General features: G+C 42.3%; 7 protein-coding genes across 7 annotated transcripts; 4 read left to right on the plus strand and 3 right to left on the minus strand.

Annotated features, from left to right (window-relative positions):
* The first annotated feature begins 6,304 nt into the window (after window positions 1-6,304).
* On the plus strand, window positions 6,305-8,538 carry LOC114688650 (olfactory receptor 10A7-like). The gene is given in 2 exon segments (XM_028863197.2): window positions 6,305-7,779; window positions 7,782-8,538. Coding segments are annotated over 2 exon segments (972 nt in total). The 5' UTR covers window positions 6,305-7,094; the 3' UTR covers window positions 8,069-8,538.
* An 11,625-nt stretch (window positions 8,539-20,163) lies between these two features.
* Window positions 20,164-21,102, plus strand: LOC114688652 (olfactory receptor 5-like). Its single transcript, XM_028863199.1, has one exon. It carries the CDS (start codon window positions 20,164-20,166, stop codon window positions 21,100-21,102), a length of 939 nt encoding a protein of 312 aa, XP_028719032.1.
* A 7,853-nt stretch (window positions 21,103-28,955) lies between these two features.
* Window positions 28,956-29,908, plus strand: LOC114688656 (olfactory receptor 5-like). The gene has a single exon (XM_028863202.1). The coding sequence runs from the start codon at window positions 28,970-28,972 to the stop codon at window positions 29,906-29,908; it is 939 nt and encodes a 312-aa protein (XP_028719035.1). The 5' UTR covers window positions 28,956-28,969.
* A 1,102-nt stretch (window positions 29,909-31,010) lies between these two features.
* Window positions 31,011-37,211, plus strand: LOC114688655 (olfactory receptor 5). The gene is made up of 2 exons (XM_028863201.1): window positions 31,011-31,109; window positions 36,273-37,211. The coding sequence occupies exon 2, from the start codon at window positions 36,273-36,275 to the stop codon at window positions 37,209-37,211; it is 939 nt and encodes a 312-aa protein (XP_028719034.1). The 5' UTR covers window positions 31,011-31,109.
* Window positions 37,212-41,283: 4,072 nt separating this feature from the next.
* LOC114688657 (olfactory receptor 5-like) lies at window positions 41,284-42,225 on the minus strand. The gene has a single exon (XM_028863203.1). The coding sequence runs from the start codon at window positions 42,223-42,225 to the stop codon at window positions 41,284-41,286; it is 942 nt and encodes a 313-aa protein (XP_028719036.1).
* Window positions 42,226-52,809: 10,584 nt separating this feature from the next.
* LOC114688653 (olfactory receptor 5-like) lies at window positions 52,810-53,825 on the minus strand. Its single transcript, XM_028863200.1, has one exon. It carries the CDS (start codon window positions 53,752-53,754, stop codon window positions 52,810-52,812), a length of 945 nt encoding a protein of 314 aa, XP_028719033.1. The 5' UTR covers window positions 53,755-53,825.
* A 13,876-nt stretch (window positions 53,826-67,701) lies between these two features.
* LOC114688649 (olfactory receptor 10A7-like) lies at window positions 67,702-68,755 on the minus strand. The gene is given in 3 exon segments (XM_028863196.1): window positions 67,702-68,003; window positions 68,006-68,020; window positions 68,023-68,755. Coding segments are annotated over 3 exon segments (1,050 nt in total).
* Between the last annotated feature and the right edge of the window lie 1,023 nt (window positions 68,756-69,778).

Below are 69,778 nucleotides of genomic sequence, written 5' to 3' on the forward strand. Positions count from 1 at the left end.
ACTTTCCCTTTCTGCTTCTGTAGACTCAGTCTCTTTCAAGTCTTCATGGTGTGATCCTGTGACCCTCGTTTACCAGTCACTGGCAGGTTTCCCTTGCCATAGGGTCCTCCAGAGTTAATCCTGCTGGGGCAAGGAGAGTGTTTAGACACCATTTAACCGAGCATCTGTCCAAGTGCTTTGACCTCGGCTGTCTGAAATGTCTAGTTGTGGGCCAGTGCGGTGGCTTGGTGCATGACAAACAATGCTTGCCACCACGTCTGATGACCTGAGTTTGATTCCCAGAACCAAGAGGGTGGAAGGAGAAAACTGACCTCTGCAGGCTGTCCTCTGACCTCCACACATGTGCCTCCTCTCCTCTTCCTCTTCTTCTTTTCTCCACTTCCTCCTCAGTCTCTTCCTTTTCTTCTCTTTCCTCTTCTTCCTCCTCTTCCTTTCCTTGTTCTCCTTCATTTCTCCTCCTCCAATTTAGACCCCACCTTTCTTCCTCCTCTTCATTTTCCTCATTTTTTCCTGAGAGCTACTCCATCATATCACTCTGCAAAGAGCTACCTTTACTCAATTAAACATTTTGGGAAATCCTCATTTTTTTTTTCAATACAGAGAGGTCTGCAGTGTTTTCCTGCAGAGTGAATGAATCATTATAGCCCACGCAGGGCTTATCAATGTATATGCCCAATGTCACTCTTGGTGCTCCTTACACATCCTTCCATGTGCCCACGTAGCCCCTCGTGTGAGCATTTCCATCACATGGTACTGAGACGCGGTGGTACTGCCTAGCTGTTTGAAAGGCTTGCTCTGACACTGATTTGATTCTATCAGCTTTCCCCCAAAGCAAGCTGTGCAGCTAACACTCCCACCTTGACAGTAGGAGGGGATTTGTCCCTCCAGACCCCTGCAAACAGCAGGCCTTCTCTCCACAGAGGTGACTCAACCTACCTGTGCCAAGGATGGAGGGATGAATAGAAAGAGGCTGCCTGCCCTTGGCCTCCATTGGGCACAGTGGGGATGGGTAATGAGCCTGGAGTCTGCACTCCTCAGGGAAAACAAACAGCTCTGTATCCCTGGTCAGAGGTTGATAACCCTGGGACCTGCTTTCAGCCAGATTGACTGCAGGTGAGCAAGGAGGAGGGTCTCCATCTTCATTCTCCTTGGGACTGTGTGGTTACTCAAGGATAAGGGACGGATGGTCTCTTTAAACACATTACTTGAAAGGTAGGAGGAGCAGGGTGTCTCTGCTTTTGCTTGTGAGTTTGGAGGGTCCCTGGGCTTCTGTTTCTTGACTCAGTCATCACCCAAGAATTAACTTTTCAGAACAGAACTGTGACAGGTGGGTGGTGGTGGGGATTGAGAATTCCCCGAGTGTTTGGGAAGGACTCGCCATTCTGAGCTTCTCATTTCCTGATATGAAAATCAAGAGCAATGGCTGATCTCAAGGAAAACATTATACTCAATAGCTGTAAGGCAACCAATCCCTAATGCTTCTCCCTTTCCCTCTCTCCCCGCTTTCTTCCTTCTCTTCCATTCTTCCTCCCCTCATTTCTCCCTTTTTCCTTCCTTCCCACCTTCCTCCCTTTCTTCCTAACTCCCTCCTCCCATACTTACCACCCTCCCTTCTTGTCTTTCTTCTGTCTCTTCACCTTCTTCCTTCTTTCCTTTATGCCCTTTCCTTCTCTCAATTATCTCACAACACAATCGACTTTTAAAAGTAAGACAAACCTGAAGTTTGTCTACAAATGTCCATTGCATTATTGGGGGTGGGGCAGGGATTGAAACAGGGTCTCAGTATATATCCCAGGTTGTTTGGAACTCATACTACGCCTGTGTCAACCTCATGAGGACAGGAATTACAGATATGCACCATCATGTCCTATTCCTTATTTTTTTTTTTTTTAAAAAAAGAAACTGAAGACAACTTCACTGTGTAAAGTAATAATAAAAATAGATTTATCAAATGATTGCTGTGTGCTGGGACCATGCATAGAATTCTTCTAGTTTTTTATTGCACTTGTTTATTTGTGTGTGGCTATATAGTACATGTGTGAGGGTCAGAGGCCAACTTGGGGAGTCATTTTTTTTACTTCATCATGTGGATCTTGGGAACTGAACTCAGGTCATTTAGTTTGACAGCAAGCACTTTTACCCACGGACCCACCTCACAGGCAGAGAACTGAATGCATTGGTTCAGTTCATCCTCACTGTGGCTCCATGAAACAAGTTGGGAGTTCACTGGATTGACGATGACTTGAAGGATTCCCTGTGTGGCCCATGTGATTTAGAATTGACTGGATATTATCTGCCAGCCTCATAAGGCAGACAATTGCCCAGTCAGTTATAGGAACAGGGGAAAATATCCCATGGATGAAAACATGAAAGACACACAATCTGCTTTGAAACCAATTGCAATTTTACTTTTAAAACTGGACTCTATAGGGCAGGGGCAGGGGAAACAGTTCGGTGGTTACACTGCTTGGTGCCAAGCATAATGAGTTGATTTTGGGTTCTCAAAATCCACATAAGGATCATCTGTAACATCAGAGATGGGAAGCAAGGGGACGTGGAGTCAAGCAGATCCTGGGAGCTCACTGGCCAGCCAGCCAGCCTTGCTGAAAGTGCAAGCTCCAGGTTCAGTCAAAGACCCTGTCTCAAAAAGGAAGGTGGATGTGACAGAGGAAAACACCTAATGTTAGCCTTCTCTACAACCCAACAGGAAAGTCGCAGACTCTCTTAACTTATCAAAGCCGTTCCTTCTTCCTTCCCACCTCAGCACCAAACTCGAGCATCCTTGAATCTTTCAGTCTTAGTAAAGGCCATCATCCTGTGTCTATGGACAGACTCTTAGCAGTTAGGTCTCATTCTTCTCCATCCTTTTCCCTCACATCCAATCCTTCAGCAGTAGCCAGTTATGAAGCCTGAATTGGTTCTGTGCACCTTCCTGTAGAAATATTTGCTTCTACATAGCAACCAGCAGCCCTCACATCCAGGACTGTTCAAGGAACTTTGCCACCAGACACTCTTCAGTTGAGAGCCCTTGTTGCCTTGCCCATTTTGGAAAATAAAACAGAAAAATTCTCAACAAATATGGCTCAAATAAGTAAGACTAGATAGAATCCTTCAAACAAGCCGAGACATCCTTTTCTCCCTGAAGAGGTGATGAAGACTTGGTGGTCTGGGTACCAGTTGAAGAGGAATTAAAAATACAGCCACCAAAGGCATATTTACGAAGGCAGCATCTCGAGGAAGGAGTGCAGGAATTTTTCTGTGGTTCTCAATACTGCAGTCTCTTTCAGTCTCTCTCACACACACTCAACCTCTCTCTCTGTTCTCTCTCTCTCTCTCTCTCTCTCTCTCTCTCTCTCTCTCTCTCTCTCACACACACACACACACACACACACACACACACACACACACACGTACTCACTCATAATTCCAGTGAATGCACTGAAAAAATGGACTGGAGATGCCAAGGAGAAAAGAAGAATGGCCAGTTATGAACTTACAACACTCATTATGTGAAAGGTGATGGTGACCTGTGCTGGGGAGGTTGCCATGGAGATGGTATCCCCTTAGTGCACAAGTGCATTTTGACAAGATTGCTTTTTTCTTTTTAGACCTGGGAGCCCAAGCCTGGTTGATAGAAAAGCTTGAATGTAAAGCTCTGATCTACATTCAACCTGCCATGTCACTGGAAATTGGTTAAGAGTATTGCTTTCCTCTTGGAGTTGAAAAGATGTCCGTTATCTCTGTTTAACTTTCCTCTGTTGCATTCTTAAGATAGATCCTGCCCCGCTCTGTGTGTGTGGGGGGGGTAATGTGCATGCACATGAGTGTGCTAGTATATGTGCCTGTGCATGAGCAGGAGAGCAGTGGATTTCAGCCTTCCCAATGCTGCAGCCCCTTTATACAGTTCCTCATGTTGTGGTGACCCCCAACTATAAAATTATTTCATTACTGTTTCATAACTGTAATTCTCTTCTATTATGAATTATAATGTAAATGTCAGTTATGCAGATGGTCTTAGGTGTCACCTGTGAAAGGGTAATTCAACCCCCATAGGGTCGCGACCCACAGGTTGAAAACCACTGGTGTAGAGTGTCTTCTTTCTCCCCACCTTACGACCTTGAGACAGGGTCTGTCACTGAACCAGCCCTTTTGACTAGGCTAGCGGGCAGCAAGTTCTGAGGATCTGCCTATGTTTCCCTTCCCATCGCTGGCTTCCCAGGCACATGCAGCCACGCCTGGCTACTGGGGATTGAACTCGGGGCCTTGTACTTGCAAAGAAGCACTCTTACCCACTGAACCATCTCCCGGTTTCATTTGCTATAAAACTCACTTCTAGATGTGAAGATGCACAGCCAGGCACCACACGGTCTGAGACTGACTTAACCTCAGGCTGATGTGAAGCAGCTGGAAACAGCATTTACCACCAAGGTGAGTGTGAAGAGAGAGTGGGAATGTGGGGGATATTATAAAGATGTTTTAAGGAAAGGGAGAACAAGAACAAGGGTTGTCCACAGATGTTCAAAAAAGAAATACTTGTGGGCCAGGTGGTGGTCACACACGCCTTTGATCTCAGCACTTAGGAGGCAGAGGCAGGTAGATCTCTGTGAGTTCGAGGCCAACCTGGTCTACAGAGCAAGTTCTAGGACAGCCAGGGTTACATAGAGAAACCCTGTCTTGAAAAACAAACAAACAAATTAAGTACTTCTGATTTTCTGTTATCTATGCCAGGCACTGAAGTAAAAACTAGAGGTGGAATTATGAACAAGACAGGTGTTCAACCATTTTGTAAATACAGATTCTTCACCCACTATGAGCCAGGCATTGTGTTAAGTAAAACAAAGGGATATGCATGCAACAGATGGTGCTGTGAGAATGTGTGATGAGCTCCACAGGAGACCAGGTGTTAGGATGTCATTCTACGACATCCTTCTGTGCAACCTTTCCCTTTCTGATTAAGAATCCCCTCTCTCTGCCCAAGCATCAGAAGTTGAGGAACAGGTCCCTTTCCATTTAAAACTTGGATCCAAGGTCAGTTCCTGCTGTAGTATCTGGTGTTGTGAGTTACCTTCTGGATTGGATGGATGGATGGATGGATGGATGGATGGGTGAATGGATGGATGGATGGATGGATGGGTGGATGGGTGGAATGATGATGGATTGATGGATGAATGATGGATGGATGGATGATGGATGGATGCATGATGGATGGATTTGGGAGCTGCCCCCCCAAGAGACTGTGAATGTCATGATGAGACAATTAAGCTTCATCTTGCATGCAATAGGAGTCTATATAAAGGAGAGCTTTGAAGTCACCGACATGTCTTTGGACATTTGACTGTGACCCAGCTCTGGTGTGTGTGTGTGTGTGTGTGTGTGTGTGTGTGTGTGTGTGTGTGTGTATACACATGTGTACACAGGTATGCTTGCCTGTGCATTTGAATGTAGAGGCCAGAGGTCAGGGTTGGTGTCTTCACCCACTGTTCTCCACTTTTTAATTTTTAACAATTTCTGGTGTAGTATGTACACGTAGCGTGCACATGGATGAGTGTTGTGTATTCATAAGCACGCATCCAGAGGCCAGAGGAGGACGTTTTGTCTTCCTTTTCAGTCACTCCTTCATTCCTTTAAGACATGGCCCCTCAGTGAGCCAGAAGCTTGCCGTTTCACCCAGACTCGTTAGAAAAGGAGCTCACATGATCCACATGCCTCAGCTCCCCCAACACTGCAGTTACAGGCATATTAAGCTATACTTGGTTTTTACAGGGGTGCTAGGGACTTGAATGCAGCGCCCCAGGCTTACACAACAAGCTCTTACTCAGTACACCATTGGTCCAACCCCTCTACCGTGTTTTCTCAGACAGGGTCTGGCACTGAATGTGGAATTCGCTGTTTCAGTCAGACTCTGGCTGACAAGCAGCCCTTAGGAGCTGCCTGCCTCTACACCTCATCTCCCATGAGCCACATTGGGGTGACAGAGGCAGCCCTCTGCTTTTACGTGGTGGATTTCTAAACTCGAGTCTTCCTGTCTACGTAGCAAGCTCTTTACACACAGAGCTATCTCCCTGGGCCCAGAAACTCCATATATCCTACTCAAAATTGATTTTTCACAAAACCCACATGAGAGACAATTTTTTGATGGTATTTAGTGGAGAATAATCTCCTGGACAGCAGATGAGGTAGCATGACCCATGAAGCTCACAGATTGCAGAATTATTAGACTTTGTTGAATAGAAGGTAAATTCAACTTAGTATTTGTTCCGTTGCAACTACAATCAGAAAATGTAAATAGTAGAAGGGGCAGTCACTTGTTTTATTCTGGCCACCAAGGTATGTACTCTCAGAGTTGTTACTTGTTTATCTATTTGTGTGTGAAAGAATGTGCAAGTGGGTGAATGCATGTGCCATGTAGATGTCAGAGAACAACTTACAGGAGTTGGGTCTCTTCTTCCACTATATGGGTACTGAGGCTTGAACTCAGGTCTTCAGGCTTTGCGGCAAGCTCCTTTACTCACTGAGCCATATTGGCAGCCTCGAAGGTGATATTTTAATATAGACCTGGAGACTGAGAATGGTCAAATGATGCCAACATATGGAAGGAACAGAACTGTGTATATGCAAAGACCCTGGGGAGGGCATGCTGGCTGCTTGGGCGGGGGGGAGAATGTTGAGGATCATGGGAACCTCTTGGAAGAATAAAGGGAAATGTGTATGGAGATGTAGCCAAGACCCATGTCCGTGCTTATAAACTGACATGGAAAAAGTGGTTGGAGAAGAGAGAATGAGAGGTGTAAAGACCCTGTAAATGGTGCAAAGGTGGTACACATATGCTGGATGGAGATCCATGGAACATAGACCGGAGAGATAGGGAGGAGTTAGGTCAGCAGATGAGGTCATTTCATTCATTCTACACTTACTGAGGTGTTTAAGAAAGTCCTTGGGGGTGAGAGGATTTGATTTGCATTTTGGATAGGCTTGCCTTTGATTATAGAGGACAGAACCTACAGGCTGCAATTCTCACTTCATCGCCTCCTCCCTCTGGTACTCCATAGGGTTCCTCTTAGGTCCGTAGCGCAGTGTCCTTGAGTCCTGAGTCCATGCCACCCTCCTGGGCATCATCTCCCTGGACCAATCAGAGCCACTCAAGTGAGCTGGAGTTCGTGCTGCTGGGCTTCTCACACGTGCCCTCCCTGCGTCCAATGCTAGCAGTGCTCTTCCTGGCCGCCTTCCTGCTCACGTTGCTAGGCAACACACTCATCGTCATGCTGACCAGCCTGGACCCAGGCCTGCGTGTGCCCATGTACTTCTTCCTGCGGCAGCTGGCACTGGTGGAGATCTGCTTCTCACTAGACGTGGCGCCCCGTCTGCTGGTGACCCTGCTGCGGCCTGGACGAGGGATGTTCCCCATAAGCTGTGCCCTGCAGCTGCTCCTAGTGCTGTCCTTAGTCACATCCGAGTGTTTCCTCCTCACGGTCATGGCCTGGGACCGCTTCCTGGCCATTTGTAGGCCTCTGCGATATGGTGCCATCATGAGCTTGAGGCTGTGCCACCTGCTGGCCGCCACCTGCTGGCTTTCAGGAATACCAGTGGCTCTGGTCTTCACCATCTGGCTCTTTAATTTCCCCTTCTGTGGGTCACGGGGCATCAGGCACTTCTTCTGTGACATAGCACCTCTGCTGAGCCTGGTGTGTGCAGACACCAGAGTCTTCGAGGCCAACGTGTTTGTAGCCACTGTCCTCGTCATCATGGTTCCCTTCTGTCTCATAGCTACGTCCTACATCATGATTTGGCTGCTGTCCTTCGGATGCCATCAGCCTCTGGGCGCCAAAAGGCCCTGTCCACCTGTGCCTCCCACCTCATCGTGGTGATTCTGTTTTATGGCACAACTGGGGTCATCCACTTGCGCCCCAAAGCCAGCTACTCTCCTGAGAGCAAGCAAGTGGTGTCCCTGTCATACACCATGGTGACCCCCATGCTCAACCCTCTCATCTACAGCCTGAGGAACAAGGAGGTCAAGGCCGCCTTCGGGCGTGTGTGCTGTGGCCGGCAAGGGTCTAGATTCCATGAGTGAACTCTGTCCTCTACCACCTTTCAGAGTCAAGAAATTGCTGAGGCCCACTTCCCCTGGTCGGCTTAATACTCTCACTTTCTTCTAGGGAACCCATGGCTGCTTCCATTTTCCTACCCAAGAGAAGGCACGAACACCTCCGATCATTGGTTATTTTAAATAAAAGTGGATAAAAAATCCACTTTACGCCCACTAGAATGCATTAACTAGCATCTTCTGAAAGAATGTGGTGTAACAAATCATTTTCAAATTTAGCGTCTTAAAGCCTGTAGCTTATTCTCAGTCACTTTCAATTGGCTGAGTGTTAGGGTAACCTAGGCTGGACCTACCTTCGTGGCATGTTTGACAAGGGCTAATTTTGCTCATGCAAATGGGTGTTGATCAATGTTAGCATGCTTTAAATGAAGAAGATTCGATCCACATACTTCTTTTGAGACCAAAGAGCTGAGTAAGGCATGGCTTTTCCTACAGTAGCTGAAATATAAGAGGGGAGATCCATTTGTGTGAGGGATTGTCAAGACTTTGGTCACATGACATACTGTTATTTAGATTAGACAATTTAAAGTCTGTGGGAAGATCTAAAATCAAGAGGCAATTGATATCCTCAGCCTTTATGTGAAGGAGGCTGGAGTTATATGAAAACTTAACCTTCACAGACGGATAATTGAGGAATTGCAGACATTAATAATTCTACATCAGAAAGCCAGATCTCAATATTTCTCTCTTAGATTTTTTCTTCATCTTAATGAGGGTTTTTTTTAAAAAAAAAAATTATTAATTTATTATGTATACAGCATATATGACTACAGGCTAGAAGAGGGCACCAGATCTCATTACAGATGGCTGTGAGCCACCATGCAGTTGCTGGGAATTGAATTCAGGTCCTCTAGAAGAGCAATCAGTGGTCTTAACCTCTGAGCCATCTCTCCAGGCCCTTAATGAGGGCTTTTGTTGCTGTGATAAAAGACCATGGCCAAAAGCAACTTGAGGAGGAAAATGTTTATTTCATTTTAAAACTCTTAGGTCACAGTCCATCACTGAAGGAAGTCAGGGCAGGAACTCAAGTAATGAACCTGGAGTTAGGAGCTGAACAGAAACCATGGAGGAGTACTGCTTACTTGGACCACCTAATGGTTTGCTCAGCTGCTTTCTTATATAACCCAGGACCATCAGCCCATCACCTACAGTAGACAAGGCCCTCCCATATCAATCACTAATCAAGAAAATGTTCTACAGACTTACAATCTCATGCAGACATTTTCTCCATTGAGAGTCCCTCTTCCCAAATGACTAGTTTGTGTCAAGTGGATGTAAAACTAACCAACACATTTATAGGATTGTAGGAGATGTAGATGCTGGGCTTTAGCAGAGAAGGCTCAGCAGTTAAGAGCACTCACTACTCTTCTGGAGGACCAATTACCTTCCCAACATCCATGTTGGCTATCACTTGCCCAGAGATCCAGCAGATTCAATGTCTTCTTCTGGCCAATGTGGGAACTGCACTGATGCACATACCCTTACATAAATGTATACACACACATATACATATTAACAAAAATATACATATGCATATTAACAAGAAACAGGAGTTCCTGCTTGATAATAGAGTCAACAAAAGAAAAACCGATCTAGTGGAGAGACAGCAATGAGGTCCTAATGACATCCAATCCTACCTGAAGTTTGGTCTACACATGGAAAGACCCCTTCTGTGAACAAATAAATTCACTTCTACTTAAGCCTGTTCGGGTTGAGTTTTCGATCTCTTGATATAACTCTTGGTTTTAGCCCTAACCCTTAGCCTAGTACTTGAACGGTAATAATAGTGATGATGACTGTGGTGGTGGTAGTGATGGTGATGATAGGGATGACAATGGTGATTGTGGTAACTATGGCAACATTATTACTACTACATAGGAAATGGAAGGATTTTGTTGTGAAATCGCATAATCATCTCAGTTAAAAAACAGCTCTGGGCCGAGTTAAAATAAAGATGTTCATACACATGGCACTAGTATCAAAGCACCATTACAATAACCCTGTGCATATTGACTTTTAACATCACCACCACCACCATCATCATCTAGTATTTTACACTGACTGCCTCTTTATTCCTCTACAATAACTGTGCACATTGACTTTTAACATCCCCACCACCACCACCATCATCTAGTATGCATATTTTACACAGACTGCCTCCTTATACCTCTACAGCAACCCTGGGTGTTGGGCACTATAGAGACCAATGAGCCCCAAGCCCACTCCTTCCTGTCCACAGAGCATAAAGTAAGCCCTAGAGAAAGTATGATGGTGTGCGCAACGTCGTGTTTAGAAGATTGTGGTCCTTCCTGAGCACTTACAATAGTTACTTTTCTGTTGCTGTGATAAAGCACCATGGTCAAAGCAACTTATAGAAGAAAGAGTTATTTATGCTTATAGTTTCAGAGGGCTGGGTCCACAATGGCAGAGTGGAGCTGGAAGCTAGCATCTTACATCTAGAACCACAAGCAGAAAGCAGAGGAAATATGAGCTGGGACTATCACTTGAAGCCTCAGAGCCCATTCCCAGTGGCACACCTCCTCCAGAAAGACCATACCTAAACATCCCCAAACAGGGCCACCAACTGGGGACCAAGTGTTCTACTGCCCAAGATGATGGGAGACATTCATCATTCAAACCACCACAGTACTACGATTTTTAAATAATTGTTTAATCTAACACCCTTTTGTACAAAACATAGCTACTACCTCAGAAGACCCTGAGACTGGCTACTACACCAAGCAATATCTTGTAACATTGTTATGGAAATCAACTAGTATTTGTTGAGACTCTACCTACTCAGTGTCAGTTTTCATGCCAACATGGGAAATGTTTCTGCTAATTTAATTTTCAAAAGTGCCTATACTTCATACCTGCGTAATGGTAATAATGAAAATGATCCCATTGGAGGGTAATTGTAGATAAATTTCTAAATGGTCTTATTAAATAAAAAACAAACAAACAAGGAGACAGATATAGGAGTTAAAGCTTGAGAGAGATCAGAGGAATAGGTACAGCCACAGCTAACCTCACCTCACTAACTCCACAACTTCCAAATGTGAGATACTTCTTGTCTACCCATGCCTATATGCCTTGCTATTCTGCCCTCTGATTTGCTCTCTCTGTCCAACTACATCACTTCCTCTTCCAGCACAGCTCTGTCACGTCCTGTCTGTCTGTACAGACCTCCAGACCTCCATGGTTAACTAGTGTTGGAATTTAAGACATGTGCCACCATGCCTGGCTCTGTTCCCAGTGTGGCCTTGAACTCACAGAGATCCAGACAGATCCCTGCCTGCCAAGTGATAGGATTAAAGGTATGTGCTGTTATTGTCTGACTCCCGTGTTTACTAGGCTGGCCTTTTCCTCTGGTCCTCAGGTAAGTTTTATTGGGAGACACAGTATATTGGAGGCACAATAAATCACCACAGATAATCTAATTTATACTGAGCTGAGTGACATCTCCAGTTGCTATTTTTGTCTTCTCAATGATCCTGAGAGAAAGGCAAGGCCATAGTGATTTATTTGGGTGGTTTAAAATCAGTTTAATTTGTCAAGGTGTATGGCTTCTGAAATACAGGTCAACAGCTGAGTTTCAAATCTGTTGAGATCAACTCTGTGATGTTTTTCTGTCCTCATTCAGAAGACAGCCAACTATGGACCCACCACGTGACTTGCTTGGGGAAGGAGCTCAGCTCTGTTTGGGTAGAGACAGACGGAGTTAGTAAATATTTTTCAAATATTGTGATGTTCAGTTTAGCTTTTAAAAGATGCGTTGTTTCATCACAAGAAAAAAATAATCTGCCATAGCATGAATAGATGTATGGAGATCAGGAGTCAATGTGTTTTTTGTCACAAGTGTTTATATGATTAAGGATAAAGTGTGTGGAAGGCTTTTCACAAGCATTCTAGGTTACACGCAAAGGCAAAAGGACACACACACACACACACACACACACACACACACACACACACACGACACCCAGGGCTAGTGACTATGGAAGAAGCAATGAGAAGAACATAAAGGCTGAAGGATAGGGAGGAGGGCTGGAAAAGCTGTCTTCATAACATGACATGGCTGTTGCGTACATGAGCTCATCGCGGCTGCGTCCGCCTGCACAGACTCAAGCTCGCATAATTCATGCACGCTTCCGCCGGCAGCACAAATCCGACTCTGTGCATTTGAAAATAAGATGGAGTGGAACCAAAGGTGAAGGGAGACATGGCTGGGGGAAGTGGGAGGGGGAAGTCGTGATGGATATGGTCAAGATACATCGTATACACTTACGAATTGTCCAAAGAATAAACAAACGATATTCTAAAATAAAATAGTGAAAAAATAACATGAGTAAACAGTACGTTAGGGAAAATGTTCTATAATATACTTGTGGGTTTTTCTTTGGTTGCTATAAACTGTGGTTTTTGGGAGAAAGAATTAAATATAAATAATTTTTAGACCTTTAGTATGTGAAAATGTTGGAGGGGCCAGAGGAAGTTGGAGGGGAGGAAATGGGTGTGGATATGATGAAAATACATTGAATACATATATAGAATTTCAAAGAATAGATAAAAAATATTTTTAAAAGAAAAAAGTTTGCTCCGTGGTGGTGGTGCACACCTTTAATCCCAGCACTTGGGAGGTAGAGTCGGGTGGATCTCTGTGAGTTCAAGACCAGCCTGGTCTACAGAGTGGGTTCCACAACATCAAGGGCTACACAGAGAAACCTTGTCTCAAAAATTAGTTTGTTTCAGCTAGGGTTTGATGATATTTCGAGGAAAGATTTCTTAAAGGTTTTTTTTTTTTTTAATGTGTGAATGTTTGCTTGCCTGTTACGTCTTTACACCATATATGTACAATTCCTATAGAAGCCAGAAGAGGGCATCAGATTCACCAGAACCGAGGCTACAGATGGTAGTGAGTTACCACCAGGTGGGTTCTGGGAACTGAACTGAGGCACTCTGGAACTCTAACCTCTGAGTGTTTTCAACCTCTGAGCCATCTCTCCAGCCCTTTCTAGTCTTTCTGTGACTATTGCACTTGACACAATGCTTTCAAGGTCTATCCATGTCGTAGCATCTGTCAGAACCCCCTCAATTTCTTAAGGCTAAACAATATTCCACTGTGTCCTCTTCAAAGGACATCTTGTTCCTTCCACCTCTGACTACTGTAGACACTGGTGCTGTGGATGTAGGTGACAGATAGGCTTTCAATAAGTAGCATTTCCAGCCTCTGTCTATCACATTTTCCTATTCTATGGACATCAGACACATCAGCACCAAGAGCAGGGCCTGAAATTCAAGAAAACAACCTCCATGCCCGTTAGCATGAAGGGAAGGTGGCTCAGAAGCTTCCTGGCCTCTGTCCATCCTCTTCAGTCTCTGCAGAGCTTCAGTGAGAGACTTTCCTCTGCACTCCTTTCCCAATCCACGGAGACCACAGAAGTCTCTGGGGTCCAAAGCTCTGGCTTAAATTTGCATGCCTACTCCTTCTCACAGTGTGGACAGTCCACTCAGCAACTTCAAGAGCTAAAGACAGAAAAGAAACAAAGTGTGTGTGTGTGTGTGTGTGTGTGTGTGTGTGTGTGTGTGTGTGTGTAACACTTCCTTTCAAGGCAAATTGAAAGGTTTCGTTCTTTGGCATCTCCTTCTCTAAGCAGAAGCTGAATCTATGTAGGTATCGGAGTCTCCTTCACAGTCAGAATCAACAAGAAAGGATCAGTACTTCTCTACTGACAGCTATCAGGTATGAAGACCCAGTGCTATTCTTTGTGGGTAAAATAAAAGAATGACAGGAACAGATGTTTTTCTTTTCTAGAGCAGACAAGATATCAGGTCCATATTATAGATTCTGAGCACTTTTAGAGACACTAAATGGCTTAATCCTCAGGAATAGTAGTTTTATCTCAATATATAAATAGATATGTCATACATACATACATACATGAGCAATAAATGATGGATAGTATTGATAGATATAGTAGATGTATAGATAATTAGATATGAGATACATAGATACATAGGTTTTAGAAGATGGGTGTTTGTTTAGCTATAAGATAGATAATAGGCAGATAGATTAGATAGATTATGAGATAGATAGATGATAGATGAAGATGAGCATAGATGGATGTTTGCTAGATACGACAGACTAATGATGGAGAGATGATAGATAGATGATAGATAGATAGATAGATAGATAGTAAATAGATAAGTGAATAGATAGGATGGATGGAAAGACAGACAGAGAGACAGACAGAACTGACATAGATGAATCAAGTGGCTTTTGCACATTAGGATTTTATCAGTGGAGAAACACCCTGTTGAGCTTGTCTCTCACACCCCACAACCTTTGCTTTTCACTCCTGGCTTCTACCATCTCAAAGAATTCACCCATAATGCACAACATGGATGACCCCAAAGCGAATAATGATTGCTTTTACATGACACAACATGCATAAAGTACTAAATAGACTGTTTTCCCATAGACACACTGTTTCCAAATTTCAAGCACCTTTAGCTAAAACTCAGGCTCTTTCATGCTTCCATATCTCTGACCCCTCAGGGTCTGCTGTCTGTGCACCAGGTCCTTCTTTGACAAGCGGTTGTGGAATTAGAGACCATAGAAGATCAGTTAATATTCTACCTTCTCTTGAGAGATCTCCTCAGTTTTGTCTGTAACAATTGAAGGGATTTAAACATTTGTTCATACTCAGAGTTAAAATTAGATCCAAATCCTTATTCCTTTGTACATAACCTCAAGATAAAACATTTGTCCATGTCTCCAGTTCTGATTTCTCAAATTTTCTGATTTGCCACAACTAGAAAAAATAGTAGCTTTAACTCTTGCCATCACAACATTCTTCAGGGTGATCCTAGAACCCAAGAGGACCTATCACAAAACCCTTTTCATTCCCGAAATCCTTGTACAAAGAATGTCTTTACTTTTGATTTCCCCACATATCCCATGAGTCCTTTGTGACCCTTAGACGCTATTTTTCATAACTACATTACATTGTCCATTTTATACAACAACTATTAAAGATATAGGATTTGTCTGAGGATAAATTATTGGTGAAAGTAGTGATGTATTGAATATGTCTGGTGTTTACCAAGACACGTGTGCCTATTTGTGAGGATGTTGACAGAAACCATACTTCTAAGAATCTGGCTTGCTAAGTGTCCAACTGAGTGCACAGGAGGAGACAAACACTGAGTTGATTATTTAGTAAATATATTTGCTTATCATAGCAAGGCACAGGATGAAATGCCTACATACTTAAAAGAAATAAAGGAAGGGGAAGGAGAGAAAGAACTCAGCAGTCAGACTGATTGAGATATCTACAGAGACAGAGATAGAGAGGAAGGGAGGGAGGAAGAAGAGAGGGGAAGAAAGGAAAGGAGAAAAGATGAAAGGAGGGGAGGGGAGGAGAGAAGGGAGGGCTAGGAAACACTTTTGAGGCAGGGTATTCTCTGAATATTCTATCTCTGGGCTTCAGAGCTCCACTGCCTCCAGCTGTGTGTGTACAAACGAGCTCTTCCAAATGCATTTCTAAGAGCATCTCGCTGCATTTGGAGCACTCGGGCTGCATTTGGAGCACTCGGGCTGCATTTGGAGCACTCGGGCTGCATTTGGAGCACTCGGGCTGCATTTGGAGCACTCAGGGATGGGTGGCAGCACAGAAGTGAAGACGGTGATGTGGGTGGGGGCAAAAAGAGGGCAGTGGAAGGCCAGGGAGGGAGGACGACTCTCGGAAGGAGGGCAGAAGACTTCTCAGAGGAAAAGAGCGTCCCACCAGGTTGATGACAGAGCCACCTTTCATTTTAAAAGCATCTCACTGATAACTACTTAGTAAAGTGTCTGTTTAAGATTGTAATAAACACTAAAGATAGAAGCCAAACCCAAGCTCAAGAAGCCCCTGGGTGGCTCCACAGCCTAGAGTTAATGCTTACTTAGCATTGAGGCATCCTTGATAGGAACTAAAATAATAGATATCCTTTTCCAGGACTCACATTGGTCTGCATTTTAGAGCTGTCATTGATGTAGCTATCCCTTATTTTTTTTCTCCCAATAAATTCTTGAGGATAGTTGATTATACCCCGCCCCATTGCTTGGAAAAATGTGTATGGGACATAGTTGGATTTGGCTTAGTGTCTGATTCTACATAAGGGTCTGTGACTGGAATTACATCCAACTGATGTCTACCAAAGCACAGGTCCTATGTAATATCTCTAAAATTGAGACCTGATGACACTATAAATCTCATCTTCATGTAGTCTATAATACACATCTGTCCATACCAAAATATTAAATATTTGGAAAAAAACCTAGAAACTAAACAGAAAAAAAAAACAGACCAAGCATGGGGTAGAGGAGAGTTGTCACCCACATATCAAGAGTTTTCTGTATACCCTAGCTCTAGACATCCTTCTCTGTGTTTTAGGCAAGTTACTAATATCAGAGCTTAATGCTTTGACTTCAAATAAAAAATCACATTTTCCTTCTTTTGCGTGATGCTGAGGATTGAACCTAAGGATGTACGCACACCAGGCAAGTACTCCACTATTGAGTCACAACCCCATCCCAGCAACTGTAGTCCTAGAGAGGTTTTAAGAGGCTAATATATCTAGGTCGTATCCACCCTCCACTCCCTCCCTCCAGCTCACCCTGTCTCTCCACAACATACCTCCCACTTCCATCCCATCTAACATCCTGTCTTTTTATTTGGTAGCCCACTAAGTTCAATTAGTGCTGCCCATGTGTTCTGTTTGGGGTCATCCATAGGGCATGGGCAACCTACAAATGTAAATCCCCACAGCCACACAAGAAAAGTGAATCTTTCCTGCTTTGCTTCCATCAACTGCATTTAGGTCCTCAGTTAGGGGTGGAATATTGGGAGGCCCTCCCATCTCCTTGCTGGAACTCTCTTGGTCACATAAGATGTAGTTATTGTACCAGGTGCTGTACTGGAATGTGGAGGTTGGAAGGCAATTTGGGCTTGCTCTGTGATCTCTGTGATAGGCTTGGAAAGTGGAACAATTTCTAATAAGGAACTTGGACTCTGTGAACCACATGAGGAGCCATCTAGATTCTACTAAAAAGAAAGGATCAGCTCTGTGCAGATACAGGATCTGTCTGAGGATAAATTACTGGTAAAAACAGTGAGGTGTTGAATGTGTCTGGTGTTTTCCAAGACACATGTGCCTATTTGTGAGGGTGTTGACAGAAATCATACTTCTAAGAACCTGGCTTGGTGAGTGTCCAGCTGAATGTAAATGATGAGACAAATACTGAGTTGATTATTTAGTAAATATATTTGCTTATCATAGCAAGACATAGAATGAAATGTCTCTATACTTAAGAGAAATAAAGGAAGGGGGAAGGAGAGAAAGAAGAACTCAGACAGACAGACAGACTGAGATAGCTACAGAAACAGGGATAAGGAGGGAGGGAGGTGAAGTGAGGGGAAGAAAGGAAAGAGGGGGAAGAAGAGGAGAGAGAGGGGAGGAAAGGAGAAGAGAGGAGAAGAGAAGAGAGGAGAGGAGAGGAGAGGAGAGGAGAGGAGAGGAGAGGAGAGGAGAGGAGAGGAGAGGAGAGGAGAGGATGAACTAGTTTATCTTCACAGGTAAAAATTGGAGCAAGAGCTGTCAATAATCTGTCATCTAGGGCTTTGGGGACCAGAACTAGAGGCTGGAATTTTATCACATTGCCTTCAGTTGGTCTGGAAGAGAATGAAGAGTTGAGTTCGTTCCATTTTCCTATGGTGGGGTCACATGATGGTGTGCAAAGCAGAGATCGTTCTGGGAGAAGCTTGAATGCTTTGTCCATGAGAAATGCTTGAAGCAGACTGGTGACATGGCTCGAGAAGGACTAACCTCTGAGTCTGATAACCAGGGTTAGATTCCAGGATCCACATGGTAGGAGAGAACTGAGTCTTGCAAGTTGTCCTCTGGCCTTCCCACATGAGCCATGGTGCATGCACATGTAAGTAAATGCAGTATTAAAAAAATGAAATGTACGAGGGAATTTAGCGATGTTTCCTTGAAGGAGAAACCAGACGAGAAGCTAAAAATCTCAAGTGGAGAGAATCTGTTAGGAGATGACACAGGGTCACTGGGGGTTAGTTTTCCTCATCCTCAAACCATTCCCATTGCTGTTTATTTGTTAAAATGCCCTTCTTCCCAACCTTTTTCTGTGTTACATGAGGGCCTCTCACCTCCTGCATTAGACTCTCAATCATTTATGAATGAGGAGCCTTTAATATCAAGATAATGTGGTTCATTAGCTCTATAATAGCTCTAAATTCTTCTGAAATCCCAGTCTTTATATATTTTCAGTGGCTCTACATCCTGTAAGAAGTCAGCTCCTAACATATGAGAAGAATGCTGCCTTCAATGGTTTAGTAAATGTATTTGCTTATCATGACAAGATCTAAAAGAAAATCCCCATATTTAAAAGAAATAAAAGAGAGGTGGCGAAATGAGAGGAAGAGAAGAAAAAGAGGAGGAGGAGGGGAGGAAAGGGGAGGAGAAGGGAAAAAGAATTATTATTATTATTAATAGTAGTAGTAGTAGAAGAATTAATGGAATTAGTAGTAGTGAAGTAATAGTAGTAGAAGAATTAGAAGAAGGAGGATGAGGAAGAGGAAGAAGAATGAAGAAGAAAGAAGGAGGAGGAGGAGGACTCTCAAACTGTATAATTTTCTGGATCTCTAGACTATGTCTTGGACATTGGAGACCGTTCTGCTCCTGGCTTTCAGGGTGGATAATGTCATCCGATGTAATTAGCACAGGAATGGAGTTGAAATGAGCTACAGCAGCTTCCTGGCTGGGTCATCTTGGGCTGTGATGTACCTCCCTGAGTCACTACACTTACCATGTGTGACAGAGGCAAACACTGTAACTATGCCATTTTAAACTAAGTCAGGGGTGCTGGAAACATGGCTCAGCAGTTAAAAGCACTGGTTGCTCTTCCAGAGGACTCAGGTTCAAGTCCCAGGACCCACATGGCAGCTCTCAACCACCTGTAGCTCCAGTTCCAGGGGATTTGATGCCTTCTATGGCCTCTGTGGACACTGCATGCATGTGATACATAGACATGCATGCAGGTACTGGTTACACAGATAAAAAAAATTCACAAAATAAAGAATAACTAAATCATACCAGAACTTAATAGTGCTGAATAAAATAGCAAAGTCATCATGACATGTTTCTGACATAAAGTAAAAGATCTTAGAGGTTTTTGTGATCTGGATGGGTACCCAGACTGCATCGATAATCCCTGGTGTATCTCCCAGCTTCCTCCTAAACAGCAGTATGTGAATGATAAGGAAGTACGATCATCTACATTGGGTGCAACCAATAGAATATCCAACTTCCAACCATTTACAACATTATACCAAATATAAGTAAATATTGCATATTTGACCACACTGATTGGGCCTATGCAATGGAATCTCCAAACTTCTGTTAAATGAGATGTCAACTTTCTTAAAATTCCAACAATATTATTCAGAACAAAACTTTTTAATCTTGGGACATAATTGCTTTGATACCTACAGCATAATGCAATTCTGTAAAATAAAAATCACTTTAAGAAAAAAGGAGCTCTGTTTCAGATGAGATCAGGCCCATTCAGGATAGTATGGCTGTAGATTAAACCCAGTTTTAGAACATCAGAGATAGCAGTTAATGTTTCTGGATTTTAAAGAATATTCCTAAATTAGCGTGAAGAGAAACAACCTGGGAATAATACTTTTTAAAAAACTGAAAGGAAAATAATTATAATATATTTAGCATAACAAATGTCAATCATTTCCTTCACTTCATTTCACAGGGAACAAAATTTATCCTCTGAATGTTCAGATGGTCACATTCTTTGTATACATTGAAATCACCAGCTGCAGCATTCATCTCAAGAAGACGAAGACTCTTTCTCTTAGCCAGTTTCCACAGATGTTGATATGACTAAGCACTAGAGGCTCAAATCACTGTGAACAGCCTTCTAATTACGTTTACTATGATGCTTCTGAAAGACCCATGTTAACAAATGGTTTGTCTCTCTACAGATGGAAAGGTCCCTGGAGTTGGCCAACATGACTAGGGTTCAGCAGTTCATCTTGCTGGGATTGTCCACTAGGCTGGACATAAGAGATGCCCTATTTGCTGTTTTCCTGACTCTCTACCTGCTGACACTGCTGGAGAACACACTCATCATCTACCTCATCTGTAGTCACAGCGAGCTCCACAAGCCCATGTACTTCTTCCTGGGCAACCTTAGCTGCCTGGAAATATGCTATGTGTCAGTCACCATGCCCACACTACTCGTGGGGCTGTGGACGGGACCCTACCATATTTCCTTTACACTCTGCATGACTCAACTCTTCTTCTTTATAGTCCTCATCTGCACAGAGTGCACCCTCCTGGCCTCCATGGCCTATGACCGCTATGTGGCCATCTGCCGCCCACTGCACTACCCACTGCTCATGAGGCCACAGGTCTGCCTGGGCTTGGCCTTGTCTTCATGGCTTGGTGGGCTGGTGGTCTCAGTGGCCAAAACAACATGCATCGCTACTCTGTCTTACTGCGGCCCCAATGTCCTCAACCAATTTTTCTGTGATGTCTCCCCTCTGCTCAACTTGTCCTGCACCCACGTGGCCCTCACAGAGCTGGTAGACTTCATCTCGGCCATTGTCATCTTCTGCGGAACACTCCTGGTGTCCTTGGCCTCCTATTCAGCCATTGGGATGGCCGTCCTCCGGATGCCATCAGCTGCTGCCCGACGCAAGGCCTTCTCCACCTGTGCCTCCCACCTGGTAGTGGTGGGCATCTTCTACTCAGCAGCTCTCTTCATCTATTGCCGCCCCAGCCGCATCAAGTCCATGGACCTCAACAAGGTGCTGTCTGTCATCTACACGGTGGTCACACCTCTCTGCAACCCTATCATCTACTGTCTGAGAAATAAGGAGGTCCATGCTGTACTACAAAAGACCTTCCACTGGCCTTGACTGTGGCCTTCCAACTCTGGACCCCTCTCTCTCTGGATCAAACATTCCTTGAGGTCTGGAGATGTAACTCAGTGGTAGACCTCTATCACAGCATGCACAGACCCTGGATTTGATTCCCAACCCATTGAAAAAAGAAGTACAAATATTTCTCAGCTCTAAAACTCCATAAACCTTAAACTACAAAGAAAAATAGCATAAAACATTTTCCTTTTTTAAAATATGTGATAGTCACACACCAAGCAAAAACTAAATCTGAAATACCTAAGGAGAAATCAGCAAATCCCAACAGAAAACAAGACAAATATTATGTGTTCATGGCTGGTGATCCATTTCTTAAGTCATAACCCGGGGAATGCAGCTTGAGCACCCATCATTTTATTCCTAGAAGAGTGATACATTTTAACTGAATACAGGTAGCTAGGAGTGCAGAATTCTTGTTGCATTAACATTTGCAGTTTAGAAGCAACCTAAATGTCTAATAATGGGTGGATTAAACAAATTAATTGTGAGATAACTAATGTTCTTTTAAATAAAAAGAAAACAGATTTTTTTTGTGTTATGATGGGTATCAATGTTAAATTTTAAAAAAATCAAATAACAAGGGAAAACATTTTAAATGAATCAAATAAGGGGCTGGTGAGATGGCTCAGTGGTTAAGGGTGCTTGCTGCTTTTGCTGAGGACCTGAGTTCAGTTCCCAACACCCACACATAAAGCAGCTCACAACAGCCTGTAACTATTACTCTGGGGGAATCTGTCACCTTCTTCTGGCCTCCCGTAGGTACCCGCACTCATGTGTACATACACACAGAAATATATGAGTATGTAATAATAAGGTTTTTAAAACCATATATTAGCATGTATTAATTGTACAAAATGGCTTCATTATGGCATTTTCTTGCATATAGTGTATTTGAGCACGCTCACCCCTCATGACCTTCCCTTGTCTTCCTCCCACTCCATGATGCTCTCTTTCCTCTTTTCAATAAACTTTGATTCCATGTCTTTTATATTAGTTGGCCTGTATTAATTGTGCACATAGTTACTTTTATGGCAGGAATACTTAAGATTTACCCCCTTGTCTGAACTGTTACATTCTTTCTTGTGTCTTCAGCACCAACCATGTTTCCTTAAACAGGTTATACCCTGTAGATAAACAGGTTGTATATTCCATGGTGGCATGCTCCTCTATACTAAAGATCAGTCAACTGAAAGATGGACCAGTTTCTTTGCACACTTCCCTACTTCACACTCCAAGCATAGTCTTTACATTGGGTGAGAAATCAGCCCACGTGGGTCTGGAGAGATGGCTCAGAAATCGAGAGCACAGACGGCTTATGCAGAGGGCCCAACTTCAGTGGCCAGTACCTAGGTTAGGTGACTCACAACTGCCTGTTACTCCAGCTCCAGTGCATTTTTATGGCCACTTCAGGCATCTGCACTCGCATGCACATGCCCCCCACCCCACAGATAACCACACCTACACATAAGTTTTTAAAAGGAAATAACTCTGATTGAGAGTGGTCTGCAGACCTTTCTACTTCAATCTCTAAAAATTATCAGTACAATGCTTTCTTTCCTCCCACTCCTCTAAATCCTCAGGGGCCAGGGAAGTCTCTGAGGTCCAGAGCTTCATCCTAAGGCTGTGCCCCTGGCTCCTCATTTTAGTGCAGGCAGTACCCCCAGCACCTCAGAGACTCCGGAGCCACAAAGAGAATTGGAGGTATGGTTGGCAGGATTGTTTCAGTACCAGGACCAGCTCCTCCCGAGATGCACTGAAGGGCTGTTCTCCTGTTTCCTGGCATGTGCTCTGGGCAGCAGCTGAATATCAGAGGCTCCTGATCCCACCTGTGAGGAAGGATCGGTACCTGCTACCTTCAACTGCCAGGTGAGATGCTCCAGTGTTGTTCTTTGGGGGGTGAAGGCAAGGAGCATCGGTGAACACCTCTGGCACACAGATACTGACTGGTTTTGGAGACGTAAAGAAATGTAAGCATCAGAAGAATGGATGAAGAGGTGGTAACAATAATTACATCTAGAAGTTAAATATTAGTAACAACACATACCCGATCTAAGTGGCTTCCTAATGACCAGTTAGAGTGGGAGAGACTTCCTGTCTGACTTCAAAAATGTTATGTGTTGTTATACCACCCCAAAGAGGGCTGGCATGCAGTTGTTACTATTGAATGGATTAAGCTCATTCTAGGGAAAACTGGGCACTCCTACATCCCAGAATGGACCAACAAGATTAATACATTGACCAACTTTCCTAGAGTAATAGCTCTTCCAATGCTTGTAGATTCAAGTGCAGCTGTACATCATTATGCATGTAGCTCCTGATGCATTGTATTTTTGGGGTACATCCTTAGTTCTCTATTTTTTATTGAGTTTGTTCTTTGATAATTTTTACAAGTTTAAAGTGGATTCTGATTAGTGTAACAGCCCTATCCTCTCCAATGTCCCTCTTCTCCCTATTAACCCTCTTCTCCCTATAATTCCCTTTCAAACATTCATGTTATTTTAAAAACTATTTACTGGAACCAGTTGGGCATCTCAGTAGGTACAAAACTGAAGACAATAATGATCCCTTTTCCAGAACTCATCAGTAGTCAGTATTTCAGCTCTACTTCTTAAATGAAGTGGAGCTATAGGCCATTGAAGACTTCTATTTTGTTTAGAACAGATATATTCCTTGTAACTCAGACACCCAACTGGTCTCCACATTACATTCCCTCTTTATCAATAGTGGAAAAAAAACAATTCAAGATACAGATTAATGTCTCTACATTTTTAACTATAAGAATTTATTTTGTGCATGTGTTGTGTGTGTGTGTCTGTCTGTCTGTCTGTCCATCTATGTGTCTGTGTCTAGGCATGGGGTAAGCTCATGTGCAACACTTGCAGAGGCCAGAAGAGGGGGTCAGGTCACTTGGAGCTAGATTCATGTGTGTTTGTGAGCTGCCTGACATGTGTGCTAGGAACTGAACTCAGATCCTCTTCAAAAACAGTAAGCACTTAACCTCTAAGCCATCTCTTTAGCTTCTAGTATCTTATTTAAAAAAAAAAAAAACATTGAGGCATGAAATGCTCAAGGAAGTAAATAGAAAGCATCGTGGCCCCAACTCTTCTAGGGAGTAGAATCATTTCTTCTTCATCACTGTATCTCCTTACTATATAGAGAAACTGTTGGAAGAAAACACAAGGCTCACACATGTATTTTCAGTTGAATCAGTTTTTACGTGTTCTAGCTCTTAGATTCAGGGTGCTGTGGTGGCCCTTTGGGGTGCACTTACAGTCATTCTAATGGTCATATAGGGAAATACAAGTACTCCTGGGTCATCAATCAGATTATGTAGCCACAAGAAGAATCCATGCAAGAGGAGAGTGTGGAGTCGGTACTAAAAGGTCAGAGGTAGATTGTGACAGGAGTGGAGTGTAAGGAATCTCATTGGAGGAGAAGGACCACCGGAGGAGACCATGTCACAAGCTCTTGAGAATGCAGACAATCTCCCTCACCCAGTAATCAACCTGGGAAGTTTTTGTTTGTTTGTTTGCTTGCTTGCTTGTTTTTTTTTTTTTTTTTTTTTTTTTTTTTGTGTGTGTGTGTGTGTGTGTGTGTGTGTGTTAGATAAGTTTTGTGGAATTCATGTAGGGTGTCTTCTTCTATTTCTCTCCACCTTGAGGTTTGAGACAGATTCTCTAGCTGAACCTGGAGATGAGCAACTGGCTAATCTGGCTGGGGAGCTCCAGGTATCCACCCTCTATGTTCCTCTCCCAGGGTAGGGATACAGGTTCATGCCACATCACCCAATTTTCACACAGGTGATAGGACCCAAACTCGGGTCTTCATGCTTGTACAGCAGGCACTTTACAGACCAACGTATCTCCACAGCACTGAGTGACTTTTTTTAACTACTGAAGACAATTTCTACTCCAGGAACCAGAAACTCACTGCATCAGAACTCTGGTTTAAGATTACCACTAGAATCCACACTCAATTTCTTGAGAATCTCATTTTCATTAAGAAATTTTTTTAAAGCTTCTTTAGACCAGGCCAGTTCTCAGTCAGAGAAAAGGCCTCAATTGGAGCAAAAGTTAGATCCACTCAACCACAGTGGACACTGGCGTGAACTTCAATACAAATATGAACAGTAGCTACCACCCGTGTGGCTATGCTTTGTAATATAATCTCAATAATTGCATGAGGAAAAGGAAAGTGGTACCCATCGGACTGGTTTGAAAGCTCTTGAAAGACTGTGGGGAAATCCAAAGTCATATCCTTTGTCATGGAATGCAGATGAACTTTGAACCATTTGGTTCAAAGGCAAAGGAAAAAAATAATTGTATAATAGCGAGGAGCTATTGTCTGGAATGGGAGCTTTAGTGCCTGAAAACTGTGGACTGCTGAATTCACATCAGAACCTCAGCTTCATACTCTGTATGAAGTCATGTACCCAGCTCTTCTATATCTCTAGGACTCAGTTAACTCATGACTTTTATACTTGGCCTAGAACCTTGAGATTAAATGTTCCCCAATGTTTCCAAATCTAGATCCTTGAGAAACTGACTCTCTGTAATAAGAATAAAGATAGTAACAAGCCCTGTGTGTCCAGCATTCCTCACAATTCTTGTCCCTCAGACTCCCAGAGTATCTGTCTCAAACACCTTTTCTTGGCTATTGTGAATGGAGCAGCAATGAACTCGGATGAGTAAGTATCTCTGTAGTAGGAGGTACAGTCTTTGTGAAAATTCCGGGGATTAGTATGGCTGCGTCTTATGATAAATCCATTTTTCTCCTTTTGAGGAACCTCCATATTGATTTCCATGGTAGCTGCACTAGTTTACACATTCGCCGAGACTGAATCAATGTTTCCCTCTCCTCACTGCCATGACAGCATTTGTTGTACAACTTTTTTTTAAAAAAAAAAAAATCTTAACCATTCTGATTGGGGTAAAATGAAATCTTAAAGTAGTTTAGTTTGCATTTCCCTGATCACTGAGGATGTTGAACATTTTAAAAAAAATATTTCTAGGCCATTTGTATTTCTTTTTTTGAGAACTCTGTTTGTATCTAAAGTCTATTTTTATTTTTAAAATTTGGACTAGTCCCTTGAGAATTTCGTAGGCTGTTTTAATCATATTCACCCTTCCCGCAACTCCTCCCAGATCTGCTCTGACTTTCCTACCCACCCGATTTTGTGTCCCCTTTTCTCTCCTCTTCTGTATTTTTACCAATTAATCCTCATTTGTTTTTCCTATGCATTCTTGTATGCGTGGCCTTCAACTGGAGCATGGCCAACTTACCAGGACCTACACTGCCCCCGCCTCTCAGAAGCTATCAGTTGCCAACAGCTTCTCTCCTAGGGGTGAGACTTCATGCCCAACCCTCCTCTTCTCGTTGGGAATTTGCCCAGCTTGAGCTTACACCGGTCTCAGGCATGCTGTCACAACTCCAGTAAGGTCACACATGCAGCTGTCCCGCTGTGTCCAGCAGACAGTGTTTCTGTGGACGCATCCACTGCCTCTGGCCTACTTTTTTTTTTTTTTTCAAAATATACTGAATTTGAAATTCTCAAAGAATGAATACAACTAGAGGCTGCTTGGCTGGGAAAATGGCCCTATGGCTAAAGTCATTTGCCACCAAGACTGATGATGAAGTTTAATTCCTAGGATCCATGTGATAGAGGAAAGAACAGACTCCTGGAAGCTGTCCTCTGACCTACACACACACACACACACACACACACACACACACACACACACACACACACAAACAGGGTCCCAAGTCAATGACTAATACCTAAGAACTTCAGTAAATGTCCCTGACTTAATGTTCTGCATGATTCTCTGCACTGAGGAGGACTTTTTAGCTCTAATCCCCAAGTCTCTGAGGTGGAAGAGTGCTTGGGTTCCTGTCTTGAGTATTATGATGGAGGACAATGGAATTTACACAGTGCTGAAACAAGATCATACTTGGGTCAGCTTACTGATCATTTCACTCCCAGACTGTGACTTAGAGCAAAAGCTTTGACACTTTGAGCCTTGTATCTTCCTACAAGAACAGAAAATATCTAGGTTTTAATATGGTCCTGACATTCAGAAGGAACTCATGGATTAAAGGGTTTTATTAGTAGGTTCTATAGCATTGTTTGCATCAATAATATTCTGTATGAACTATGATATTCTCAAGTGGTACAGTGAGGAAATAATATGTGCTTGTGTATTATAATCACAAAGATTGGCTGCATTCCAATTTTCAAACTTTCTGATAAAGTGTGTCAGTTGTTATGGGACTCTGATTCTGAGAGATACTATACACAAGGATGTTAGTTGCTTGCAATGGATCTTGCCAGCAAGGAAAGAGAAAGAAAAGCAACAAACAGCATCAACATTGATGTTTGGAGCTCGGATCAACCAGTAAAATGCTTGTCTTGCAAGCATTAGGACCCATGTTCAATATGAGAACCTGGTCATTGATGGTGCATGTTAGTGATCTCAATTGTAAGGAGATGGATACAGGGAGATCCTTGGGGCTCTTTGAGCAACTCTGTCTTTAAAGCACTTGGAGGTGTGTATGAGAGCTGGCTCGGTAATTAAGAGCACTTACTCCTTTTCTAGAGACCTGGATTAAATTTCCAATACCTACATGGTGGCTCACAAGCATCTGAAAATCCAATTCCAAGAACATAGCTCTTTCTTCTGGCTCCACGGGTACTAGGCATGCCATATGACTCACATTCATATTTGCAGGCAAAAATATTTTACACATAAAATAAACATTTTTTAAATGCAAGGGAGATTATGCCTGAACAACATGTAAGGTTAACCGCTGGCCTGCACATGTACATGTGCACCCACATGTATACACATACACACAAGAAGTAATAAACATTGTGTGGATGGCCCATGATATAATAGAGCAATAGAAAATAAGAGAAAAGAGATATTTTTGGAAGGAAAAAAACTAATAGTCTTATAACACTCTTGATTTATAGGTATGACTAAATTTGTGTGGTGTTTAAAAAGAAAATTAAAAACCATCTAGACAGATGGCATTTATTCCAGAGCAATACATAAAAGTGATATAGTTCCTTATTTGGTACAGAGTGTATCATTCATTGTTTCATTTATTACAACAAATAAATGTTATTCTTTTTTGCTTTATTTGGAGTCATTATTCCTACAAGGTCAAAAGTTTCAGGCTCCTTCCTATCACATGAATCTCAGAGGGTGAGATGAGTTCATCAGACTTGGCCGAAAGCATATTACCCACTGATCATATTGCAGACCCCCTCTCAAAAATTACATTTGTGTGTGTGTGTGTGTGTGTGTGTGTGTGTGTGTGTGTGTGTGTGTGCGCAAATTTAGGAAACTTGTCTGGAGATTTGAATGGAAAACATCTCCCGTAGACTCAGGCATTGACCACTTCGTACCAGCTGGTGATGCTGCTTGGAAAAACTTAGGATGGCTGGAGGAAGTAAGTCACCAGGGGGTGGGCTTTGAGAGTTCATAACTCCGATCCACTTCCAGTTTGCTGCCTGTTTCAAACTTGCCATTGAGGAGGTTTACCCTCTGCTTCCGGCTCCCGCTGCCATGTCTTCCCATCAGAACAAACTCTTATCACCACTGGAGCCATGAGTTCCGTAAGCTCTCTCTTGATGCCTTCACTTGCCTTAGCCATGTTTCATCATAACAACAAGAAAAGTAACCAGCACAGACAAGAACCATGCTAGAGTCTCTTGCAAATATCGGTTAACACTCTACCTTTCTGGACAGTTGCCAGCACCACTAATTTTCTCCAGGAAATGTGAAATCCAAAGTTTCTGTCATTGTGCTTGTTTGTGAATGATGTTATTTGCTCTCCACAGATGGAGACCTCACTGGAGTTGGCCAACATGACCAGAGTCCAGCAATTTGTATTGTTGGGCTTTCCCACAAGGCTGGGGATAAGGGATGCCCTATTTGTCATCTTCTTGACTCTCTACCTGCTGACGCTCCTGGAGAACACGCTCATCATCTACCTCATCTGTAGTCACAGCGAGCTCCACAAGCCCATGTACTTCTTCCTGGGCAACCTTAGCTGCCTGGAGATGTGCTATGTGTCAGCCACCATGCCCACACTACTCGTGGGGCTGTGGACGGGACCCTACCATATTTCCTTTGTAACTTGCATGACCCAGCTTTTCTTCTTTGTCTCTCTCATCTGCACGGAGTGCACCCTCCTGGCCTCCATGGCCTATGACCGCTATGTGGCCATCTGCCGCCCACTGCACTACCCACTGCTCATGAGGCCACAGGTCTGCCTGGGCTTAGCCTTGTCTTCATGGCTTGGTGGGCTGGTGGTCTCAGCAATAAAGACAAAATGCATTGCAAGCCTGACCTACTGCGGCCCCAATGTCCTCAACCAATTTTTCTGTGATGTCTCCCCTCTGCTCAACTTGTCCTGCACCCATGTGGCCCTCACAGAGCTGGTAGACTTCATCTCGGCCATCGTCATCTTCTGCGGAACACTCCTGGTGTCCTTGGCCTCCTATTCAGCCATTGGGATGGCCGTCCTCCGGATGCCATCAGCTGCTGCCCGACGAAAGGCCTTCTCCACCTGTGCCTCCCACCTGGTAGTGGTGGGCATCTTCTACTCAGCAGCTCTCTTCATCTATTGCCGCCCCAGCCGCATCAAGTCCATGGACCTCAACAAGGTGCTGTCTGTCATCTACACGGTGGTCACACCTCTCTGCAACCCTATCATCTACTGTCTGAGAAATAAGGAGGTCCACACTGTGCTGAGAAAGACTCTTCATTGGCCTTGATCACCATCTTCCATACACGAACCTCTCACACCTTGGTTCAAATCTTTCATGGCCCAACCACCACAAGTAATCTTTAAATGCTAACTAAAACCTGAAGAAAAGATTTGCCTAGGAGTTTAGCTAAGGAAAATCATTAAGAGAAAAATCACTTTAGAGAATGATCAAAGTCAATGAGTAATAATTATACATATTCACTAGCCCACATTTTTATATGCTTAAAATCACTCACAACATGCATATTTCATAGTCCTAGAATTTTTATTGACAATTGGCTGATAAATATTTATCGAGTCTCTTAGAGTCTACAAGGGTAGAAAGATACTGTACAAAAATTAACAAGTTTACTGCATCATTGTGAAAAGAGAGAGTCAATTAAATGTCTATCAATAGTATTTATATGTAACAATAGTTTAATTACAAGATTAAATGTGAGACTGTAAAAATGTTTTAAATAATTATTTGTATGATTTTAATTATGGATACACGTGTATGTCTATGTGTGGGGTATGTGCACGGTGTGCAGAGGTCTCTGGAGCAGAGTTGCCAGTAGTTGTGAGTCACTCAACACCCATGCTGGAACTCAAGCTTGAGTCCTCTGCAAGAGCAGTGGATGCTTTTAACAACTGAGCCATTTCCCCAGCCCATATGCTCTACCATGAAATACGCCTAACTCATATGTATACTTAATTTAAAAACCAAGTAAAAATGCGGTACAAAATTCCATTGTGTGTGTTTGCATATATGTGTGTGTGTGTGTGTGTGTGTGTGTGTGTGTGTGTGTAGGTCATAGGACAACTTCAGGTGTTAATTCTTACCTTCCATCTTCTCTAAAGCTTTCCTTCCCCCAGTTCCTCTACATCCACAGGGACCAGGGAATCCTCTCAGGTCTAGAGAGCTGGTTTAAGCTTGTTCCCTTGCCTTTAGTCTCACAGTATAGCCAACTCAGTGACTGGGACATTCCAAAGCAGAGACACAGGTGTGTGTGTGTGTGTGTGTGTGTGTGTGTGTGTGTGTGTGTGTTTGCATGCACATGCATGTTTGTTCAAGACCAAAGACAGCTTCTCCCAAGGCGTACTGAAAGGCTCCAATCCTTGGCATCACCTCCTTCGGGCCAGCTGATTCCATCTGGCCAACACCAAAGCCTACCCTACGTTGAGCATCAGCAGGAAAGGATCTGAACTTGTCTGCCTTCATCCAGTAGGTGAGAAGGTCCAGAGAAATTCTTTGAGGGAGTGAAAAATGAGAGACAGTCATTTACTCTGGTGAATATCATTTCTCTGCCCCACAGAGGAGGGGGAAATATCATGTTAATACAAGACTTTACTATAAGGTTTGACCTTGTAAGTTAAATGCCAGAAGCCCTGGTTTTGAACCCAGGCCCTACGTAAAAGAGGGTGTGGTGGCATATACTTGATATCTCAGTACTTAGAAAACAGAGGCAGGGGATTGTCAGCTCAGGTCATCCTCTACTAGGTATCAAGTTTAAAGCCAACCTGGGATATATGAGACTTTATCTAAAAACCAATACAAGGAGCAGCAGAAAGAATATGCTGTTTCTTTAGTCAAGATCATTCTGGCCTCAAAGTTGTGCTTCTCCCACCTTAGCCAGCCTTGGAGTGCTGGAATTACACGTATGTGATAACAGTTATACATGCTTGGCTATAAAAAAAATTTGTATAGAATATGTAATTGTTTATTAGGTACCAGCTCCAAATATTTGAAAGATATTGATGTAATGCTCATGATGATTACATGTAAAAATATATGCATATATGGGTAGAGATAGTGAGAGAGACAGCGTGGAGGGGTCAGGTGGTGTCTTAAAGACCATGTACTTACAAGAGAAAGGTAATCTGTCATGGTGACTTCAGACTCTTGTTTTCAGCAAAGGTTCAGTTATCTTCCCAAAGATGAGAAGCTGGGCCGGCAATAAAGACGATTGTGGAGTCTCTCCATTTCAAAGAAAAGAAATAATCCTACATTACAGAGAAGACAAAGGGGGTTGAAATAGACAAAGTGACTCCTAGAGACATACGAGTTCAAGGTTATCAATCATCTTGATGATAAAAACTCAGCTTCTTTCTGACCATGTGTTCATTGCTCTTGAGTTCTGCTCTCTCTGCACGAAGCCTTCCTTCATAAGCATTTGTGGGATGCAGTAGAATTAATAACTATCAAGTCAATAGTCTCGTTGAGAAAAAAGCCTCTAGATTTTATGTAAGACAAGAGGTTTACAACCTGTCCCCATTTAACTCACAAGGTCAAACCTTATAGTAAAGGCTTGTATTAACATGATATTTCCCCCTCCTCTGTGGGGCAGAGAAATGATATTCACCAGAGTAAATGACTGTCTCTCATTTTGAAAAATATACAGTAGATGATTGAAGAGAGTTATTAGCCTTCCCAGAGCACAGATTTGGGAAATCATCATGGCTTATTTCCCTTTGGAGAGCAGACAGAATCAGGCTATCCATCACATCCTTTTGAATCTAGGGTACATGCTGCTGAGTAGTTCGTAAATTGTGGAACTGGGTATGTCTTCTGTTTCTCCTGATGTGGTGAGACACTTTGGGTGACTGGTAGATATTTGTATGGGGGAGGGGAGCATATCAGTCACTGCCAGACTCTTCAGAGTTTTGGCATCAGTCCGGAGCCTGGATGATGAAGATTCCTTTTGCAGTAGCAAATAGAACTCCATCTACAGAGAGTCAGAACCTAACTCTTGAGAGCTCTTGTGTAAGCTTGTGAAAAGACCTACCACCCAGATAAAAAAAAAAAACCCAAGCTAATGGGATGCTTGTGTTTAGCAACACAGACATAATCAGTCCCATGCTATTCAGATATGGTGGGAGGGGGGTCCTGTTGAAGACAAAGACTAGGCATACATCCCTGGTAATAAGACTAGTGTGAACTTCTCTTGTGGTCTTTAAGATCTGAAGATATTGCTTAGTGGTAGAGAATCAGACTAGTAAGCCCTACACACACACACACACACACACACACACACACACACACACTTCTACCATGAAGGTTCTTAGAAAGAGTATCATCTTGCTTATAAAAATTTGGCAAAATAATTATTGAGTTCTTATGAGCTTTTCCAAATCAATATTTAAACCATAAAGTGGAAATTTGATCAAACCTAATTCCTGAGATATATTACGGAATGGCGGAAATACAGAAATTTAAAATTTGATTAACTTTTATTAAAAGTTACTATATAAAGCACTGGGTTGGGCATCTCATTTCCATGTGTGCATATAATGTACTTTGATAATATTCCCACCTGTACTACCACCTTCCCCCCCACACCTTCTTTTCCTGTCCCATATCCACAATATTCCTTTTACTTTTTTATTTTATATTTAATCTTGAGCTTTAAAGATACTTATCTACCGATACAGAGTGCCTCCATTAAAACTTCTTTCTGATTTTGTTCTTTTTATTTTTTAATTTAATGCATAAATATAATGTCTTGATCATATCCACCCTTACCCTCTCTCTGTAACCCACCCAACACGCCATGCTCCCAACATCATGTTCTCCTAAAGTCCAATTAGTGCCATTTGAGTGTGCATGGGTGTGGAGTCATCTACTAGAGCACGGGGAATACACAAATGGTCACCTATCAGACCTGTGAAACAGTTGCCTTCTGTTGGTTTTCTCATGCCTCTTTAGTATTCAACTTCATTATGGAATTTTTTTTTTTTTTTGGTTTTTTGAGACAGGGTTTCTCTGTGTAGCTTTGCGCCTTTCCTGGAACTCACTTGGTAGCCCAGGCTGGCCTCGAACTCACAGAGATTCACCTGCCTCTGCCTCCCGAGTGCTGGGATTAAAGGCGTGCGCCACCACCGCCCGGCTCATTATGGAATTTTTAAAACAAAATTTGCTCTTCATTGATTCTTCTCCCTATTTCTCTCCTACTGTATCCTTCTTTATATTTTATTCCTAAATTTAATATATCAGAGAGAATATCCAAAACTTACTTCACTTAACATGACCTCTAATTCCAACCATTTTTGTCTGCAATCATTATTTCATTTTTCTTTATGACTGATTAAAACCCTAGTATGTATAAACACCATATCTTTTGTATTCATTCACTCACTGCCTGACACTTAAGATGTAAGGACAGAGGACTTTGATTTTGCGAGAGCCCCATGTGTAAACCAGCTCTACTTACTCACTCCCCTCTGTCTTGAGTAAGTAACTTCTCAAACCTGACCTCCATTGTGATGTTGCAATGGTAAAAGCATCTTCACAATGGTCTGTGATGCTTTAAAGGGTTAAAATTCTTTGCAGTGGAAACCAAGACTTTGACCCAAGGAGGAGCTCTGGACAGTGGTTCTCAACCTATGGGTTGCATTCTCTTTGGAGTCCCATATCAGATATCCTGCATATCAGATATTTATATTATAATTCATGACAGTAGCAAAATCACAGTTATGAAGTAGCAATGCAATAATGTTAGGATTGGGGGTCACCACAGCATGAGGAACTGTATCATTAGTAAAGTTGAGATCCACTGGCATAGGATATGATTATTAGTAGTACTATGGAGTTTAATCATTTGATGTTTGTGCCGCTACCGTTTAGAATGATGCTAACCAGAAAACTTAGAGAGAGTGGCTGGACAGCAACTCCAGTTATCCAGAGATTTGATCCCACTTCCCTTGTTAGTCATATGATTTAGAGCAAGCCATTTTAATTGGGTTTTAATCTTTAATGAAAAGTGTGTGTGTGTGTGTGTGCCACATGTGTGCTTGTGTCATGATATGTGTGTGGAAATCAACAGACAATGTGTAGGAATCTGTTCTCTCTTTCCACCATGTGAGCGCCAGGGATCAAACTCAGGTTGTTGGGCGTGGTAGCAAGCAGCGTTACCCACTGAGTGATCTCTCGGGCCCCATTTTAGCATTTTATTCTACAGTGTCTTTCTTATAAAACAAGGGTAAGGATGGCATTTTTTACAGTTCTGGGAAGAATCAAAAAGAAGGGGAAGGGCCGGGCAGTGGTGGAACACGCCTTTAATCCCAGCACTCGGGAGGCAGAGCCAGGCGGATCTCTGTGAGTTCAAGGCCAGCCTGGTCTACAGAGCGAGATCCAGGACAGGCTCCAAAGCTACACAGAGAAACGTATCTTGAAAAAAAAATCAAAAAAAGGAGAAGAGAGAGATAAGAAGGAAGAGAAGGAGGAAAATTGGGAGGGGGAGAAAAGGAGGAGGGTCAGGAAAAGCAGCAGCACCAGAAGAGGAGAGGTGAGGAGAATGGGGGAGGGGGAGGGGGAGGAGAAGGAAGAATGAGAAGGAAAGAGAGAGACTATTACTCCACTCTGGGCTTTATAGAGTACCTAATGTGTGTGTCAGGGACTGAAAGAAAAGAAAACACAGCTAAAAAGACTACACTTTTTTTTTTTTTTTTTTTTTTTTTTTGGTTTTTTGAGACAGGGTTTCTCTGTGTAGCTTTGCGCCTTTCCTGGAACTCGCTTTGGAGACCAGGCTGGCCTTGAACTCACAGAGATCCGCCTGACTCTGCCTCCTGAGTGCTGGGATTAAAGGCGTGCACCACCACCGCCTGGCCTAAGACTACACTTTTTTTTTCCAAAACTGACACAGTATAATTGGTTTTCATCTTTGTGATGTGTGGTGTGTATGTGTGTGTGTGTGTGTGTGTCCATGTGTGCAGCCCCATATGCAAGCATGGGTATGGAGGTCAGAAGACAAGCTGGAGTGTCAGTCCTCATTGTCAAAACAGTGTTTAAATCAGTGTATAAGACATGCTCTCTGGCCCTAGGGCTTCTGGGGATTCTTTCTGCCCCTCAGCTAACTAGAGGAGTTCTGGAACTATAGACAGAGGCCACAATATCTGACTTTATGGGGTTTCTGCAGATTCAAATTCATATTCTCATGCTTGGTTGGCGTCATTTGATCTACTGAGCCATCTTCCAGGCTCATAATTTTTTTAGACACAGTGACATTATGAAGCTCTGGCAGAACTGGGACTCACTGCATAGACCAGGCAAGCCTCTAACTCACAGAAAACTGTTTGCCGCTGTCTCCTAAGGGTTTGGATTAAACAACCACCAGACTTGGCAAGGCCCGTAATATTTTTTACCACCCACTGATTCACTTGGTTTTAATATATACTCAGGAATAACAAGCATGTTTCTCACAACTCTTGAGTGCTCTGTGTGAAGTCACAGATTCAGTAAGAGTGAGATACCAAGCTCGCACAATGCCCCATAAATCTGCTGTGTCTTTCTCTATAAAAGGGAACTCCAAGCACTCTAAATGTCTTCCCAGATTTTTTAATCACTGTGTATCACCAGGGATGCAATGTTAACCATTTTCTTTGTCTGTTTACAGATGGAGAGGTCCCTGGAGTTGGCCAACATGACTAGAGTTCAGCAGTTCATCTTGCTGGGATTGTCCACTAGGTTGGACATAAGGGATGCTCTATTTGCTGTCTTCCTGACTCTCTACCTGATGACACTTCTGGAGAACACACTCATCATCTACCTCATCTGTAGTCACAGTGAGCTCCACAAGCCCATGTACTTCTTCCTGGGCAACCTCAGCTGCCTTGAGATGTGCTATGTGTCAGTCACCATGCCCAGCTTGCTCATGGGTCTGTGGAATGGAATCTATCATATTTCCTTCATAGCCTGTATGACCCAACTCTTCTTCTTCATTGTCCTTGTAGGCACAGAGTGTATCCTTCTGGCTTCTATGGCTTATGACCGCTATGTGGCCATCTGCCGCCCATTACACTATCCACTACTCATGAGGCCCCAGGTCTGTCTGGGCTTGGCTGTGACTTCATGGCTGGGTGGGCTACTGGTCTCTATGGTCAAGACCACATGCATTGCCACCCTGTCCTACTGTGGCCCCAATGTCCTCAACCATTTCTTCTGTGATGTTTCCCCATTACTCAACCTGTCATGTACCCATGTGGCCCTCACAGAACTGGTAGACTTCATCTCAGCTATTGTCATCCTCTGGGGCTGCTTCCTCGTGACTATGGCCTCCTATGTGGCCATTGGTAGGACAGTTCTGGCCATGCCTTCTACCACTGCCCGCTACAAGGCCTTCTCCACCTGTGCCTCCCATCTGGTAGTAGTAGGCATTTTCTACTCAGCCACTATCTTCATCTATGCCCGTCCTAAACGATTAGAAGCCATGGACCTCAACAAGATGCTGTCTGTCATCTACACAGTGGTCACCCCCATGTGCAACCCAGTCATCTACTGTCTGAGGAACAAGGAGGTCCAAGTAGCTTTCTACAAAACCATGCACTGGTCCTGAGGTTGACCAGATGACTGAGGCATGTGGGAGGGACCTTAAATTACCAATATCTATTTTTTTTATTAAAATACAATTCGGATACCATGAATTTCACCTTTAAACACATACAATGTAGTGTTTTCTTCTTAGCTTGCTTCCAATTACATAATCATCATCACGTCAAACCCAGAACATTTTATTTTCCCTGAAGATAAACCTAGCCATATTAGAAATCATTTCTAATGCCCACCACCACCACTCACTACTCCACACTACAATAGCTAACAGCCTATATTTAGTTTCTGTAAATTTATCAGTTCTAGATCTTTTATAGTAAGGGGTTTATGTTATATGTAGCTATTGTGGCTGACTATTTTGAAGGCTGTATACATCGCTTCATTAATTAGTACTTTATTTCTGTTTGTACCCAAATGATATTATGTTGTATTGATGCTCCCTCTTCTATGTGCTCATTTATCAGTTAACAGACATGTGGGTTGATTCTACTTTGGGGAAATCTTTTGTCTAATGCAACTATGAACATTTTTTATATTGTAAAAAGATATAACTGTTATTATTTGTTTATGGGTATTTTCTTGCATGTATTTCTGTACTCCATGTGTGTGACTGGTGCCCACAGAGGCCAGAAAGGCAGCCTTAAATCCCCTGGAACTGGAGTTACAGACAGTTATGAGCCACCATGTGAGTTCTGGGAGGGGCAGTCAGTGTGAATATCACTTTAAAAATTGAAAAAGACTTCTATTTATTCTTTGACAATGGCATTCATGTATACAGTGTATCTTGATCTTATTGACCAGTCCCACCCCCTCAAATTCCTTGTGTCCTTCCACCTTTATGTGCTCTTCCTTAATCCTCTGAGCCTGACTACGGCCACCTAAATGAGCATTAGCAACCTGCCAGTGTCCACACCCCTAGAAGAAAAATGGCTTACTTTTCTATAACAGGCACCAGTTGCCAATAGCTCCATGGCTAGGAGAGTAGCCTCGCGAGCCCCACCCACATCCATACTGTAATATTGACTGGATATATCTTGTGCTGCTAACCATAGCTTCTGGGTGCTCATGAGAGCAATGGCCTTGTCCCATCCAGAGGACAGCATTTTCCAGCTCTCCTCATGATCTCCAGCTCGAACATCCTTTCTATCTGTTATGGTGAACAGGTTTTTGTTGGTGGTGGTTTTGTATGTTTTAATAGGTCTATTTAAGATTTTCTTGTATGTATGTGTATGTATGTATTGTGTGATGCATGTGTATGCATGCCTGCAAGGCCAAGGAGAGGGTACTGGATCTCTAGAGCTGGAGTTATAGGTGGTTGTAAGCCACCTGATGGGTAGCTGGAACTTGAAATTAGGTCCTCTGCAAGAGTAGTACATGCTTTTAACTGTTGAGACATCACTCTAGCCCCTAGAGTAGTATTTTAAATGGAGTTTTTGCTTTGGAAGAACTCAGGGGGAAATGATTTACTTGAAACAACAAATAATATTCACTCGGTTACTATTTTTAAAAATATAAAGAGATACCCATGGATGTCAGCCAGTGTTGGCAGAGGACATTTTGAGGATATACAGACTCAAACTTGAAAGGTGAATGAAAACATTTTCAAAACAAATTTTAGTAGCAATTAAAGATTTTAACCAAATTGTCAGAATACCTTCTGAGGAACGTTTGATTATATGCATGAAAAATTAGAAACTCTATGGATTCTGTGATGATGTCAATGTAAGCAAGTTTTATCCAGAAAATAAAGGATGCAGGCAGCCACTCAGCTATGAAAAAAATTTGTAAGATTCTATGCTATTATTGAAAACATCTTTTTCAAAACATTAAATTCAGAGGTGGAGGCAGGAGGATCAGGAGTTCAAGGTCATCCTTAGCTACATAGTGAGTTTGAGGCCACCCTGGACTACATGAAGTTCTGTCTCAGTACACTAAGAAACAAACAGGAAGCTCAACTGTATACAGAATACTCACACAATGGACTATTGTGTCATAGTGGAATACTATGTCATTCAAATAGTTATTCACGTTCTGTGAAAAAAAATGTCAGTTATGGGGCAGGGGAGATGATTCAGTTGATATGGTACTCACCCTGCAAGCATGAGAACCTGAATCATACTGTCTATAGCAAAAATGACCATTGAAAATTGGTGAATTTTAAGTCAACTTAAGAGCCAATGAGGATAAGAAGCTTATTTCATTTTTCCTCAGTTATCTCCAACTAATATTCTCATGAACATAGTTAGAGCACACTCATTTCTCTTGAGTGACTGTTAACATAAACTACTGTTTAAAATAAAAATTTCCAAAATCTCCTAGTATGATGAGCAAGTCATTCCACAAAAGGTCATTCTTGTATTTTTATTTCCTCTTTCCTTCAGAGAACATCTCACCGTGAGGCTCTGGCTAGCCTGGAATTTGCTGTATAGACCAGGCTGACCTTGAACTCACAGAGAACGGCCTCCAGAGTGTTGAGAGCAAAGGCACGAGCCACTGCATCTAGCTCACTTCCTCTTTTTAATAATTTACTTAATTTGATGATAAAGCTAATACCAACTTACTGCAAAATAGTAAGCACATAAAATAGAAAATATGAGTTTCTCAAGGTCGTGCTCATTAACAAACACTTCTAGCAGTTGTCAACCACACTGCACATCCCTTCAGACACCTTTCTAAATGCATACTAGTGCAAATAATTTCCACCGTCACTGTCATTGTCATTATTGTCTTGTAGGGTTGACACAATCATGACATTTCTCTGTTATTCTCAACTTAATCACCTACCGGGTTGTCTCCCCCATGTCAAGTCACCACAGATCCAGGTTAATCTTTGGCTGATACACATCTTTTCACAATATGTAAGCTATAAATGTAAATAACCTTCAAGTGGATCTTTATTTCCAATCATTTCAAATATTTATTTACATGATATTTATTCTAAATGTCACAATTTGCAATAACCATTCTTGTACATATATTTTGTTCACTATTGTACATACAGATATATGTAGCATACTCGTATTAGGATACAAAGAATAAATGATAATCTTCTCTCAAGTGTGTATTTAACAGACAGGATGCCCACCTTCCTTGTATTTACTGAGCAGTTATGTTTCTTTGTCAATATTTCTGTTCACAACTATTTTCATTTGGTCTTTATTTGGGAATATTTCCTTCCTTCCACCCTCCCTCCCTCCCTACCTTCCTTCATTCCCTCCTTCTTTCCTTCCTTCCTTCCTTCCTTCCTTCCTTCCTTCCTTCCTTCCTTCCTTCCTTCCCTCCTTCCTTCCTTCCTTCTTTCCCTCTTTCTTTCTTTCCTTTGTGTGCTGGCTAGTTTTATGTCAACCTGACACAAGCTATAGTCATCTAAAAAAGGAACCTTGATTGAGAAAATGCCTCCATAAGATCATGCTGTAGGCAAACCTATAGGGAATTTTCTTAATTAGTGATTGATGGGTGAGGGCTCAGGCCATTGTAGGCAGTGCCATCCCTGGGCTGGTGGTCCTGGGTTCTATAAGAAAACAGGCTGAGCAAGCCATGAGGAGCAAGACAGTAAGCAGCACCCTTCCAAGGCCTCTGAATAAGTTCCTGCCTCCAAGATCCTGCTCTATTTGAGTTCTTGTCCTGATTTCCTTTAATGATGAACAGTGATGAGGAAATATAAGCCTAATAAACCCTTTCCTCCCCAAGTAGCTTTGATCATGGTATTTCACCACAGCAATAGTAACCCTTTTAATTGCAAGAATTTTTCATTTTGTCTGTCGTGAATTGGAGTATATGCATTCACCATGCACTTGTGAAGATCAGAGGACCACCTATGGGTGTCAGTTCGCTCCTTCTACAATGTGAGGCCCAGGGACTCAGGTCATCAGGCTTGAGAGCAATTGTCTAGTCACTGAGCCATCTTATCAGTCCCTATAATATTCCTATTTTTCATGTTGATTATACAAAGTCTCTACACAGTATCCCAGAAACTTCTGCCATGTTTCTTTCTGCCTTTGAAATTTCTTCATGTACATTTGGCCATGATTTTTTTTCAAACCAGGAGAGGGAGGACATCACCTCTCTCAAGAATCTCAGCACAGATGGAGGGTTTTCTTCAGCACTGCATGGACCTCCCTATTCCTCAAGCAGTAGAGGATTGGGCTACACATGGGCGTGGCCACTGTGTAGATGACTGACAGCACCTTGTTGAGGTCTGTGGATTTGATGTGTCTGGGTCTGGAATACACAAAGAGGACCACAGAGTAGAAAATCCCCATCACGAGGAGGTGGGAGGCACAGGTGGAGAAGGCTTTGTGGCTCGCAGCAGCTGAAGGCATCCGGATCAGCACTCTGCTGATGGCCACATAAGAGGCCAGAGCAACTAGCAATGACCCACAGAAGATGACGATGGCTGAGATGAAGTCGGCCAGCTCTGTGAGGGCCATGTGGGTGCAGGACAGGTTGAGCAGAGGAGAGACATCACAGAAGAAGTGATTGAGGACATTGGGGCCACAGTAGGACAGACTTGCAATGCATGTGGTCTTGATCACAGAGACCAACAGTCCACCCACCCAAGAGGACAAAGCCAATCCCCGGCATACTTGGGGCCTCATGAGCAGTGGGTAGTGCAGTGGGCGGCAGATGGCCACATAGCGGTCATAGGCCATGGAGGCCAGGAGGGTGCACTTGGTACCAATGAAAGAAATGAATAAAAACAATTGAGCCATGCAGGATGTGAAGGACACATGGCAAGGGCTGGACCTCAGGCTCATGAGCAGGCTGGGCATGGTGACTGACACATAGCACATCTCCAGGCAGCTGAGGTTGCCCAGGAAGAAGTACATGGGCTTGTGGAGTAACTCATGGTGGCTGCAGATGAGGTAGATAACTAGCATATTCTCTAAGAGGATCAGCAGATAGAGGACCAGAAAAATAACAAACAGACCATCCCTGATGTCTTTCCTGGCAGACAAACCCAGCAGGATAAAATCCTGGTGAGTGGACCTGTTGGCCATTTGCAGGGATCTCTCCATCTAAGTGAAGAAAGAAACAGGTTTATAAAGACCCTGGTCTGTTCTGAAGTGTAAAGGCATCTATGGTTAAACCTTCTCAGAGCTAAATCAACTTGGCAAGGGGTTGATCTGGGGCAGGTGGAGCAATAAGGAGAAACTGGAAAACTGCAAAACCAGAAATGGAAAATTGACACACACAGGAATTTACTGAGTCCAAAATGTTAAGCAAGACATCCAACCTTTATGATCCTCCATTACTGTAGGGGTAAAACAGAGGCTAGGGGCTGGTGAGATGGCTCTGCAGTTGAGAGCACTGGCTGCTCTTGCAGAGGACCTGGGTTTGGTTCCCAGCACCCACATGGCAGCTCACATTCGTGTGTAGCTCCAGTTCCAGATGATCCAATACCTGCTGACCTCTGAGGGCTCCAGGCACACATGTGGCTCACAGTCATACATGAAAGCAAAACAGTCATACACATAATATAGAATAATAAAATCTAAAGAGAATTAAACAGAATGAAATTCATCCTCATGAAGCCCTCAGCCATCATGAATATTTAGTTTCTATAGGTGTTTGTTTTCTTTGTACTGCTGAGAATTGAACCCAGGGCCTTGCCCTCCTTAGATAAGTGCTGTACTACTGAGCCACAACCCAGCCCCTTCATGTATTACAATAGGTGAGAATGCATTTTATCAAATAAGGAATGATGGTTATTTTCTTACACTTGATGACCTCAAGTGATTGCTTCTGGCTCAGATTTCTTTCTTAGGAAACCCTTCATGACCTCAGAGGTTGTGTGCACTATTTTAAATAAAAGAAGACTTACAACAGTCTTTTGTGGGCATATCTCTCTTAACTGGGCTCATCTATAAGGAAATGTGTCACTAGTAGAAAAAGGTAGCACTATAATAATCTTTCCATGACAGTCTTCCTCCGTGACTACATGACCACAGAAGACGGCAAAGGCAAGAATGATGTTGACCAGCTCTGTGAGGGCCACCTAGGTGAATGACAGTTTGTGCAGAAGAGAGCATTTAGATTTAGTTATTTTATATGTATGAGTGCTCAGCCTGCACATACGCATGCACATCATGTGCAGCCTGGTGCCCGCAGAGGTCAGTATAAGGCACCTGGAACTGGAGCGAGGGACGGTTGTGTGTCGCCATGCAGCTGCTGACAATGGAACCTGTGCCTGCTGCAAAAGCAACCAGAGCTCCGTAAGCTTGAAGCCATCTTTCCAGCTCCTCACCTCTATTAGTACAATACAGCAACTAAGACTCATAAAGCTTGGGTAAAGGAAATCCTTCCAGAATGACAATAGTTGTGTGTGTGTGTGTGTGTGTGTGTGTGTGTGTGTGTGTGTGTGTTTCTGTTTATCTGTTCATATGTATGTGTGCATCTGTGTATGTGCATGGGTAGGTGTGTATCAATGTGTTTGTGCATGCATGTGTATGTGCATATATGTGTGTTTTGCATGCACATGGGTGTGCATATGCACCCATAAGTGTACATGCAGAGGCCAGAGTAGAACATCGGGTATCTTCCTCTCCACCTTTTTGCCTTAAGAGAGAGCTTCTCAGTGAACTGTAAGCTTACAGTTTCTGGTAGGCTGGCTGGCCAGTGAGCTCTCAGGACACACCTGTCTCTGCCTTTCCATGCTGGGGTTACAGGCACCTGCAGCCATACCAGGCTGTTTATGTGAATGCTGCATATCCAATCCCAGGTCCTCATGCCAGCTTAGCAAAACCTTTTACCCACTGAGCTATCTCTTCCACCCCCAGCAGCCTTTTTAAAGGAAAGAATCTATGCATATTAAGCATAATTTAGAGTCTACAGAGTATTCTAAATAAACATCATGCATAGGCATTGATCCAATCATGTATGTATTTAACTGTACTGGAGCTCATGAATAGTAAGTAACTTGTTCAAAGGAATTGTGACAGGTCCTGTTCTGTGCCACTAACACTATGAGAAACAGTGTTAAGCATGGACAGGGCAGTGTTTCAGCCCATTCAGCAGCAAATATCTAGTGTATGGTCTGTACCAGGTAGCTGAAATAAACAGTGAAAAAAGATGTATTTGCAACCTTTTGAAATTTTTGTATTCTAGGTAAAGAGAGTTTAAAAAACTCAAATAAAAGGTCAAATGTAAAAATGAGGTAGTAGGCACTCTGGAGTAGTCGCACAACTGTGACTCCTGTGCTGGCTTTGGGGAGGAGCTGCTTGGGACCCCGGAGTTGACTGGCCATAGAGCTTAGCCAAACTTGTAACCCATAGGCCAGTGAAAGACCCTGTCTCCAAAACTACAATAGAAAGAGACTTAAGAACTCACCAAATGTCAACCTTTGGCTTCTACATGCACACACACACACACACACACACACACACACACACACACACACACTGAAAGAATTTCAGAGGACAGATGCTAAAGAAGTAGTGGGAGCCTAGGATGCCTATAGTTGTCCAGGCCTGGAGAGAACTATTTTAAGAGTCAAAGAACAATTCACTGGGCAGGATAGTAACATTTAATTCTTGAATAATAAGGAAGAAAAAAAATCACCTGAATGTTGAAATGTTGGGAAAGCCCTCCACATGGATCAGAAAACTCTGTGTCTGGATAATTAGTTATCCACACCAAAACAAAAATAAAGAAAAAGCTTACATCATACACACACACACACACACACACACACACACACACACACACACACTTCACGTTCACTATTTTTCATCAGATGAAACTATAAATCCAATGAGGATGTCCCATTCAGGGTTGAGCACTGAACAGGCATGTATCCTCAGCATTTGAGCCAGTTACAAGTTTCTGTATTAACTGGTACCAACTGCAAAGAAGAAGCTACTCTGGCCAGAGAAGTCGCACATACATACCATCACAATAGATGGATGGATAGATAGATAGATAGATAGATAGATAGATAGATAGATAGATAGATAGCGAGAGATTGTTGGGCCTGGAGGATGGGGAGGGGTCCTATAAAATCCTGTCTGCAGCAGGATAATGAAATCCTGAACACAATGCAGCTGTGGCTACCTATACAAGAACCGCACAAGAAGGATGACCCGATGAGTAGGAAAGGTCTAGTTGGAAAGAAGAAATGGGTAGTCAGAGTGTGAGGCTGATAAGAGAGAGCATCTGGGGTGAAACTGTTGAAACCATTGTATATCTGTATGAAATTGTCAAATTTTAATTTATTTATGCAAAAAATATCTCTAGAATTTCAGAGAACAGTGCAGAAGCATGTCTTTATGACCTTTGGTGTACATAAAACAATAACAAAGGAAAAGCGTTTAAAATGTCTGTCTCATCAATGATCATATGAGCTCACAGAGACCGAGGCAGCAAGCGTGGGACCTGCATGGGTCTGCACCAAGTCTTCTGCGGATGTATTATTGCTTCCAGTTTAGTGATTCAAGGGGATTCCTAAGTGTGTGAACGAGTGGGTCTCTGATTCTTGTGACTTCTCTTGGGCTCTTTTCCTTCTGTTAGATTGTCCTGTCTGCCTTCGCTGTGACATTTTTATCTCCTTATATTTTATTTTGTTATATTTTAATATTATCTCTCTTTTCTAGTGAGAGACAGAAAAGGAGTTGATCTAGATGGGGGAGGATGTGGGGAGGAACTGGGAAAGTAGAGGGAGGGGGAACCCTCATCATGATATATTTTGTGAGCAAATAATCGATTTTCAATAAGAGAGTGACATTTAAAAAAAATAAAACTTCTGCCTCATAAAATTTAAAATTTGGAAGATCCAGTGAAGTTCTGATCACCAGAGAGAAAAAAGTCACAAGGTAGGAAAACACCCCAAGTGCATGTTACTGACAAGGGACTTCTCCATAGAATGAATATACTAAGACACTGGTTGATTGGCGTGGAGAGCAGATTTTTCACCAATCAAAAAAAAATAGATTAAAGTCCTAGATTAGTGGTTCTCAAACTTCCTAATGCTGGGACCCTTTAATACTGTCCCTTGTGTTGTGGTGACCCCCAAACATAAAATTATTCCATTGCTACTTCATAACTGTAATTTTGCTACTGTTATGAATCATAATGTAAATATCTGCTGTCCAGGGTATCTGATATGTGACACCCCAAAGGAGTCATGACCCACAGGTTGAGATCATTGTCCTAAAAGTATACTTTTACTAAAAATAACTAATAACTTAAAACTAGGAAAATTTCTCGTCTTATTAGGAAACAAGGAAACAGAAATTGAAGCTGAAATGAAATACCAGTTTTTATAGCCAGAGAGCTGTCGTGAAGATGAACTCTTGGACACATTAAACTTCACCTTATGCTTTTCACACACTTTGGTGGGGGCCTAGGTGAGTGTTGACTCTGAAAACGAAGCAGTAACCACTATCTAACAAATTTTAGAGCCTGGCTGCTGCATGCATAGCACGTTTGGGTACCATTTGCAAACATCCAAAAAATGATACATAAATCAAGCCTTGTTTATATAATGGAGTGCTACTTTGTAAGTAAATGAGTCTAGCATCCTCCATGGCCAATCTCAGAAGTGTACTCCTGAGCAAAAGGAAAGATGCCTAAGCATACAACTGGTATTGATCACTTATATAAAACAAAACTGCAAAAAATGTTAGAGGCTGGGAAGATTGATTTGAGTTCCATTTCCGGAATCCTCTATGCAAGGAAAGAACTGACTTTTGAAAGCTGTCCTTTAATGTCAACATGCATGCTGAGGCATGTGTATGTATACCTGCATGCCTATGACACATTATACACAAAAACACACAATAAATAATGATGATGATGATGATGATGATAAAATATTGAAAAATATTAAGCCAGCAAGATGGCTTAGTGAGTAAAGAAACTCATCACCCACCCTAATGACCCAATAACACAAAAAATAACTGATTCATAACTTATCATCTACCTTCCATAAATATATGTACACACACACAAATTAAAATAATTTTAATTAAAAAATATTTTCTATAAATACAGAAGCTCAATACTTATTCCAGACAAGCCTGTTTAAGACTCAAAGATGATGCTAACAGTGTTTTTCAGGGCACCAGCCTGTGTACTGGTCAGCATGGATTCCTTTGACACCTAACCAGTGTCACCAGCAGAGACGTCCTGTACCTGAAACAGGAGTTGAACAACCCTGGAGCTGTCCCCGGTGCTGAAACCGTGTCTGCTTTCCTGGACTGCGCCCTGTGGCCATCTCTGGTTCGTGGAGCTGTCCGCGGTACCGAAACTAGTTCCTGCTAATCTTCCACTACAAACTTTCCCTCCTCAGTGGAATGATTTCCTTCTCTGGTCTACTTATCCTGTGGTCATTTCTCTTCCATCCTTTCCATTTTATACACCCTGCAGCTGATATAACTTCTCCTGAAGGCTTCTTTATATTACCTTCCTCTCTGACAACATAAGATGCCCATGATTCTGACTGGTTTTCTCAAGAATGATGACAGCATTTTAAAAGGTACTGGATTATCTGGGATGAGTCAAAAATGTTTTAAAACATATATGGATGGTGAGAGTTGACCTAATATAGTCCATTATGGCTTCAAAATCATTATATAGTGAAAGATAACCTTGAGCTCTGACTCTATCTCCCGATTTCTGGGATTACAGGCATGAGGCACCATATCCAGATCTAACAGTACATTCTTTTGAATTATCTGTTACACAAGGACACTGCATCATAGCTTTTACCTTCTGCCTGTGTGCCAGGTATTGCATAACTTAGACATGGCAAGCTATAATGTCGCTCCATAAGTAATTTTATATGAATAACAAAAAGAAAGCATTTTCCATCATGAATATGGCACAATGGCACATATACATAACACCAAGGACACCTTTGTAAAAGTTTAATAACACTCACCTTTACATAACTAGGTTTGACAGTGTCTTCACTTATGACAGACATGACTGACGATGTTCTATTCTGTGTCATTTTAATGTTATTATTGACACAATATTATTCAATATTATCATTGACCCAATAAGTTGACTTTATGAACCTCAGCTTGAAATGCACTGCCAACTTAAGAACAGAGTTTGTAAATGACATTAAGCTGGTTCTAATCTATCTGTCTGCATATTCTTATGCCTTATAAAGTCACATAATCACTTTGGGTGGTGACATACGCCTTTAATCCCAGCACTTGAGAAGCAGAAGCAGGCAGATCTCTGTTAATTCAAGGACAGCCTAGTCTACAGAGCAGTTCTAGGACAGGCTTCAAAGCTACACAGAAAAACCCTGTCTCAAAAAAAAAAAACCTCACATAATCATCTGCAGGATAAAAAAATGATACCCATTTTTATTTTAAAATATCTTATTGTTGTATGTATTCATTGCAAACAGTGTTAAGGTAGGTGTAAACAACTGCTTTTAAATATAATATGTATTTTGAACATATTCACATCTTCCCAGTTCTTCCCTTTAGTCTCCCAACCTCTATCCAGCTAATCTACTCTTCAATGTACTTTTCTGATATTAGATGGCCTTGAATTCTTATGGTTGCCATGGAGAGTCATTCCAATGAAGTTGTGTATCATCCAGGCTGTTCCTAGCATCAATAGACATTCTATAGGAGAGAAAACCTTTTTGTTCTTCTTGAAATCACATGATTGTTCCTTCTTACCTCTCTATTAAGGCAAAGTGAGTCTTCTTTCTTCCTTTTTAATAACATCCAGTTTCTCTCCTGGACATAAATGAAGATGTCAGTGACTTAAGTGGTTGGACAATGAATTCAAAGCCAACTGTTTGGAAAAGTTATCTTTAGTTCTGGGCAATGAGTTCTCAAGTAGGCTCTCCACATTTCAATATTTTTGTGTTTTTAAGAGAGTTCTGTTCTTCCAGCCAGCTGCAAGCAGAAGGGCCAACTTAAATCCAAGAGCTGGGCCTTGGAGGGCTCTTAGTCTCTGTGGGTTTGGAGCAAAAATTCAAGTGAAACTTTTCATCAGGTTGTACTGGGGCTTGTGAGGGTGACCCAAAGGCAGCATTGGTTCCAAATCAGTTCCCAGATAGTTTGTAACTCCTAACAGGACCAAGGACTTGTATCAGATGTTGGCATCAAACAGGCATGTGAAATCCAATCACTGCTCTCCAGCTGCTCCCAAGATAATGAAGGACACTGAACCTACAAAAGGCATTTATGAAATCTTGTAATAAATGGTGAGTGACATGCCATGTGCAGAGGGTGAGAATATGGAGACCTGGAACTATTTGTAGGATGTATATATGAACTTGGCTTCTCAGGGGTATCACATGAACATGAGTGTTTGTTACAAGACAAGAAAAAAGAGGCAGAAGTTCCACTGACTCAAAAAAAATTAAAACATCTCCCAACACTACTAGCTGAGCATTGTGAAATATGATAAAATATTTTTATTATAAAAATACATGCTTAGCAGAGTAAGTTGACAGCAGACAGTAATGTGAGAAGCAATGCCTCCTACATGAAGATAATCATTATTAAAAATTTAAGGCAATAATTTCTAAAACCTATTCTAGTTCTTACATAGAAATTGCATTTTTAAATTTGTTTGAGTCAGTCTTATGTAGCCTTGGATACCTCTGAATTCACTGTGTAGTCAAAGATGACCTTAAACTCCAGATCCTTCTGCCTCCACCTCTCAGGCTCTGGGATTACAGGCACTCAGCCTACACCCCATTTATTTAGAGCCTGGGCTCAAACCCAGACTTTGTGCATTTCAGGCACATGCTCAACTAACCGAGTAATATCCTCAGCCTCCAAATGTATTTTCAAAAACTGAAACATAGGCATATTGCATGAAGCTGGGTATATTTTTCATATTTATTTATTTTTATTTCTATGTATGAGTGTTGTGCCTGCACAGTGTGTATGTATGCTGCATGTGTGCCTAGTGACTGCAGATGCCAGAAGAGGTGTCGGGTCTCCTGAAACTGGAGTTACAGATGGTAGTCAGCCACTGTGTGGGTGCTGGGAACCCACATGTCCTCTGCAAGAGCAGCCTGTGATCTTAACCACTGGGCCATCTTTCTAGCTCCAGACATGGTTTTGTAACCTAACTTTCAGCATTACAACAGGTAACCATCATAGTTTGTGACATACTTATGAGTAACTATAGCTAGGTACTTGGGCTCTGTATTTATCACACCATTTGTGTGGATGTGATAGTTTATATCATTGGACATCTATAATTGAATTTTCCCCCAATAGTTCTCCATTAAAAGCACAAAATGGAGCTGGAGAAATGGCGCAGTAGATAAAAGCATGGCCTCTTCTTGCAGAGGACCTGAGTTCGGGTCCCAACACCCACATCAGGGAACTCACAACCACTCATAACTCCAGCTCCACGTGAATCTGATGCCCTGATGCCATCTTCTAGTCTCTGAGAGCACCTGCACATGTGTGCATGTACACACACACACACACACACACACACACACACACACACACACACTGAATAAATAAATAAATCTCTCTTAAAACACAAAACGTTTAAGATGTTTACAGGTACATCAAATATCCTAAATTATTTTCTTTGCAAAGCTTCTTTCAGTCATGTTCTGAGTCAACATTCATACACACTCACATATGTAATGCATACTGTCAAATATCCCCTGACAACTGCATCAGTTTTCGTTAATATGTTTTAATTATTATTGAAGTTTTTTATTTTTTTTTTTTTTACAGAAGGCACAATTCATTACAGAAGTTTGACACCTGTGTTAATTGAATCAGATCTGAAAGCTTGCTCTTAACTTGAATTCTATTATTGAAGTTTTTAAATAAAAATTCACACTGTCCTTGATTTTTCTTGGTTTCTGAAAAAGCCCTGTGTACATGCTCATTAGATGTATTTCATTTTTGTTTAAAGGCATCTTACTCAAATATTTCTAAATTATAATTTTACTTTAAAATTCAAATTTCAGGTTACAAACTTTACATACATTTATGAATAAGCACAACTACATTGAATCCTTTTTTATATCACATCTCACTATATGGAGATAGCATCATATATTCAGTCATTGCCTTATTGGTGAATATTATCATTCATTCTGGTTTCAGACACTTGACACAATGTTACAATCAACATCATTTTCCATTTTCTTAACTGTAGTGTTTTTAATTATCTTATGAGGTCTTCACATAAGTGAAGACCTGGGTCAGCGTTTACAACTAGTTTTGAGCATTTTATACTGGCAAGTAGTTACTGTCCAAGATAATTTGAACAGTTTGGTATGTCACCCAGAAATAAATAAGCACGTTTATCTTTTTTAAAATCTAAAGAGGTCACGATGTGAAAACCAGCTGAATATAATAGTGATATAATGGTGACATGATTTTCTATTTAACATTTTCTATGAGGGTCAATGGGGCCTTTAAATTCATTGAACACTTACGTTGTTTCAGCTATTACTTCTTTATAAATACCACCACCTCCCTGAACATATATTTGGGGGGTTCTTACCGACAGTTTTCAAAAATTAAAGTAATGATTTCATTGTGGCATTTTCATACACACTTTGTCCTCCTTCACAACGCCTATAGGTCTCTATCCCTCATCACTGGTACCCTTCACCCCCATAGGAGCCCATCTTATACATATTTCTGCAAAAGATATATGTGTGAGAGACTTAAAATGTATACTTAACTTTAAGATACGAATCTTAAGTAGCTTAAAAGTATGTTTTAAAAGTAAAGGTATTAAACATTTGCCAAATAGTTTGTCAGTTGTTCAAAAAATCAGCCATTCCATTAACATATGACTAGCCCAGCAATTCTACACCTGGGTTAAGAATAAGAGAGCAGGAAATGCACTTCCACTTAAAAGTTATGAACTATGAGGCTGGAAAGATAGTTCAGTGGTAAGAGCACTTGCTGATCTTGCAGAGAACTGGAGTTCAGTTTCTAGCAACCTCATCAGACTGCCCACAATGACCTGCAACTGCAGGTCTGAGAGATCCAACCTCTAGCTTCTGGCCTCTGCAGGGACCTGCATGCATGCATGCATGCATACATACATACATACATACATACATACATACATGTTCTTACACGCACATACACACATACACACACACAAATAAAAAATAAATACATCAGTAAATAAAAATAGAAGCTTTTAAAGTTATGAATAAGTGTTCACACAAACATCAATTCACAATAGCTCAATATTGGAAACAACCAAGCTATCAGTCAATGAATGGACAAACAAATATAGTCTGTCCATGCTAAACAATATGATCCCTTCTACAATATTCAGAAACATAATGCATTATGAACTGTAAAAGGAGTCATTTATAAAAGGTGACATTGCATAACTCCCTGTATACAAACTATCAAAAACAGGGAAATCTATGCACATAGAAGGTAGATAGTGATTTTTTTAAGGAGTAGAGATACCACAGGAAATGACTTCCAGTATATATAGGTATTTTTCTGGGAATGATTAAATTGCAATGTTGATGGTTGTACTACTTTGTAAAAATATTCAAACACTAAGTTGTGTGTGTTTAAAAGGTGAAGTAATGTTATATGAATTATATCTTAACACAAAAGTAGGATGTAGGTAAATTGATGTCTCACCTCATGGTCTTAAGTGCCTGGTCAAACTGAGGACCAGTGCATGGTTCTACGGAAAGCTGATTGCACCTCCCTGTTCCTCAGACAGTAGATGATGGGGTTGCACATGGGGGTGACCACTGTGTAGATGACAGACAGCACCTTATTGAGGTCCATGGCTTCTATGCGGCTAGGGCGAGCATAGATGAAGATAGTGGCTGAATAAAAGATGCCCACCACTACCAAGTGGGAGGCACAGGTAGAGAAGGCTTTGTGGCGGGCAGCAGCTGATGGCATGGCCAGAACTGTCCTCCCAATGGCCACATAGGTGGCCATGGCCACAAGGAGTGAACCCCAGAGGATGACGATGGCTGAGATGAAGTCGACCAGCTCTGTGAGGGCCACGTGGGTGCAGGACAAATTCAGAAGAGGAGAGACATCACAGAAGAAGTGGTTGAGGACATTGGGACCACAGTAGGACAGACTTGCAATGCATGCTGTTTTGATCACTGAGACTAGCAACCCACCCAGCCATGAAGACAAGGCTAAGCCCAGGCAGACCTGTGGCCTCATGAGCAGTGGGTAGTGCAGTGGGCGGCAGATGGCCACATAGCGATCATAAGCCATGGAGGCCAGGAGGGTACACTCTGTGCAGATGAGAGAGATGAAGAAGAAGAGTTGGGTCATACAACCTGTGAATGGAACATGGCAGGGTCCTGTCCACAGCCCCATGAGTAGGGTGGGCATGGTGACTGACACATAGCACATCTCCAGGCAGCTGAGGTTGCCCAGGAAGAAGTACATGGGCTTGTGGAGCTCACTGTGACTACAGATGAGGTAGATGATGAGTGTGTTCTCCAGGAGCGTCAGCAGGTAGAGAGTCAGAAAGACGACAAACAGGGCCTCCCTTATCCCCAGCCTTGTGGACAAGCCCATTAGGACAAACTCTTGGACTCTCGTCATGTTGCCCAATTCAAGAGACTTCTCCATCTAAAAACAAAATACATCTACAAAGTTTTTTTTTTCTAACTCTCTTCCTTGTATCTGATCCCACCCTAGAACAACACCATAAATCACTTCTTTAAAAACTTTCACTATGTTTATGTGTTTTGCAGAGGGTCTGGGGTGTGAGTATGAGGGTTATAAGACTCTTTTTTTTTTGCTGGGGCTGTTTCTCTCCGTCCACCATACAGGTTCCTCAGGTCAAACTGAGTTCATTGATCTTGGCTACAAGCACCTTTTCCCATTGAGCTGTTTCGCCAGCCCTGATGTCATTTCTGATTGGATTTTTATGCTTCTAAATTTGACATATAATAGTCTCTGTGTATCATCTAGTAGTGTCTTCCCAAAACATATTTGACATAAGATCACTCCTTTCTCCTTAAAATTGCCCATCCATCCTTATTATTCTTACAATAGATAACTTCCACAATACAATTTCTTCTTTTTTTTTTTTTTTTTTTTTTTTTTTTTTTTCTTTTTTCTTCTTTTTTTTGAAACAGTGTCTCAGGTAACCCAGGCTGGTCTTGAGCTCAGTACATAGCTAACAATGGTCTTGAATTCCTGATCATTCTGCCTCCTTCTCCTGAATGCTAGAATTACCAACATGTGAACCACACCCACTTCATCATAATGGGTTATCATCAGGATTCCAGCCCCGGTGCACTCATCCCAGATGATTTGGGTTTAGGTCCTCTGCACATCAACTGAGACCCCCTGGTTCCCTTTTCATGTCCTCAGATGATCCAAACTCCTAGCCCTAGGAAATTCCCACATGCTCTTCCTTTTGCCTGGAAAACACTTTACATTCTTGCTTTTCATTTTAAAACACTGTCCTCAGAGAGGCCTCTCTCAGAAGTCTCATATCAAATCCTGTGTCATTATTCCTTATCCCATTCCTTAAGTCTTCTTGTAAAAGTGATTGCTACTGGTTTAAATGACTGGGAGGAGTCTGGAGAGTTGGCTCAGTGTTTAAAAGCACAGGCTGTTGTTGTAGAGGAACTGGGTGTGGTTCTTAGAACCCCCATGGTGGCCCAGACCACCCACAACTCCAGTTACTAGCTAACTAATGCCTTTTCCTGACTTCCACTGGTACATGGATACACACAGGCAAAAACATACCTATACATAAAATAAAATGAACAAACCTAAGGGGAAAAAACTAAAACACTGACTTTTTTCCATTGGTCATTTTCTTTCTAACTAGTTGGTAAGCCTCCAGAGGGAAGATTGCATTGATTGATGTCAGTCTTACTCAGGCCTCTGTAGTCCACACTCAGCCGAGGTCCCTCATGCTGTACATACCCTTTCATAATGCATGGTGGATCAATGGTGGCTTTCTAAGCATCAGTCTCTCCCTCCAGAAGCTTCACAGTAAATGAATTCAAGATCATTGGGACTCAGGCTCAATTTACATTAGTTGTTGAATTATCTGGGCTTGGTTTTGGAATTGACTTTAGGCAGTGTCTCACGTTGTGGTCCAGGCTGTCCTAGAACTCACTGTGTAAACCAGGATCACCTTTAGCTCACAGCAAGCCTCCCACATGCTGAGAGTGCTGATGTGAGCCACCACACTGAGCTCTGATGGATACTGAGCTAGAAGAGACACAATGTGGAACAGCTGGAGAATGGCTCTTGAGTCAAAAATGATTCTTTGTGTGCCTATGTCAATTCTCAACATGCTGGATTTATTCAAGCTTCAGTTTTTCCTCTGTAGAACTAAAAATAAACTATATCATCTTCCATGAGATGTGGTGGAGATGGCACAAGAAAATAAAAAGTAAAGTTTATGGAAACAAGTTATTATTAATTTTGGTAATATTTTACCAAACCCTTTTAAGTGTCTGTTAATACTACTGAGGATGTCGGTCATTTCCCCGGACACACTGAGGTACAACATAATTCTCATCTCTCTGACTCTGTGTCTGACTACCTGCTGATTTGAAAACAGTGGTAACATTAACCTGATCATTAGAGCATCAGTTGTGGTAATTTCCTAAAGGAATTGTTCTTGTTCACAGCTGCACTGAATGCTTATATCAAATTTTCTTTTCTTTTCCGTGGGTCGCTGTGACAGATATTTTTCCAGTTACTGTCCCGTTGATAACACCACAAAGTCGTGCTCTAGCTTTAAAGCAGCTTTAGAATTGCGAAGTGCATAATCCAAATAGATAAGAGTGGTTTCATCTTACAAGCATGCCTCCAGCGTCAGCACTGAGATGCCCCAGGAAAGCACAGTGAGCATAGAGAAATAAGCAAGACTTGGCCCCAGACAGGAGCTTTCTATTTTCTTCTTCATTAGTGGATAAACCTGGATAACTTACTCTAACTCATATGATACTTCATAGCCTTTTGAAAACAAATATGATTATCTTCATTGAAAATGTATACCTCCACCATCAAGTAAGGGTCAAATAGAACTGAACTTCTACATTAGATATTAATAGCAGTGATTGTAGAAGAACTTACATGCTCTCCTAGAGGCTCCATCTCCTCCTGGACAAATTATGAGTTATTCTAGTGTTGGCCTAGTAAGATTCACCTGTGCCAACTTTCTGAAACATGGTAAACAATAAATACTACCTACTATGATTAAGCCATAAGCATCCAAATATAAATATCATTCTTATGGAATGTACAATGTCTTATGAATACAGATTGCCAAGCATTTGTGAGTAAGACACTATGCCATATACTTGCAGACAAAGAAATCAAGCCCAGAAAGGGGACGAAGCTTGACTGAGGACATTGAGATCATAAGCAGCAAATCCAGGAACCAAGCCAAGACCTACCTGGCTCTGAAGCTAATGATCATTGCTTTATTCTACACATGTGTGAAGTAGTACTGTGAAGCTCTCTTTCTCCTGGCCTCTAAACTTGATCCTGGGGCTGTATAGAAGGCAACTATGCAAAAATTAAGCTCAGCAGGTAAAGGCACCATGAGTTTTATCCCTGGGAATCGCATGATGTAAGGAGAGAACTGGCCTCCCCTAAGTTATCCTCTGACTTTTACACATGTGCTGTGGCGTATGTACTTCTGAATATATGCACATGCAAATAATAAAGTAATAAATAATAATCAGGGAGTAAACAGAAAGAAAGGCAGTAAATTTATGGACAAATATGGACAAAAAACCAACAAGAAACCCCACAACTAACTCAGAAGGACGTGGTCACGCTTTGATCAGGGCCCCTCAGCTAGCTGAAAATGCAAGTGCCCTTATCATGTCTCAACCCACCGACTCTGCTTCACTCATCCTCAAGAGAAATCTTGTAATGGTGGAAAAAATTTGGGGTTCAGAATTATATGACCCAGAACTAAAATTCAAGAGCCTAAACTAGTATGAAAGCCAACATTTTTCTTTTCGGCATAGGCTTGGCAGTATTCCGTTTCTCCATCCTTAAAGTGAGGGCTGTAGGTATAACTGCATCGCAGGGCTGAGAGGAGAACTCATGGAGATAAAACAAGAAGATTCATCAAGGCACCTGACACAGAGGATGAGACTCTAAACTACCACCTGTCTCATCTTCTCCCTTCCTTCTCCAGTCCCAGCACCGGGAGGTGTCCAGTTTGCTTACCTGAGAAGCGTGAGTAAAGTGTTCCTCTACCATGGTCTCTAATCAGTGCTGAAATGGTCTGAGTGTCCACTCAGAGATGTAGTTCTCAGCAATGAAGACGAAGGATCCAGCACTGTCCTTGGTTCTGAACCAAGAGTCCTAGATCCTCCTTGTCCCTTTACCCATTGTGTATCTGAGCTTCTTGTCTGGACAATGCCAAGTTGCTTCTGTACTCACAGGCAGGAGACATGCAAAGAGGCTAGCTTAAGCCGCGTCTGAGGATCTCTGAGACTGCCATAAATCTCTGTGGAATTAAACAACAGATGGAAGAGATTTTTTTTTTCTAAATTAGAAAAGCTATTAGGCTTGAGGAACAGGGCAAAGGCATGCCCAGCCTGGAGTGTTTTTCCACCATGTTGATAAGCAAATATTCATTGTCTTCTGTGTGATGGATGGTGGTATCCATGCTAGGAACATCAGAATAAGTCTGACATTGTCCCAGTACCCAAGGTACCTGGTAAAGGTCAATATGAAAATGGAACCAGAAACTGAGGGTGGCAGAGAGGAAGAGAGGCTGCATTAACTTTTCCCAGGGAGACATGAATGAATGTCTATTCACCACAGACAGGACACTGATGACAGACCAAGGTGATGACTCCACTAGAATCCAACCTGACAAATGAATGACTTCATTCAATTGACTTAAACAACGGGGCAGGTGTCTAATCCCAAAAGTGTGGGTTATACCCAAAGAGCTGCATCACCACAAAGTCTCCCAGCCCATCATAGAAGCTGCATCATGGAGTCTCAGATGTAGTTAGTCTTCTACTTCCTGTATACTACAGCATCTCCCAAGTTGACCTGCAGCTGGGAGAGAGCAAGAAGAAACTCTACTTATGGGTCTTGTGACCCCAACTCTCTGCTTCTACTAGGGAGTTTTAATGGTTCCTTTACTATCTCTATGGACTGACCTACACCTATACCAATTCACTCAATTAGTTTCCAAGGTGGTCTCCACTTCAATTCCACCTCAATATGATCATGTTATCCTAGAGAAAATTGGTGCCAAATTTAAATGTTCAGGAGACTTTCCAAGGCTGCCTTCACCCAGCAGAAGTCAGGAAACATTCCCTTGAATAGATACATATTAGATCATAGGTACAAGTATAAAATAAATGCTCTCAGTGTCTAGAGAGATAACTTGGAGGTTAAGAATGTTTACTATTCTTACAGAAAATCAAAGTTCATCTCCAAGTACCCACAGTATGCATCCCACAACTGCTAGTAACTCCAGATCTGGGAGATTTAATGTTATCTTCTGGCCTTTACAGATACTTGCATGTGAATGCACACATGTGCACCTGTACACACACAAATACACACATACACACAGAGAGAGAGAGAGAGAGAGAGAGAGAGAGAGAGAGAGAGAGAGAGATGGGGAGAGAGAGATGGAGAGGAGGGGGTAGTACCAAGGAAGAAAACAACTCAAAAGTTTCAGGAACTGTTCAAATGCACTAGGCTTCTCCCTGCTCAAGCATGTATAGGCAGTATGGACTAATTAGAGACATGCTCTAACAAGCTGATCTGCCTAGAGCAGTGATTCTCAACCTGTGGGTCTAGACCCCCTGGGAACAAACAACCACTTCACAGAGGTCACTCAAGACCCTCAGACATATCAGATATTTATATTACAATTTTTTAAAGTAGCAAAATTACAGTTACAAAATAGCAACAAAAAAATTTGATGACCAAGGGTGCTGTCACCACAACTGTACTAAAAGATCACAGCTTCAATACAATCCCCCATCACAATCTAAACACAATTCTTCACAGACTTGAAAGAACAATACTTAACTTCATATGGAAAAACAAAAAACCTAAGATAGCTAAAAGAATCCTGTACAAAAAGGCAACCTCTGGAGGAATCATGATCCTCTGACCTCAAGCTCTACTATAGAGCTATAGTAATAAAAACAGCTTGGTACCGGAATAAAAACTAACATGTGGACCAATGGAATTGAACTGAAGATCCTGGCATTAATCCACACATCTATGAACACCTGATTTTTGACAAAGAAGTCAAAAGTATACAATGGAAAAAAGAAAGAATCTTCAACAAATGGTGCTGGCATAACTGGATGTCAACAAGTAGAAGATTGCAAATAGATCCATATCTATCACCATACACAAAACTCAAGTCCAAGGGGATCAAAGACCTCAACATAAATCCAGTTACTCTGAACCTGATAGAAGAGAAAGTAGGAAGTAGTCTTGGATGCATTGGCACAGGAGATCACTTCCTAAATATAACACCAGTGGCACAGACACTGAGAGAAACAATTAATAAATGGAACCTCTTAAAAACTGAGAAGCTTTTGTTGAGCAAAGGACATGGTCAACAAGACAAAGTGACAGACTACAGAATGGGAAAAGATCTTCACCAACTCCACATCTGTCATAGGGTTGATATCCGAAATATGTAAAGAATTCAAAAAACTAGACATCAAAATAACAAACAATCCAATTAAAAAATGGGCTACAGAGCTAAACAGAGAATTCTCAACAGAAGAATCTCAAATGGCTGAAAGACATTTAAGGAAATGCTCAATATCCTAAGTCATCAGGGAAATACAAATCAAAATGACTCTGAGATACACCTGTCAGAATGGCTATGATCAAAAACACTGAAGACAGCTTATGTTGGAGAGGATGAGGAGAACACTCCTCCACTGTTGGTGGGAGTGCAAACTTGTATAGCCACTGTGGAAATCAGTTTGTGGTTTCTAACAAAATTGGGAATTAATCTCCCTCAAGACCCGGCTATACCACTCTTGGGCATATGCCCAACGAATGCTCAATCATACCAAAAACATACATGCTCAACTATGTTCATGGCAGCATTATTCATAATAGCCAGAACCTGGAAACAACCTAGATGGCCCTGAACCCGTAGAATGGATAAAGAAAATGTGGCACATATACACAATGGAGTACTATGCAGCAGTAAAAAAAAAAACCAATGATATCGTGGAATTTGCATGCAAATGGATGGAACTTGAAAATATCATCCTGAGTGAGGTAATCCAGACTCATAAGGACAAACATGGTATATACTCACTCATAAGATGTAAAGCAAAGGATAACCAGACTACAACCCATAGCTCCAGAGAAACTAGCTAACAAGGAGGACCCTAAGAGGAACACATAGATAGCCCAGTGAAGGAGAAATAGATGATATCTACATGAGCAAACTGGAAGTGGGTAATGGAGGGCAAAGAATGGGGAATGAGAGCGTAAGGAAATGGGAGAGTCGAGCTGGAACAGGGAAAGAGTGGGAGAGCAAGGAAAGAGATACCATGATAAATGAAGACATCATAGGAATAGGAAGAAGCAGGGTGCTAGGGAAGTTCCCAGGAATCCACAGAATGACCCCACCTTAGACTACTAGCAATAGTAGAGAGGGTGCCTGAACTGGTCTACTCAGGTAACCAGATTAGTGACTACTCTGTCATCATAGAACCTTCATCCAGTTACTGATGGAAGCAGATGCAAAAATCCACAGTTGGGTGCCAGTCTGAGACCCAGGAATCCAATTAATGAGAGAGAGGGGGGATTCTGTATGTGAGGGACATCATGATGGGAAAATAGGCAGAGATGACTAGCCACTTTAGTGGAAACCTATGGACTGTGGACCAATTGCTGTGGAGCTCCCATGGGACTGGACTAGGCCCTCTGGATATGTGACACAGTTGTTTAGCTTGAACTGTTTGGGGGGCCCCCAGGCAGGGAGATTGGAATCTGTCCCTGGTGCATGAGCTGGCTTTTTGGAGCCCAATGCCTAAGGTTTAACACCTTGCACAGCCTTGGTGCATGGGGGAGGGGCTTGGACCTGCCTCAACTGAATGTACCAGGCTCTGCTGACACTCCATGGGAGAACTTGACTTGGGGGAGGTGGGAATGGGGAGTGGGTTTGGGGGGAAGGCTTGGGGGCAAGAAGAGGGAGGATGGAGGATCTGTGGTTGATAAATAAAATGAATAGAAAATTTATTAATAATAAAAAAGAATTTTAAACAGGTCACAGCATTAGGAAGGTTAAGAAGCGCTGACCTAGAAGAAGCTCATAGCAGCTGAAGTGCTTCAGAGATGCTTTCACCTGTCAAAATGTCTGTAAGTTGTGGAGTGAGTTCCAGAATTTCTGATCTCACACACCATCACCCATGCCACGGTAGGCTTTTGTTGATACAAGATGTTTTGTGTAATTTCTACCCCTGTAAGTAACTCCAGTAGAACTCACTGGTTCACCAAAGTGGACTTTGGAAGTATCATTACTTTGGTCTGTCTTGATTCCCTATCTGGGGTGAACAGTCATTACTTCTTAACATCTTCCCAGGAATAGCCACACTCACAATTTCTCAGCTTGTCTCTGTCTCTCTCTGTCTCTCTCTCTCTCTCTCTCTCTCTTCTCTCTTCTCTCTCTCTCTCTCTCTCTCTGTTTCTCTGTCTCTCTCTGTCTCTCTTTCTCCCTCTCTATCTTTATCTCCCCTCATTGAGTTCAGTGTATAATTGGAATTTCTCAGCCTGGCATTTCAGGCCCCACAGTACACGAATCCAAGAAATACTTTCTGCCTCTGTGGCTGTGGTTCTGCACATCTCTGGATTCCCGGCCCAGGGTAGATGCCCTGATGTCCTTACTCACTTCCATATTTCACTCTCATGCCTTGTCTGATCATTTTACCTACAGCACGATCTCCCACCCCCTCCTCCTGGGAAACAATAGTCATTGCCGAGGCCTGGATTACTCATAGACTCTACCAATAATGATCTTTATATCCCTGGTCACTCTAACCGGTTGCTTTAATTTGTGCAGAGTGCATAGTAAATGTCCTGGACCGAGTAGTTTAAACATCTGTTCTCTTTTTCTGGAGGCTGCAAGTTGAAGGTCAAGAGGTTGACATTTATTGTCTGCTGAAGAATTGGTTCCTGGTTTTCTGACAGATGCTTTGCTGTGCTCTTGGTTGATAAAAAAGATCCCTTGGGTCCTCCACACCCTTTTTAGTGGCACTAATAACATAGTAAGGTTCCCAATTTTATGATTTCATTTAACCTTGATCATCCCCCAACACTCATTTCCAAATACCATCACATTGAAAATTAGAAATTAACATATAGAATTAAATAAGACATATATTTTTGGTCTGTAAAGCAAGATTTATTAAGAGTGTTTTTAAATCTCAATTGCTGTTGTTATAGGGATGCATCAGAAAAAAACTTCAAGGTAAAAATCTCACAGTAGTGCACAACAGGTACTGAACAATAGGTACTGAGAGATAGTCTCTCATATATGGGCTTCAAATAGATTTAGAGACAAACCTACAGACTTGCAATTTAAATGCATCTAAAAGCAAAGAGTCCCACACAGCATTGATAAAAAAGAAAGCAAAGTCACAAAAGAATTCAAATTGGGAGATCAAAAAGACAATTGTGTATCCATGTCATTTTAATGCCAAATCTATTGAAAGAAATTGGATGAAGAAAATGTGGTAAATTCATGTAATGTGTTCTTATTTAACCATTAAGAGGAACAAAATTCTGATATATGTTATTACACAAGGTTGGACTGTAACAAGATTTTTCTTGTCCCAACCACCTATTCCCAAATATCCAACAGCTGCTTCCCAAATAACTACACAGAGACTTATATTAATTATAAATGCTCAGCCAATAGTTCAGGCTTATAACTAACTAGCTCTTACACTTAAATTAACCATAATTCTTATCTATGTTTAGCCACATGGCTTGGAACTTTTTTCAGTATGGCATTCTCATCTTAGTTCTCTGTTTGATGGTGACTCTGACTCCACCCTTCCTCTTCCCAGAATACTCTCAGTCTGGTGCTCATGCTCAATCTGTTCCTGCCCAGACACTGGCCAATCAGCTTTTTATTAGCAAATGACAATAATAAATACTCATAACATAGAAAATGATTGCTCTACATTGTTGTACTTTGATGTCAGAGTGAGAGAATGAGCGGTCACAAAAGATAAACACTATGTAGTTCAGGTATGGGTTACCCAAAGGAGTCAAATTTCTAGGCACATGGAGTAGAATTATGGCTGCTAGCAGTGTGAAGAAGTAGAATAAGGAGGGACTGTTGAGTGAGTACAGAATTTCCATTTTACAGGATGAAAGCATTGTAGAAGCAAGATGGTGTCAGTGATTCAAACACACAAATGAGTTTATTGTTAAACCCTAGGTGTCTAACTGCTCCAGATCATTGACTACCTTCTTGTCTATCTGGAAAGAGACCTCAGAACTACAAAAATGGTTCTGATCAATAGATGTGGATAGCCATGTACTGGTTGCTTTTTATTTATTGTCAATTGACAAAACCTAGAGTCACCTGGGAAGAGAGAACATGTTAAGGAACTCTCTAAATCAGACTGGCCTGTGGGTATGACTCTGTAAAATTGTCTTGATTGATGGTTGATGTGGAGGGTCCCAGCCCACTGTGGGTGGCATCAGCCAGGCCGATGTGCCTGAGCTGTAGATGAAAGCAAAGAGCAGGGGTCAGTAAACAGCATTCCCCCCATGTTTCTGCCTCCAGGTTCCTGCCTTGAGTTCCTGCCCTGACTTCCTTCAGTGATAGACTATGTGTGACCTGCCAGATAAACCATTTTCTCTCCTAAGTTCCTGTTGGTCAGTGTTTTATGGCAGCAACAGAAAAACAAAAACATCAGTCCCTCATTCCTCATTCATACTCTTGGCAAGCATTTATTAAGTGTCTAGTAAGTACTAGGCATGGTACTGGATGATAACTATAAAGCAGTACTTTATTCAAGGTCAATTCAAATTTATTAAGAAGAGCAGTTAAAATTGCAATTGTGGCCAGGTGTGATGATAGGTTCCTGTAATCCTAGGAGACAGAGGTAGGAGGGGCATGTGTTTGAGGCCAGCATGAGGCTTTGCAGCAGGACTTTTCCCTAAAAGTGTAACAAAAAAATTGTAGTTGTTTGAGTGGTGGGAAAGGGACATGATATTGTGAAAATTTGAGACATATCTTACTCAATGAAGATTGGGATGGTTCACCTACAAGATGTGAGGGAGTGAAGCACCCATGGGGTGGATTCATTTTCTTGGTGTTGTGAGTAAATAATTGACAAGAATCAACTGACACCTTAAGAAGTGACTCTGTCCAACATGGCAACAGGAGCATAAGGAAGATGATCACATTGCATGTGCAGTCAGGAATCAGCAGACAGGAAGTAGAGTTGGACTTTCAAATCTCAAGGCCCACCTCCACCAATTTCACAACCTTCAAAAAATATGCCACCAGATGGGGCAGTATTAGCAGATAGCCTATTAGGCCATTATAGCATAATATACCATTAGCAGATAGCATATTCACCCAGTCACTTGTATATCCAATATAAGATAAAGGCTACATGATATTGTTTATGATGTATTGCTTGCAAAATATAAGAAAAACAAATCTATGTATTCAATGCAGACAGGATTTGTTGTTTTAATTTTTATTTATTCTTTGATAATTCTACACATTTATACAAAGTGTCGTAAACACATTCATCCATCATTCCAAAACCTTCTGGGGTCCCAATAACATTTCCTTTTTAACCTTGTTTTCCCTTACAACATTTATTTTATAATCCACTGAAACTACTTAGTGCTGCCCATATGTTCATGGGAATGAGATCATCCAATGGGCCCAGACAACCTTCCAGTGGCCACACTAAAGACAGGGACTCTCAGGGGATAGAGAGATGGCTCAGCAGTTAAGAGCACTGACTGTTCTTCCAGAGGACTTGGGTTCAATTCCCAGTACCCACATGGCAACACACAACTCTCTGTAACTCTGGTTCCAGGGGACCTGACACTCACGGCAAAACACCAATGCACATAAAAAAAAAGAAAATAAATCTTTTAAAAAGCAGAAAAGGGATTCTCCCTCCCGCTTCTACCTTCTCAGCTCGGGGTAGAGTTCCATGAGCCCTGCCCTCCTCATCCTGGCATGTCTAACTGGCTTGGTCTTGCATGGGTGGTCACAGCTGCTTGAGTTCATGTGGGCAGCAGGTCATGTCACCTCTAGAGGACAGCATTTCACAGCACTCCACCCCATCCTCCAGCTCTTCCACTCTTTCTTCTTCCTCTTAGAGATGTATCTTGAGCCTTGTAAGTGAGTTGATAAGATATGCCATGTGCAGCCGAGCACCCAGTCACTTGTTCCCAACATGACAAGCAAGAATGAGTATCTCCATTAACCACTAACTACTACTACAAGCAGCTCCTTTACGTAAGGTTCCTTGACAAATGTATGGATGTAAACATGAATATTTAAAAAGAAGTTTAACAACATGACCACTGTAGCTCCTCCAGAGGACCTGAGTTCAGTTCCCAGTACCCACATCAGGCACCTCAAAACGGTCTCTAACTCCAGCTCCAGGGGTTTCAATGCCTCTGACCTTGGTGGTTCCAACACTCATGTGCACATACCCACCTGCAGACACACCTACACATAACTAAAAATAATAATAATTTTAAAAAATAACAAGTTTATGTCATTTTCAGGAAAATGGGCAGAACTGAAGATCATTGTGAAAATAAGTCAGAGTCAGAAAGACAAATATTACATGTTTTCTCTTATTTGTTGAATGGAGTTGTTTTTAAGAGGTTTAAGTAAAAGGGGAAGTATTTGGAAAGGAGGAAGGGGACCAGGGTCTAGGGAAGGAGTTAGAAGAGAGAATAAAGGGGTGTGAATGTGTGTGTGTGTGTGTGTGTGTGTGTGTGTGTGTGTGTGTGTGTACAGATCTTCATGAAACCTGTTATCTTTTTCACTAATATACACCAATTTAAAGAGAATTCTGTGGGAAGATGAGATGGCGCAGTGGAGAAAGGTGTTTGCCACCAAACCTGACGACCTCAGTTGGAAACCCAAGGATGCATATGGTGGGAGGAGAGAACTGACTCCCTAAGTTATCCTCTGCCCCCACATGTGCACCATGTGTACACAGAGAGACAGAGACAGAGATGCAGACAGAGACAGAGAGATGCAATAATTATTTGTAAAGGAAATTCCACCAAAAATCAAAAGAAGCAGAGTCATCTAGTAAGATGAATGTGAACCCCATGTTCCTCCAAACAGCTTACTGATCCCATGTCAAAGACCAGCTATAAAACCACCCACACTGTGATGCCTTTTCTAATCTTAACCTCTTTGTGTTTTGTTTGTTTTTATACACAGGGTCTCACTACAACCCTAAGTGGCCTGCAACTCCTATGTGGTTAAGGCTTCCCTCAAATTACTGAGCTCCACCTGCCTCTGCCTCCTGTGTGTTGGGATTAAAGATGTGCACCACGACACTTTGTCTCTTAATGTAATGTGTCTTAGCATGAAATATGTAACTGTGGCTCATTTTAATTTTTGGACCCCGTTTTTATCTTGTTTTTATTGACAAATAAAATTATAAATGTAACATATAAGTTTGAATATTTTTAACTTCAGATGGGATAGCCTCATGCCATGTATTAGTTACCTTTCTTGTCACCATGTCTAATACCTGACAAAAAGCAACTTAGGGAGGAAGAGTGTATTATGGCTCACAGTTTTGCTGTTTTGAAACACTTATTATTTTTATTTTGTCTGTGGGCCAGTATGTATGTTCAGCATGTGTGTGAAGTTCCTTGGGAGGCCAGAAGAGGGCGTAAGATTCCCCTGGAACTGGAGTTACAGGCAGTGAATTCACTGAGGTGGGTGCTGGGAATCGAAACCCAGGCCTCAGTAAGAGTAACGAGTGCTCTTAGTGGCCAATTGGCTCACCATTTGAGGTTCAGGTCCCTGTGGCCAGATAAGCACGGTGCAGGATTATGAAACATTGCATCAGCATTCAGGAAGCAAGCAGGAAGTGGGGCCTGGCTATGTCACATCGAGGTTCACTCTTAGTGACCCACTTCCTTTCCCTAGGCTCCACTTCCTATAGGTTCCACTACTTCTAAAACAGCACTGTCATTGGGGACCCAAGTGTTTAAACACGTGAGCATGTGGGCAAATTTTATACTCAAATCACAACATACTCTAAATCAGTTGATTTATAGGAGATTAAATTTTAACTGTTTTATTTTTCTTTGCTAAAATGTGTTTTTCTTTGCTGCAGTGGGCAATTCTACTTGCCCAGGAAAGATGCCATCACCATGCTTTTGAACTCCAGTCCAGTTTCTTTGCCAGTAGAGAAGCAGAATGCTACCCACTCAATGCATGCACCAAGTCAAAATTTAGGCTGTGTTCATGGGGCCATTGGATAGTTGTGACATCATCCACATTTACTAGCAGGGGCAATCCTGACAATAAAATCTTCCAGAAAGGGTTTAACTTACTCTTACATCGAGGTCCTCAAGTCCACTAGGGCAGAGATGATCCCCAAAGGACAGGGTAAATGAAGTCATATAGAGGTCAGGGGATAAAGGTTCCTCGTCTCTGAATGAAGACACGCCCAAGGCAGCCTTGACCTCCTTGTTCCGCAGGCTGTAGATGAGAGGGTTGAGCATGGGGGTCACAATGGTGTATGACAGGGACACCACTTGCTTGCTCTCAGGAGAGTAGCTGGCCTTGGGGCGCAAGTGGATGACCCCAGTTGTGCCATAAAACAGAATCACCACGATGAGGTGGAGGCACAGGTGGACAGGGCTTGTGGCGCCCAGAGGCAGATGGCATCCGAAGGACAGCAGCCAGAATCATGACGTAGGACATAGCTATGAGACAGAAGGGAACTATGATAACTAACACTGTGACCATGAACATACTAGCCTCGAAGTCTCTGGTGTCTGCACACACCAGGCTCACCAGAGGTGCTATGTCACATAAATAGTGTCGGATACCCCGTGGCCCACAGAAGGGGAAATTAAAGAGCCAGATGGTGTGGGTCAGAGCTACCGGTAATCCTGCGAGCCAACAGGCGGCGGCCAGCAGGTGGCACAGCCTCAAGCTCATGATGGCACCATATCGCAGAGGCCTACAAATGGCCAGGAAGCGGTCCCAGGCCATGACTGTGAGGAGGAAACACTCGGATGTGACTAAGGACAGAACTAGGAGCAGCTGCAGGGCACAGCTTATGGGGAACATCCCACGTCCAGGCCACAGCAGGGTCACCAGCAGACGGGGAGCCACGTCCAGTGAGAAGCAGATCTCCACCAGTGCCAGATGGCGCAGGAAGAAGTACATGGGCACACGCAGACCTGGGTCCAGGCTGGTGAGAATGAAGATGAGCGTGTTGCCTAGCAACGTGAGCAGGAAGGCGACCAGGAAGAGCACTGCAAGCATTGGGCGCAGGGAGGGCACGTGTGAGAAGCCCAGCAGCACAAACTCCAGCTCATGTGAGCGGCTCTGATTGGTCCAGGGAGGTGATGCCCAGGAGGGTGGCATGGGTTCAGGACTTAGGGCACTGCGCTAAGGACCCAGGAGGAACCTTATGGAGTACCAGAGGGAGGAGAAGATGACGTGAGAATTGTAGCTTGTGAGTCCCATCATTCCCATTCCCAAGGGGGCACTTAACCCAAATGGTAAAACAAGTCCAGTGCTTTCATGGACAGAGCCCTTCTTAAATCCCCCAGGGAATGTGGGATGAAGCAAAATGTACTCACGCGCTGATCTAGCCTGTCTTTCCCTTAAGGTCCTCTGTCTTCTGACTCTGCTTTCCTTGGTTTTGAAGGATCCAGGAATATTGGAATATAAAATTATAAGCGTAAGAGATGAACAGTGACAGTTGTCAGCTCTAAAGGTTAACTGCTCTCATTGGCTCTGTACTTTACAACAGCTCTTCTGTCAACAGCCAGAGGTCAGCTTTTAACCCCCTTACCCCTTATAGTCAACAACTTCCAGGACCAAAGTTAACTCTTAATAGTTGTTTCTACATGACATCCAGCATGCATCACATACCTGGTTTTTCTACAGGAATCCTAGCATGCACCCTGTGCCTGAATCTATAAAAGGGGGCCAGTACTCACCTCCATTGCCACATTCTCAGATTCTCACATTGGCTATGGTCTCAGTTAGCTGAAAAGCTTTTGTGCCCTGGGTTGTTTTATTTTTTTAATTTTCATTTTTTGGAATAAAGTTTGCTTCTGATTTAATAGACTTTGGTGGTCTGACCCCCATTTTTTCAAGTCCCCAGACCCAACAGTTGGTTGTACCATAGTTTTTGTTTTTACACGAAGGCCTGTAGGAGTTGCTGTTGTTGTTTTGAACCGGTGTCTCTGTAAAGAGCCCTGGTTGTCTTGAACTCATTATGTTGACCAGGCTGTCCTGGAACTCACAGAGATCCTCCTGCCTCCGGCATGTACCATCACGCCTGTGAAATGGTTTTTGTCTAGCTCTCCATCTCATCCCCTTCTGAACTTCTAGCTCACTAGGCTTGCTTTCCAGAACCTTTGCATCTTGGTCCCTGAT

This window comes from Peromyscus leucopus, chromosome 1 (genome assembly GCF_004664715.2).
Source record: "Peromyscus leucopus breed LL Stock chromosome 1, UCI_PerLeu_2.1, whole genome shotgun sequence".
NCBI classification, from domain to species: domain Eukaryota; kingdom Metazoa; phylum Chordata; class Mammalia; order Rodentia; family Cricetidae; genus Peromyscus; species Peromyscus leucopus.

What these genes read in the sequence shown, in the direction of transcription:
- LOC114688655 (XM_028863201.1), top strand. Translation starts at nt 36,273, where the DNA reads ATGGAGAGGTCCCTGGAGTTGGCCAACATGACTAGAGTTCAGCAGTTC.
- LOC114688657 (XM_028863203.1), bottom strand. Translation starts at nt 42,225, where the DNA reads ATGGAGAGATCCCTGCAAATGGCCAACAGGTCCACTCACCAGGATTTT.
- LOC114688653 (XM_028863200.1), bottom strand. Translation starts at nt 53,754, where the DNA reads ATGGAGAAGTCTCTTGAATTGGGCAACATGACGAGAGTCCAAGAGTTT.
- LOC114688656 (XM_028863202.1), top strand. Translation starts at nt 28,970, where the DNA reads ATGGAGACCTCACTGGAGTTGGCCAACATGACCAGAGTCCAGCAATTT.
- LOC114688652 (XM_028863199.1), top strand. Translation starts at nt 20,164, where the DNA reads ATGGAAAGGTCCCTGGAGTTGGCCAACATGACTAGGGTTCAGCAGTTC.